Below are 72,089 nucleotides of genomic sequence, written 5' to 3'. Positions count from 1 at the left end.
AGCTGTTTATGCAATTTAGATTTGGTTTGCTCCCAGTGAGCGCCTTTACAGATTTTTTGCGCCCACTTTCCACTGATTTACAATATTTTCCAGGCTGTCTTCGTGCTGTGAAATCGATAGGTCATATATTTTTTGCTTGCTCACTGTACAAACCGGTGCCATCTAGAGGCGCTGCACATCTTAAAATCTGATGCTAGCTCTGTAGTTGTCTGCGTTGTAGCAAAGTTACTTGGCATCATGTGGTCTATTAGAAGGTCTGTCCTGAAGCTATAACATTCATATTCTGGATATTGTTAAGATATTCTCTTTTAATGTACATTTTAACCAGTTCTTACATTTTTTACATATCTATTTCCTGTTTTAATGTGCAAGTCATGTCTTTACGGTCTTTACTACTTTAGCTCTATATAAATAACGAATTAACTGTTTTACGATGAGCCTTGCTATCTATCTCTCTCGTTATGGGCCCAGCTGTATTTTTGTGCTTCACTGCTTAAGACCACTTGCATTTTTAGCTTAAGACCTCTTGCATTTTTAGCACTAATTTTAACTAATTTTCGTCGCATTTTAGCATGTATCTAATAATTTTGTTTTAATGAAATGTTTGTATTCTTACTTTTATGGTCACAAGACCGAAAAAAAGTTTGTGACCGACTGACAGAAAGCTAAGTTGGGGGATATCCAGCAGCTTGTGGGCAAGCTGAAATTTGCCACCAGAGTGATACCTGCAGGGAGACCTTTTACTGGGTGACTGGCATGGCATACAAGAGGGCTGACAAAGAGGCACCACTGGGTCAGATTAACACAAGAGGTGAAGGAGGATTTGCGGCAATAGGCAGAATTCCTGGCTGACTTTAATTGGACAATGATTTGGAGGGAGCCATGGGTGATGGCAGACCAATTGGAACTTTTCAGTGACGTCGCAGGGGGCGAGGGCTTTGGGACCGTCCTGGGCTTCTCATGGGCAGAATCTTGCTGTACGGCATGTTGGTGGCACGAAAAAGGGATCACCAAGAAGCTGGCTGTGCTAGAGCTTGCCCCAATCATGGTTGTTTTTTCCATATGGGAAAAACACCTCTCCAACAAGCAAATCACATTATGGGTTGACAATCATGCAGTAGTTCAGGCCCTGAATCTGGGGACGGCACATTGCCCAGTAGTTGTGCGCTTGCTTAGGCATCTGGCAGGCAGCCAGCTGAGGGCCAATATTGTGGCTAGGGCATGGACTGTTCCGGGGGTTGAGATTGCGGCAGCTGATGCGGTGACTCGTTTTCAATGGTGGAGATTCAGGAACTTGGTGCCACAAATGGACCACCATGGGACGGCAATACTGCAAGAGTTGTGGAATTTGATAGACCTGACTTGAGGCAAATGGGTGGGGTTGTGAGGCATGTCCTCATTAATCTTAAAGAGTAAGGGTACCACAACTATGGTGGGGTACATTTGTCGGACGTGGGCATGGGGCAGTTCCTCCACAAAATAGGTTGGGCACTAGAGTCATTAGGTTTTAAATAAAAGGAGTCAGGATGGATAAGTGGGGGAGCTACCCGAGGTCGAGAAACCACAGCAGGCATGGTGAGGGCAGCAGATGGAGCGCAATAGTCAAAGGGGAGCCGCTCAAATCTGTGCCCTTGGGATGCCTTACGGCAGGGGCAGAGGGAGCAGGCCATAGGTCGGCAGAAGGCGGACACAGCACTTGCAGCACTGATCAGGCATGAGTGCCGCCCACAGAATTTGGCAGCAAGGTGTAGCCTAGAGGCCGCAAGAGAGGTGCTAGACTTGCTGAGAAGAGGCATTCACTCAGGGAGATGTCACAAGGGCTGTGCAGTTAAGGTTTAAGGACTGGACTTAAACTCCAAGCAAGGAGGCGTGAATGATGAGACTGGTTTTAAATAGACTATGTGTCCTGTATGGCAATTTGTAAATAAAAGCTGTTGCTCTTTTGCACCATCACGGAATTGCATCATCTGTGAGCCCAAGGGAAAGCGGGTGCATGTGTTTGTCTAGAAGCTCCAGGGTACTCGCCTACCTGGTAGGGGTTAGCGGAGTACACTTAATAGTGCCAGTCATATGCATATGATGTGAAGTAAAGCTTCCTTGAGTGCGCCACAGAGCCTGCAGTTTTGGTCTCTGTCACTTTTTTGCCATGGTTGGAGGCAGCCCAATGTTGAGTGTATGCTGAGCCTATGTGATAGAAATCTGCTCTTTAGAGTTTTGGAGAAGTAGGTGTCAAGCTATGGTTGGGGTTTTAAGATGGTATAAGTACCGATGACTTGTCAGACACGGCTCTTTTTTGCTGATATAACGTTGTCCTCGAATAGAAATTGCTGTTGTGTTACTATGCTCAGAGTTCTTTTAAAATGTAGTTGTTAGTGGCTAGATTGTCCAACTCTAAAACACTTATCGATTCCATATAGCGGTGTTGAGGAAAGCCCTAGCAATTTAAGCTCATCTTGTCCTATGTAAGGGAGTCCAAGGTGTCTGGTTGCGCAGATCGAAGCTGTGACAAGTTTTTAAAAAGAGCATCTGCTTGCTAGATCTTTGTTGTAAGTGGAAATAAGCTCTCAGGAAACTCCATGGAGGTAAGTAAATGAGTTTATTGGAGAGTAGAAAGAACGCCACATCTCTCCAGCTGACCAGACTCTAACTGACCAAACTGGAACCCTCAAGCCTAGATGACAAGCAAGAGAACATTCAGGGTTCTACAATAAAGATCTAAAGGTGAACACAAAGAAAGGGCTAAATAGAACTGTGGACAAAAGAGAATGATATTTACAACACATCTCCTTCCCTTGGAGTGTATTGGCACTTAAATTATAAAAAATAACTAACACAGATAATCATTCAGATAAGCAGGAGGTCGGCGAGACCTTACAGTCCTGACATTGCTAGACCCCGGGAAATCATTTACATTTGAGTCTGTGTGTGAGACTAACCCACTCAGATGAGGTGAAGCATCGCCATCACCTTCCTCCCTCCTACATCTTGAAGAATTAAAATTAACAAGATCATCCTGTGATGACAACATATATCCACTATTGCACATTGTACTGTCACTTTTCTCAACATTTCTTTTCTTGAAATTCCGTTCTGGTACAAAGCAACTCATCTATAATTCCATTTTTCCCCATTTCTTAACACAACATAGTGTGGATGGACTTGTTCAACAAAAAACGGTCCCCTGTATTTAGTAAGACCTTTTGAGATTCTACCTGGCTTTACTTTAACCAAATCACCCACTGATATTGAAACAGGGTACAACTTTTGATTACCGCTACAAGAGATTTCTGCATCATAATTCTTCAACCAAGAAGGAACTAGTTTAGTTCCAGGTCTTCTTCCCCGCATAATCTCAAAAGGAGATTTTGTGTCTGGTTTGTGTGTGGTGGACCTGCATGCCCAAATCGTTTCTTGAACAGTCAAGAGAGAACCCCTACGCCACATCTCTCCAGCTGACCAGACTCTAACTGACCAAACTGGAACCCTCAAGCATAGATGACAAGCAAGAAAACATTCAGGGTTCTACAATAAAGATCTAAAGGTGAACACAAAGAAAGGGCTAAATAGAACTGTGGACAAAAGAGAATGATATTTACAACAATCTTGTTCAGTCAAGCCATACTCAAGAAGTACTTGGTCCTGAGAAGTGTAGCTGGGGAGTCTAAAAGTATATCTATAAACCTTGGCTAGCTCGAAGTCCAGGAGTGTGGAGTGTTTCCCTCTCATGGTTCCATATCTATATGTAATGGAGGGACGCAGTTTGGAGCACATGACTTTAAGGAGCAGAGTGGTTGCAGGCCCACACAGCACCTTTACTAATGCAGGGAATGCTGTTCTAAATGCCAGTGCTTTGGATTTCATTATTTGGCCTCGGGGTATAAAAGATCCCCTGGTATCAATTATTTCTCCAAGATATTTGTACTTTATTACAGTTTCAAATTTTTTAGTGTTGATGTGCCATGCACCAGAAACGTTAGGATTCCTCCCTATTTTGAGAGTCTTGGTTTTGCCATGATTGATAACTATCTGGGATTTGATGTTAAAGGCATGTAGGTTTTTGAGGAGCCTCTGGAGACCTATCTGTGTTTTGCTAAGTGATAAAAGGTCATCCGCATACAGACGATTTGAAATTAGGTGCTCACCAAGTTTTGGGGGATGTGCATTAGCCTGGTCGAGATGAGTTGAGAGATCTAAGATGCAGAGATTGAGCAGTAGGGGGGCAAGCACACACCCTGCGTGAGACCAGAATCAAAAGAAGAAACCTGAAAACCTGGCGTTTCTAGCTTGTCTGACTACTTGCTCCTGCTTCTGAGCATTGGCCAGCGCTCTGAGACCTTTGGGTGATTTATGCGCTCTATAAATACAAATACAAAATACAAATACAAATACAAACTTAATGTGACAGTTCTGAACTGTACCCTAATGGTGCGCGAAGCCGGGTGTTTATATACAGACTCAAAATAGCTCTTAGGAGGATGGGTGTTATGCCTGGGTTGTGTGGCTTCTTCCATAGGAGAGTTCTTGGTACTCCATCAAAGGTGGCTTTGAAATCAGCAAAGCAATAAAATAAGTTGATTTGGCTAGGAAGGTTCATTCCATTTAAGTTGTGGGTGCTAAAAGGTTAGAGAGTGTGCTGCACCCGGGTTAGAAGCTTGTCTGAATAGGAGGCATGCTTTTCATCGTGCTTGCCCATTCAGCCAGGTGCTGGAGTAGTAGGCTTTTGTTATTTTTCACCTCGTTGCCTAACAAGGCTCTAAGTCTATAATTTGATTAATTGCTGTTAGCCCTCTTTTGTGTATGGGGTGAGTTATGGAGCCTGTCCATGACCTTGGTACTGCTCCTAGATGCTGAATTGTGGTGTATAAGTTAGTCTGCGCTGAAACCCAGATCTGGGGATTGGCTTTTAAAAGAGCCTGTGGTGAGTCATTAAGGCCTGCGGTGTCCCCAGAACGGGCCTTCTTTATTACCTTCAGTATTTCTTGTTTGCAGGAGGATCTGGGGTGTGTCACTGTGTGACCAGCTGAGGCTTTCTCTTCTTACTCCATACATTCCGGTCCTGTTGACAGGAGCTCCCCTCAGGGCATTGTATCGTGATGTTGAAGGTAACTGACCTAGGCAGCCTCGTTTATGTACGAATGTAACTCTTTGATTGTGCCTTTGTCTATGGCATGAATCAATGTCCAAAAGTCTTTTAATTCTTGATTTTTTGCTGGGGTGCAGTATTTTGTACCATCACCTCTTGGCATGCCCTCTAGGTTGATCAAACCTCCTTTTTGTGGTTTTTCCTCATGTCTTGGTCTTTGGAAAATTGTGCCGGATTGAAAGGATTTTTCGTCAACTCGCGGAATTCATTGTTTAACCCCTACTTCATATACCTAAGGCGGTTGTTTATCCAAGTAGGTATGTATTCTCCTTATCTTAACTGTGCTTGAGTAGGAATCCGTTAGTGAGACGACAAACTGCTCAGATACTGTGATGTAGTTACTCTTTGTGTGGTTACAATCTTCTAGTAATTCATCACATCATATCATTACCTCAGAAGAGATATAAGCATCCCATGTTAGTCTCTAGGTTATCCAAGTGGGCATCTTCCTTCAGTAAGTTTTCCACAATGAAGGTCTTGGCTGCCATCGGGAGCTTAATTATTTGGGCGAAATGATCGGACTCTGTCCGATGATGATTTAGACTGTAACTGTCAATGTCTTCAAATAAAGCCAACCTACTAATTTTACTGCCTGTATCCAGTTTTCCTTACAGTACACTGATGTGACTTATGTAAAGTTTTACACTTACATTGACCGTCAAGACTCCTTTTAGCAGTCCCTTTGGGTTTGCTCTAATGGTAGGGCAGTGATATTCCAAGAAGCCTGTAATGGCTGACAATGTCATAGTACTAACACATGTGAGGTCTATACTGGAGCGTTTAATCCTACCAAAAACGTACTGCTCCTAGGGAACTATTTCACATTGTATTTGTATATTCGGTAGTGTCAGGAAAAGAACATTTAGCTGTTAAGTACGAGAACCCTCACTCACCTGGAGATGACATGCTTCATCATAGGGCTCCCTCCTCACACAAGGACCGCCAGGTATCTTGTGTGGGCTACAGCTCTCATATCTATTGGGAGGAGCTGGGGTGCTTTAGATGAGCAAGATGGTGATATTTGTGGGTGAGGGGCAAAGTGCAAGGAAATGAAAGGAAGTAGTGATTACAATTATCTCCTGGTGGGAACAATATTTCTATTCTGGTGCCCCCTTCAGAGAGAGCTACAAAATTGAGGACAGTGGGTAACAACTACCCCGAACAGAACCAGGGCAGAAGAAGCTGAAGAAGAGGAGGTTGAGATCAACAGGGCCAAATGGACCAATGGACTACAAGGTTACAATGGGATCAGACACTGGAACAACGAGTAACCAGAAGCATGATGAGAGACCCAAGTCCATCAACGAGTAATCTAACTTAATTGTAAACTTGAGTAATAAGACCCTCATGACATTACAAACCCAGGTTTGAATACTGGTTTGGGTTTTGTACCAACTAATTGGGAAGATGATTCATCACCAACAAAGAATTGGCAGATTTTTTCTATAAGGTATGGTGTAGTAATGAAGTCGGTGTCCAAGGTGTAGTTTCAAGTAGATTTATTAATTTGTGGTTACGAGTTGAGTAGATCCTGAAGAACAGCCCCAACAGGAGCAGTCTGCCTGCTGCTCAGCCCATACTCCAACTTTCACACTAAAGTATCCAGGCACCCAAACATTTCATTCATGTGTATCACCCCAACATTCCATGCATCACATTCACACTGGCTGAGCAGCTAGGGAGAAAGCAACAAGATAAATGCAATACAGATTACTGCATATCCGCCCTCCTTACACAACACAAAAATAAACCGAAAATTAGGAAAAGGTTCATACAAGAAGAACCCAATAAAGATAAATGTGAAACAGTAGAGAAAATACAAGAAGATAAATTAACCCAAAAATGAAAGAATCACAGCATAGATAGAAAAAACAACAACAAGAGCATGAAAGAAAATGCACTGAAGATATGCAAGAGAAAATTAAATGGATTGCATAGAAGGAAGTACAAGAGAATGAAAATGCAAACAAAAAATATACATGAAGAATAGAAAAGAATAGATGAGATGCATAGACAAATATACAGGCTATAATATCACATATCCTCCTCCTATAAAATTAATTAAACCATACAAAAATGAAAACAACCATACCCAGGAATGTACAAATGAAGGCAATAGACCAGAACCCAGGGATGAAAGGAAAAAAACACATCACGAGAGGGGAACAAAGATTAAACAAAGAAGGAAGGAAAAGAGAGTGAAAAGATACTCACAAAATATTACACGTCCTCCTCCGTTAATTAAAAAAAATAATAATGTGAAGAGAAACACACGGGAGTATCACATCCCGAAACTCTAAAACTATGAGGGGGCACTGCACCCATGAATAGTTTCCTTGTTAAAGGAGAGAAACCACGGAAACTGTGAAGGAGGGACAACAACCCAACTCACCACCCCTCATGTAAGGGATCATAAATGTGAAAATGGGACTGTGACCCATAATGTGAACAAAGCCTAATGGGACTGACACCCATAAAGTTACTACATACGGTTATTATTTATCTTTGATAAAATTGAGAATATCTTTGTGGATAACAATATGAATACAGGTTTAAGGAAGAAAACCTTTTTAAATCCACCGCTACACTTAGTTCTGTCAGAGGTGGCTACCTTTGAAAAAGCAGCGCTTAAAGATTTTGAAAATATGAGGAAGAATGCTAAACATTCATTCTTTAATATCTCACAAGAAAAAATACAGTGCCTGAAGAAATTGGGATTGGATAAAGATCTAGTCATCAAACATGCGAATAAAGGGGGGGCAACTGTAATGCTTGATAACCAGAAGTATCAAGCTGAATGTCTGCAACAACTAAACAATATTAAACACTATCAACCCCTTACAAAGGATCCGACACCTAGACAATTGAAAAAAACAGACAGCCTTGGTAGAACAAGGCAGAGAAGAAGGCTGGATCACGAGAGGTGAAGCAGAATTCCTTGTCAATATTCATCCGAAAATTCCGTCATTTTACATTCTACCAAAAATTCACAAACAGAGACCGATACCTGGGAGACCCATTGTCTCTGGTATTGGGTCCCTTTTGGAACTTCTTTCGCAATTTGTGGAATGGTTCCTTAGACCAGTAGTCAGTGAGATGCCATCCTATTTACAAGATACGAAACATATACTAATATACCACTGGATGACATTTTAGTAACAGTGGAACAATTGCTGAAAGAACATACTAGAGATGACCTGACTCCCACCTCGTTTGTCATGGAATGTGCTTCTATTGTTGTGAAAGATAATTTTTTCTCCTTCCAGAGCAAGCTATATTGGCAAGTAACAGGAACTTCCATGGGCAGTACATGTGCTTCAACTATGGCTAATCTTTACATGCATTTGTTCCAGACTGAGCATATATATTCCACAAATAACCCTTTCTAGAAGCATCTTAAATTGTGGAAAAGACATATTGATAACGTTCTGGTCATCTGGGAAGGAGATCAGTCCTCTCTGGATTCTTTCTCTGCTTGGCTTAACATCTTGAATGCCAATCTGAAGTTCACCTGTGAATTCAGTAAACCAAACTTCCATTTCTAGATTGATTACTGTACCTGAAGAAAGGAGGTATTTACACAGAACTATACTAGAAACTGATGGCCCAACAAGTTATTATGCTATAAAAGTTTCCATCCAAGAGCACTGCGAGTTAATTTGCCCATAGGACACTTTCTAAGATTGAAACGGAATTGCACCGAGCTAGAGAAGTATAAACAGAATGAAGACAATTTCACCAGAAATTTGAGGATGAGACCATACCCTACAGATTTGGTTCGACGTGCATCCAAAAGGGCTCACAACAATATTAGGGAAGCCCTCCTTCAAACTTATCCAAGATCAAAAACTGAAACACATATAGTCATCTGACAGATATAGTCAAGAAGGCTATTAATAAGAACTACGGCCCAGGACAGTCTTACGGGAGCCGCAGAGACAACAAGAGGTTCAACGCAGACACTGACAGAAAGTTTCGTGAGTAAACCGAGCGCTTCAGCTATGAGCCGGGTAAGCTCTCTCTCCACAGGTCCCTAACCCCCTGAGGCCCCTTTCTCTTTCCAGGGTCCACTCCTCTGCCGGACTACTCCATGGGGCTAATTTGGCAAAAAGCCAACGTGAGGATAATCTTCCTTTCATGCACCTACCACCGTTTTTTTGTGTTGATGCGCTTACGATGTATAGCCCACCACAAAACTTCATGTATATATGATAACTTTCACCTTAGTCATACCACCAATATGGCTACACCATTTGCCGCTTATTTATCGTCTACACAGCACAATAGATATTGGCAATCAAACTGTTTTGTGAATATGTTACCATACTAAGTCTCTCCCTTGTATGTGTGTATTGTCATACTTGTTGTATGTTCAGTAATGCTCTAAGAGGGAATCCCCCTCACACATTTAAAGCACCTTAGCGAGTGCTACACATTTTCAAAAACTACACAATCACTTAAAATTAAGTAATCTGCACCTACACACTTTGGTCCTGAGGAAAGCCAGTTTTAATCATAAAGGCCTGGCTGAAACATGTAGACCACACCTGGATGTAGGAGACTCTAATTAACACTCCTATAACATCCAACAGCCTTTTTTTTAATGCTAACAGTGACCCAGTTATTAAAATATAATTTATCCTCGGGTACTGGGATTCCGGTATAGCTTTTAAACTTTCACCTTCACGTCACTACACTCCACACTCAGAAACATACCGGCTTCGCTGTATTCAGGAGTCAAAGCACACCCAGAACACACTCGGTGTCACTCAATCAATCAATCAATCAATCAATCAATCATAACACTTGTATAGCGCACTACTCACCCGGAAGGGTCTCAAGGCACTTGGGGGAAGGGGTCCGCTACTGCTCGAACAGCCAGGTCTTGAGTTGTCTCCTGAAGGCGAGGTGGTCCTGGGTCAGCCGAAGGTGGATGGGCAGGGAGTTCCATGTCTTGGCCGCCAGGTAGAAGAAGGATCTGCCCCCGGCGGTGGCTCTTCGGATGCATGGTACGGCGGCAAGGGCGAGGCTAGTAGACCGTAGCTGGCGGGTGGGCGTGTAGAAGGTCAAGCGGTCGTTGAGGTACTTGGGGCCCAGGTCGTGGAGAGACTTGTGTGCGTGGGTGAGGAGCCTGAACGTGATCCTCTTGTTGACAGGGAGCCAGTGCAGGTCCCTCAGGTGGCTGGAGATGTGGCTGCGTCGGGGGATATCCAGGATAAGTCGGGCGGAGGCGTTCTGGATGCGTTGGAGTCTTTTCTGTAGCTTGGCTGTGGTTCCGGAGTAGAGGGTGTTTCCGTAGTCCAGTCGGCTGGTGACGAGGGCCTGGGTGACCGTCTTCCTGGTTTCGGTCAGGATCCATCGGAAGATCTTGCGAAGCATGCGAAGGGTGTGAAAGCATGATGAGGAGACGGCGTTGACTTGTCTGGTCATCGAGAGGGAGGAGTCCAGGATGAAGCCCAGGTTGCGTGCGTGGTCTGTTGGCTTGGGAGCGGTGCCCAGGGCTGGGGGCCACCAGGAGTCGTTCCATGCGGAGGGCGATGGTCCCAGGATGAGGACTTCCATCTTGTCTGAGTTCAGTTTCAGGCGGCTGTTCTTCATCCACTCGGCGACGTCTTTCATCCCTTCGTGTAGGCTGGTTCTGGCGGTGTCAGGGTCTCTGGTGAGGGAGAGGATCAGCTGGGTGTCGTCGGCATAGGAGATGATGTTGAGGTTGTGTTGGCGTGCGATGGCAGCAAGGGGTCTCATGTAGACGTTGAAGAGGGTGGGGCTGAGTGATGATCCTTGCGAGACGCCGCAGATGACTTCTGTGGCCTCGGAGCGAAACGGGGGGAGGCGAACTCTGTGTTCTTCCGGCGAGGAACGAGATGATCCACTCCAGTGCCCTCTCTTGGATGCCGATGTTGCTGAGGCGTTGGACTAGGGTGCGGTGGCAGACAGTGTCGAACGCTGCAGAGAGGTCCAGGAGGATGAGTGCCGCTGTTTCCCCGTTGTCGAGCAGGGCTCGGATGTCGTCGGTGGATGCAATGAGGGCGGTCTCAGTGCTGTGGTTGGCTCTGAAACATGACTGCGAGGGGTCGAGGGATCCGTTCGTCTCGAGGAAGGTGGCAAGCTGTCTGTTGACGATCTTCTTGATGACTTTGGCAGGAAAAGGAAGGAGCGAGATGGGGCAGAAGTTTTTGAGGTCGGTGGGGTCCGCTGTTGGTTTCTTCAGTAGTGTGCTGAGCTCGGCGTGCTTCCTGCTCTCCGGGAAAGTGGCGGTGTTGAAGGAGGTGTTGATGACGTCCCGGAGTTGGGGTGCGATGGTGGAGTCGGCCTTGTTGAAGACATGGTGGGGGCAGGGGTCGGTTGGAGATCCGGAGTGGATGGTGTTCATCGTGCGGGCTGTGTCTTCGGTGGTCACTGTGGTCTAGGTGCGGAGGGTGGCGGTGGGGTGCGTTGGTTCGACGGTTGGGTGCGTGGATGGTGCGCCGAAACTGTTGTGGATGTCGGCAATCTTGCAGTGGAAGAACGAGGCGAGAGAGTCGCAGAGATCCTATGAAGGAGTGATGTCGTTGTTGCCGGTGCTGGGGTTGGAGAACTCCTTGACGATGCTGAAGAGTTCCTTGCTGTCGTGGGCTTTGTTGTCCAGTCGTTCCTTCAGTGATTTCTTCTTGGTGGTGCGGATGAGCTGGTGGTGCTTGCGGGTGGCGTGTTTGAGGGCGGTCATGTTGTCAGTGGTCTGGTCGAGGAGCCAGGCTTTCTCGAGGGTGCGGCAGGTCTTCTTGGAGTCCTTGAGTTCGTCAGTGAACCAGGGGCCTTCTTGCTTCTGGGTCTGCTGGGAGGGTTCTTCAGTGGTGCGAGGTCGTCGGCGCAGGCGGTCAGCCACTGCGTGAAGTTGCAGGCTGCTTTGTTGGGGTCCGTTGTGCTGGCAGGTGGGTTCTGGCTGAGGGAGGGGGTGCGCTGGTCAGCAGTGATCTTGCTCCAGCTTCTGTGAGGAACCTGTTGTGGGTGGTGGTGGGTTGTGGTTTTTCTGAAGCTGAAGTGGACGCAGCTGTGGTCGGTCCAGTGGAGTCCGGTGGAGTGGCTGAAGGTGATGTGCTTGCTGGATGAGAAGACGGGATCAAGCGTGTGGCCGGCGTAGTGGGTGGGGGTGTTGACCAGTTGCTTGAGTCCGAGGTTGGCGAGGTTGTCCAGCAGGGCGGCGGTGTTGCGGTCCTTGTTGTTCTCCAGGTGGAAGTTGAGGTCCCCTTGGAGGATGTAGTCGGCAGAGGGGAGGGCCTGTGGGCTGATGAAGTCCGTGATGTCTTCGCTGAATTGTGTGCGTGGTCCCAGGGGTCTGTAGATGAGGGTGCCTCTGAGGGTCGTCTTTGGGTCGGTGTGAATCTGGAAGTGGAGGTGCTCGGCAGCCGCAAAGGTGTCGTTGGAGTCGGTCGTGATGCGGTGGTGTTCTTGTGGACGATGGCGATGCCTCCTCCGGTCTGGATGACGCGGTCCCTCCTGATGATCTTGTACCCGTCCGGGATGGTGATGGCGATGTCGGGGGCTGAGGAGGCGTTCATCCAGGTTTCCGTGAGGAAGGCGATGTCTGGTGATGTTGTGTCGAGGAGGTTCCAGAGTTCCACGGCGTGTCTGTGGACGGAGCGGGTGTTGAGCAGGATGCACTTGAGGTTGCTGCTGGTGCTTGGCTTGGCGGGCGCGGTGCAGGTTCGGAGGCAGGTGAACTGGGTGGGCCCGATGATGAAGCATGCCACCAACCAGGTTGGTGGGTGAGGGCTTCATGAACAAACAAAAGGGTTTGTACCCTGTCTTACAGTCTTGAGTGTATGCAAATTCACAAATAGGCTAGTCCTTATTGATTTCACATATTATTAAGAACTGACATATCTTAAATATTGGAGATAAACAAAGGGAAAAAACGATCTTTGCGCTAAAACGTAGTAAAACATTGGAGATATGCTAGTACATGCAAGGCCACATTTTACACTGCAAGGATTATGGGCAAACACACATATTAAAGGCCACTTTCCATGTGGTACGTGTTCAGTCTGTGTCTTAACGCAACCTATGACACAGGTCGAAATAGGGCTGAAAACACCTTGGCTATTGCACAAACATACCAACTGTAATTCATCAGGAGTAATCTATCTGATCTCATGCCCATGTGGACTATAATACGTAGGGATGAACACTCGTAAAGTAAGAACAAGTATAGTGGAACATAAGAGCACCATTAGATGCAAGAAAAGCAATACTAAATTAACCAACCATTTGTTGATTCAGATTCTGAGGGATAAAATTGATTTTCTACATCTATCTTAATCTTTTGCGTTAGCATGATGCATCTATATTCACATGTATATTATAATTTAGACTAATTAGTTATGTCAATGCAGGAACTCCTTTCCCGCTTTTGCATTATATTTCTCTGTACGCCGACTGAGAACCAAACAGACTCCATGTTGCCTGTACATGTATTAGACTCGAACCGTGGTCACGTGCCACCCTCTAGCAGTCCAGTAAGCCCTGTTAGTTGATTTATACAGACAGCTGAATTCATACAATCCTTTTTTGTTCTGAGACCCAAGGTCGCATCTGGTTTCAGAGGTGATAAGCACATTCCTGGAGGCGCCGTACCCGTGCTCCCAGGCACCGAGACAAAAGGGAGTCACCCCTCCTGACCCTCCCCAATAATAGCAGAAGCAGATTTGTAAATGAGCTTTGTGTGCCATATATGGTCTTTCCTTTAAGTTACTGTGCCTACCAGTACTTTTCCATGTATGGAGATCTCATGTAACGCCATGAAAGTATATATGCCATGTATTGAGTGTGGATCGGCAGTCTTCCCCACGCACTGGCTGGGTGACGTCGGAGGGGCTCCTCTATAAAGTATTGGTTGTCTAATAAACAATTGATTTTTCTTCACTGCCAACTGATTGATTATTTGGTAAGATGATAAGTGGAGGCTATTGGTAGGTATAGCTCCATAGATTATTTTTGTAATACGTCAGTTGGCGACTCTGGTGGGACTCCACGTTTGGAGTCGTCCTTCCGTAACACGGGGTGAGAAAGGACAAATAAAGGGGTACTCTGGTCGAGGGGGTGGACTGACTAACGATTCTGGCTGCACTCCGCTCTCACGATCAGAGAGCCCCAGCTGCTAGTGACCCCTCGCCGGAGTCCTACGGGTGTAACCCAGGAGCTGACTGTGTTGGTCTTCAGGAGTATGCAACAAAAACACAGTGTCCTGAAAGGTAGGAGTCGGTAGACAATTATAAATAGCATGCAAGTAGCATTACTTGGAAAGAACAGAAGGAGAATACTCGTTTTTATGTCAAAAGATAGTTATTCATCTTTATATAGTAACATTAGTTCCAAGGTCGGAGGTATACAGTTAAGAACAGCACTGCATAAATTGAAAAGGTGACAACCACATGGAACTTGGTGCAAAAACGTGCACAAAAGTGCAAGTGGCGACGCAAGTGAAAGTGAACAGCGTTGGTCTTCAGGAGTAGGCAGTGGAGAACATCAATCATACCTGTGTGCACCAGGTGAGTGTATTGATTTTGTGTCTTTGGATTAAGCTGTTGAGCGGCGTTTTAGAAACAGTAACTATATTTGGCTGGTGGTCGTGTACCACAGAGAAATTTGGAGGTCTGACGGGGTGGAATTGAGGCTGCATGGGCAGATGCTCCACAGACTTGTTTGGTGAATAATAGAGGTTTTCGATCAGACGCCTTGGTGTGGCACGTACCCGGCCGGACTGTTCTCGGAAAGGCCCGTGGTTACAACTGGGTAGCCTTTTGGACACATCTGGATCAGCACTAAGGCAGCGGGCTCAGTCAGAATAGTCCTGAAGGTGAACCAGAGAGACTACGGGATGGTCTGCAGGCTGGTCTGTGGTTAATTCCGGTCTGATGGCCTCTTGGTAGTCTCCGGACTACCTGTTTTTGGTATCTGTTGGTCTGGTGGTTGGAAATCTACGAGTTCTACATGAACGGGAGTCGACGGGCTCTGTTCTTTGGTTGTTTGGTTCTGGAAAAGACATGTCAATGTAAAAAATTGTATGTTTTGTTTGTCCTTTTTTTTATTTGTGACAAACCCTGATTGAGGAGAGATAGAACATGAGTGAGCATGGCCATGTTTGAGAGCTTGTAAGAGGGTGTATTGTTGATAAACAAAATGTTGTGCTTTAGTAAAATATGTTTTGGATGTTGTTGCCGCCGTAAGAGTGGACGATTGGATGAAAGCCAGCCTTCTCCGCCAGAGGGCAGCCCAAATTTTTATATGTATGTAAAACATGGCCTTACGCCTATTTTGTTTGATCATTTATGGCACAAATACACAAAGGATAACGCGGAATTACAATGGCCCTTAACTGGATTATTTGATGAGAAAAAGATACAGTATTTACAGGATCGATTGTTTGCCAAAAGAAGCCGGCAGCCAATGTTCGATTCTTCAAAGTTGTGGCAGAAAGAGGCGAACTGCCGTCGTATAAGGGAAGAGAAGTTACTCAAAGTAAAAAATGGTCAGACCATAACCCAGAAGGCCGTGGCATATGATAGGCAACAAACTGAGAAAAACGTTGAATGTATAGATTGGCAGTTTAGGTTACAGGCGGATAAAAGTTACACAGCTCGAACTGAGCCGAAATATGAAATTGAGGACCTATTGGATGTGCATCCCCTGCCTCCTTACGCCCCGCAACGAGTATACCCTGCGATACTACTTGTAACGGCCCCCGCCTCCTCCGCCCCACAAGCCACGGCCCCAGTCGTTACTGCAGCCTCTACGCCTATGGGGCCAACTTTTACTCCCTCTTCCCCAGCACAAGCCACGGCTACATTATTAGAAAAACAACTATGCTCCTGCACTATAAACCATTCAGTGAGTAAATTATAATAATAGTGTAAGTTTTTTTTTGAAAGTCTAACAATTAAGGCATTTAAGACAAATCTAAACATTTAGTAAATCTCCGAGAATGAGTATATGTGCATGGAGATACATAGGTGGAGATACAGTCTGTTCTTGGTGTGGTCACTTCTGTTTATTGTTCCATTTCAAAAGCCAACACGTGTCTTATTGCAGGGAACAAACTGCGAATCTTCAGGGCTGGATGAAAACATAAAATAAATTTTTTGGGAACATGTTCTTTTCGTAAGCACATTTAGGTAGTGACTTGATGGTGTCAACCCAATGTGACAAAAGCATGCCATTTTATGTGACTTAGTGCGGTGAAAAATCCAATGACTTGGTGACGTTTGTGGGTAAGAAATATGTTTGATGCCCACAGTGACAGAGAACACTGGCCGGATCAATAGGTGAAGTGGCAAGGTGAAAAAGTGTTTTTCTCTTTATATAACATGACCCCGAGTGACTTAGAAGTGGTGTCTATAAGAACAAAGGAAAGAATGGCAGCATGAATTCCAATATTAAACGCGTCGGACATTTGTGCACATAGTCTTATACATGATTTGCTCTTCCTAAAATGCATACTATGGTTATTTGTGTACTTGTTTCAAGAAACCTTAAATCCCTCTCGTGTATGTAAACCATTCTATTTGGTAGAAATCCTACCTGGATTGAAAAAAACCTCTTGGGACTAAATACAACCCATGCGGATGTCTAGTCCTCTATCATTGTATTGGTAATGAAATTTTAAGGAGATGTCCGGTCAGTGTGCACAGCTCTGTTCCGTGTCTGCAAGGGGTAAGGGAAAACGAAAAAAGAGAGCAAGGGAGATAAATTTGTAGGGATATGCTGGGTACGTAAACGAAATACGCTACAATATGTAGTGTATTATAGAATGGGCTCTCCCTGATTCTGGTAGCCGCTGTCACTTCCAGCAGAGGCCCATATTGAGGAAATGAACATGGAAAATAAACACTCACCCTCGTAGGAAAACGTTATGGTAGAGGTTCGGTAGACAAACGCCCAGTCCGGGCGTTACGTGGAATCCTGATTCGGATCCCCAAATTATTAAGTCGGGTTGTACGAAATCTGGGAAATATAATGTGTATACACCCCGTAAACAAATTGTCTCATCTTTTTTTTTTTGTCCTCATTAGCCATATAGCCGATCCAACTGTGCTCCTAGCCGCAATAACAAGAGGCCCGACCCCCCCTGTAGCACCAAGGAGCCTAGAACTAAGCTCCCGGTACCCAGAGAGTCAGCCCCGATGTCACCAGCAGAGCTTGGATGGAGATTCTCCCTTCGGGCCGGTTCGGCCAGTTGTCCATTAACTATACGGTACCTCCATTTGGACAGGGATATTTTAGGCCTAATCATCGGACCCGGGGGGGAAAAAAAAAAAAAAAAACCCGGGTTGGCTAACTATCCCTTCTCCAATTGATCAAAAGGTCCCAAAATCTCAGAGATCGAGGGCTACATGTTCTAGATAGGTCGACCTTCGATGCTGCATATAATGAAGACAGCCACTCTACATGCGTTGGAGGATTAGTGTTGACCCAGTTTTTGCAGATTTCTCTTCTTGCTAGTAAGATGGCATAGAATAAAAACTCTCTCTCTAAACCTTTGATGTTGTTATTCAGGCCGAAGATGATTAAAGGCCATGACCAGGGGATAGATAATCTGAGGATAGATTCAAGTGTTATCCTGACTTCTTGCCAAAAAGTGGCAATGTTCGGGCACTCACAGAACATATGGAGATCTGAGGCTGCTGGAAAGAAGCATTTGCAGCAATTTCGAAAGCCGTTTGGGAGAGTAATACGCTCTGTGCAGAGTGAAGAAGTGATTACGCCTCAGCCATGCTGGCTTAATGATTTTGTAAAGGAGGGTAAAAGAATCCTCCCATATGTCCTCCATATTTAGTTCACCCTCTGCACTCCAAAGTTTTTCCAGGAGGTTTAAGTCACGCTCCCCATCTTCTATAATGCACCAGTAGAAGAGTGCGACCTCTTTTCTTCCCGCAGGTCTCTCAACTAAGATGTTTTCTAGAGGGCTATGTTCTCCCATCATTGCTTTCTTCTTGGTTTGAATCCGAAGCCAGCTGCCTAGTTGTAAGTATACTATCCAAGCAAGTGGTGATGTTACCCTAATCTTGAAAATATCCCAACCCATAAGTAATCCTTCCACCAGCAAATCGCCCCACTGTGTTATACCTGCAGCTAGTAGGACTCTTTTAACTGTGTTAGCTTCTTGTGGTGATAGCCCAGGTAAGTCCCAGATCAGAGCATGTTCGGATAAATATCCTATCCCGGCCTTGGATTTTATTTGAGACCATTCTTTTAAGGTGCCCCATAGTGTCTTTAGTCTGATTTTTTTAAAGAACTTCTGGTGGCCAAACTTAAAGAGAAAACCGTTCACTGGAAGGTCCAAACCCAATAACATTGCCTTATACATAAGCCCGTTTGCATTTTCCCAGGGGATCTTGAGTAGCATCCTGGAATGGGACAAATGAAATGCCCAGGCATAATATTCCAAGTCTGGTAGTGCAAGCCCCCCTTTTTCTCTTCTCCTTCTCAGTTTTTTCCAGGCCAGTCTGCTTGATTTATATCCCCAAATAAATGAATTGATATTTTGCTGACATTTTGCAAGCTGTTTGGTATCAAAGGTTAGCGGGATGGTGTTAAAAATTAAAGTAAACTTCGGGAGAATACTCATTTTTATCAGGCTGGTTCTCCCGTAGATGGTAAGCGGGAGAAAAGACCAAGCTTTCATCAGGGTTTGGGATTCTCGGGAGATCCGGGCTAAGTTGTTTTGAGCCAGATGTTCTAGATCTTTGGTTATTGTAACTCCCAGGTACCTCATTGAGGATTTTACCGGGAGTTGAAGATTGTGAATGTTCCAGACCATGATTTCCATTTTCCCTGCATTTATTTCAATTCCCGAGAATTTTCCGAAGTCCTCCGCTTTCTTTATAATTATAGGGAGTGCCGACGCGGAATCAGTTGTATAGATGAGTATATCATCGGCATAGAGGCCGACCTTCTTTTCCCAGCCCGAAAAACTGAAATGTGGAATATTAATATCCTCCCTGATAGACTGAGCAAACGGTTCTACATACAAATTAAAAAGAAGGGGGGATAGAGGACAGCCCTGCCTTGTTCCTCGGCTAATTTTAAAAGGAGTTGTTCGCGTACCATTTATTAGTAGGGATGCGCTGGGGTTTTTATATAGTAAGCCTATGGCCCTACAAAATTTGGGACCAAGATGGAATTTTTTCATTATTAGATTTAAATATGCCCAGTTTACCCTATCAAACGCTTTGGTGGCGTCGAGGGTCATAATAGCCAGAGGTAGACCGAAAGTTGAGGCGATATCCGCGGCTCCCACCAAATCATAAGTTAAATCGGCCAATTGCCTGCCTCTGATAAACCCCTTTTGGTCAGGGTGGATAATCGATCCAATCTCGCTTCCCAATCTCGCTGCCAAAATTGACGTAAAAATCTTGTAATCATTATTGAGAAGCGAGATTGGGCGATATGATCCACACTCGGCTGGGTCCTTACCTGTTTTCAATATTAAGGCTATATTCGCTTCCCCCCAGGAGCTTGGTGGTGACTCCCCTCTAATCAGTATATCATTAAAAAGATTCGTAAGGACTGGAGTGAGATTAGGATTGAGTACCCTATATAATTCTCCTGGGAGACCGTCCGGTCCCGCAGCCTTACCCTGTGTTAGTTGTTTAATAGTGTTAGAAACTTCTAACTCCGTTATTTCTTTATCTATATTCTCAGTTTGAGAGCCTTTCAATTCAGGGAGAATTATATTATCCAACCATTCGTTCCTATCATCCAAATTAGCATTAAGTTCCTCTGTGTAGATATTCCGGAAGAACTCACTGAAGGCATCACCAATGTCCGTATCTGTAGCCATAGACTAGAGGGATACTTATACAATTTTTATAATTTAATTTTTTTTTTTTTTTTTACTTATCCGAGGAATATTGATCAACTGAGAGACTAAATAATTCTGATACATGGCACTTATGATATGGTATGCCTACACCATTAATAACAGCATCTATATAATAGGATATGAAGGGGCACAATTATGCTCCCATTACCCCTCTTGTCGTCTTTTCAAAGGTCTTTGCTGGGTTTCATCACGCAACCAATATGCTATTTGACACCTCGCTCATTCCCCCATGAAATGACACTCAGACGAGAAAATACACCTGGTACTCCAGAAGTACCCTCTCATATGGGATATATAATACAAACCTCCTTCTTTTTGTTTTTGCCTTAAACCAGCTTTTACTACATCAAAAGTGGGCAAAAATAAGAAATCGGCAACAATGCCACCAATTGGTGAATAATGTTCTGTTCACGCCTCATGTCCTATATACCCGTAAGCAAGCACCAGTAATTTCTCTTAAACATTTCTGAAAAGAAATACTTAATATACTCCATACATCAGTGAGTACAGTATTTCTTCTTCCATATGCCAGCTACTGTGAATAAGCAGTCTAGTTGACGTTCTAGCTGTTTTCCTGTTCTACTCGGAACAACAGTATTTAAATCGGCCTGACTTCCGGTCACGTGTCCGTACCTGATACACGGCGCCGGGAAACCTAAGAGAGGGAGATCGACAACGACTAGGTAAGCGAGCTCCCGTTTGCCAGAATCGGAAATAAGGCTTTACGTCTTCCGTCATAAAAACACGTGACAATAATCTCATACTAATTCTAGATGCTCCTCGACTAACTACTGCCATTATTTACAATAGGTTAGCTGCCTACTTGGACAAGACGGCGTACCCGCCCTTCCACAAACGTATTTCTCCTCCCGGTTACCGCTTCACATAGGGATCAACGAGGTATGCTCCCTTTTTATGCATCTTATTTCTCAGGATTGTTTACTTACATTTCTAACGATATAAGATGAGACAATTTGTTTACGGGGTGTATACACATTATATTTCCCAGATTTCGTACAACCCGACTTAATAATTTGGGGATCCGAATCAGGATTCCACGTAACGCCCGGACTGGGCGTTTGTCTACCGAACCTCTACCATAACGTTTTCCTACGAGGGTGAGTGTTTATTTTCCATGTTCATCTCCTCAATATGGGCCTCTGCTGGAAGTGACAGCGGCTACCAGAATCAGGGAGAGCCCATTCTATAATACACTACATATTGTAGTGTATTTTGTTTACGTACCCAGCATATCCCTACAAATTTATCTCCCTTGCTCTCTTTTTTCGTTTTCCCTTACCCCTTGCAGACACGGAACAGAGCCGTGCACACTGACCGGACATCTCCTTAAAATTTCATTACCAATACAATGATAGAGGACTAGACATCCGCATGGATTGTATTTAGTCCCAAGAGGTTTTTTTCAATCCAAGTAGGATTTCTACCAAATAGAATGGTTTACATACACAAGAGGGATTTAAGGTTTCTTGAAACAAGTACACAAATAACCATAGTATGCATTTTAGGAAGAGCAAATCATGTATAAGACTATGTGCACAAATGTCCGACGCGTTTAATATTGGAATTCATGCTGCCATTCTTTCCTTTGTTCTTATAGACACCACTTCTAAGTCACTCGGGGTCACGTTATATAAAGAGAAAAACACTTTTTCACCTTGCCACTTCACCTATTGATCCGGCCAGTGTTCTCTGTCACTGTGGGCATCAAACATATTTCTTACCCACAAACGTCACCAAGTCATTGGATTTTTCACTGCACTAAGTCACATAAAATGGCATGCTTTTGTCACATTGGGTTGACACCATCAAGTCACTACCTAAATGTGCTTACGAAAAGAACATGTTCCCAAAAAATGTATTTTATGTTTTCATCCAGCCCTGAAGATTCGCAGTTTGTTCCCTGCGATGAAACACGTGTTGGCTTTTGAAATGGAACAATAAACAGAAGTGACCACACCAAGAACAGACTGTATCTCCACCTATGTATCTCCATGCACATATACTCATTCTTGGAGATTTACTAAATGTTTAGATTTGTCTTAAAAGCCTTAATTGTTAGACTTTCAAAAAAAACTTACACTATTATTATAATTTACTCACTGAATGGTTTATAGTGCAGGGGCATAGTTGTTTTTCTGTTGTTGTGGATCAGCTTGCTGGTCCTCATTGGAGAGGTTCAGAGGTATTACCGCTCGCCTCATTGCCTAAACTGACTACCGATATATATATATTACCTTGCGGCCACCTAGGAAGTGCGCCCAGTAATTCTGGAAAACTAAAAGACCTCTTAGCTGTTTTTGTGTAACTTGACATCCAGAGAGGGCTGCCCCCCGCCAGTGTTCTCCACTTGCACATACACTTAGAAAGCATACAAATCTAAACTTCTCTATTTTAATATGGATAGAGACAAAGTAGCTGTGGACCTCTTCGAGAACTTAGCCAAAGGCATGCCCACACATACAGCAGCTGCCAGTTCTGGTCCCCCTCGGATTGAGGGCCTAAAAGATAAATTCAAAAAACTTGAAAGATTGAAAAAGCAAGAGAACTCACGATGGTGGGATGCCACCACTTTAACGCAATACATGCGCTTAAAACAAATACCCAGAGGCTTGCGCTCCCAAATTTTTCCGACATATGACAATCTTGATATGGACCTAATGAAAAAGTGGGAAGATTCTGTCAATAAAAACTCCTTTGTTCATATGGACATTCTGATAGAACGCGCAGACCGCAAGTCCACTAAGTTACAGGGAGAAATTGCTACCTTAGAACAAGAAATAAAAGACCTTAACCTGCCGGAACCCACTGTGAAGAACTATACTATCTTGGATGAGGCCTTGCTCAAACATCAGGCAGAAATCAAGAATAGGAAAGCGAGACAAATAAAGAGAGATGATGGTGACTACCGCAATGGTAGAGTTTTTACTTACGCCCGCAAATACGATGCAATGATTCCATCAAATAACACCAGTAAATCCGGGGGCAATGCGTCTGCTCCCAGCTCCATTTCGTCCAGTAACACATCCCTTAATACTGTAGGCACAAGCGAACCAGAACAAGAAATAGGGGACCTCCTAGATGCCACTAGCACTCCTTTTTTAGTGGAAATGGAACGCATCCGCAAGGGCAACAGGGTGCAATCCCAAAGAGGCGCACCCACCCAAAAACCCACAGTGGGAGCAGGGGTGGTCAACGAAGACTATTGCAAAAAACTAAGATCCGGTGTAACAAGGAAATAAATAGTGAGAACAAAGAGGTTCAGCTAATCAACCTATCCTCTTTCCCACTCACTCCAGACATGACTAATTTACTTGCAAGAGGCCTTAGTTTCAATCCATACTCTACCGGTGACATCTGCCAAAGTAAAATAGATCTCTTTAAGTTTGTCCGCAATTTAAAACTAAAAAAGTACTTTGCAGGGAAAATATCCACTAGAAAAAATGCCAGAAATATTCCTGATGTATTGGAAAATGATGTACACACAATAAAGGATATACAATCAATTAATTTACTGTTGTCAATTACTGAACGTGAAGATAGCCCTCTTGAAATGGGGCAACTACTAGAGGAACTTAACATTGATACAGATTTTGGGGTTGCCAGTGGTCTCAAATCCAAGTCCACATGGACACCCACATTACCAGGAGGCAATAGTATTGATAATTTTCACAGGCATGTTCTGGAAGATTTGAAGAAAATCAATACAAAGAAACTGAATGAATCGTTCACATTTAAAGACAATTTAACAAAAGGAGAGCGTAACGCCCTAACCACACTCACTAACTATCCTACCATCATTATTCGTGAGGCTGACAAGGGAGGAAATATTGTAGTTATGAACGCAGACGACTACAACAATGAGATACTCAATCAATTAGCAGACCATTCTTGTTACAAACCAATTGCACTAAACCCAATGGGTGCACTGACAATAACCATCAACGACTATCTACGGAAATGGAAAGAAGAGGGTCTCCTGAACGAAGACGAATACATGTATCTAAAAGTGTTCAAACCAACATACCCATGGCTCTACACTCTTTCGAAAATCCATAAGGATCTCCCTTTTCCACCAGGCAGACCGATAGTTTCTGGAATCGGAGGTCCAACTGAAAGACTGGCAGAATATGTGGATCTGTTTCTGGGCCCACTAGTTAGAAATCTACCCTCCTACATCCAGGACTCGAAACATATTCTAAGCCTTTTGGGAGACTTGGAATGGCAACCAGGCACCACCTTAGTCACCATGGATGTTGTCGCTCTCTATACCAGCATTAATCCCATCCTAGGTATAGAAGCGGTCACCCGTGTTCTCTTAAACCGGCCGGCATCTCTTTGGGCACATACACAGATGCTAATTTCGATGATGAACATAATCTTGAATAACAATTTTTTCATCTTCATTAAACAGTGGTACCAACAAAAACGAGGAGTAGCCATGGGCTCCAAGTTTTCACCCTCATTTGCCAACCTGTTTATGGGTGCGTTTGAAGCGGATCACATTTGGGGTACACAAGGCAGCCTATTTACTGACTCCATTCTTTTTTGGGGTCGGTATATAGATGACTGCATCTTACTATGGACGGGTACAAATGAACTTCTACAGAGTTTTTTTGACCATCTCAACTCCAACAATTGGGAACTCAGTTTCACTATGAAACATAGCAAGTCACAAATAGAATTTCTAGACTTAGAGTTCTATGTAAAAGGGAACACTCTGCATAGTAAGCTATACAGGAAACCTACATCCTGTAATGCAATTCTACGAGCTGACAGTTTTCATCCTTTCCATCAGATCAGATCCATACCTTTTGGAGAATTTCTCCGTGCAAGACGCAATTGCAGTGAAGATGATGAACTCAATATCACCTTAGAAGACATGGTTATGAGATTTGAGAAACGTGGCTACCCAAAGACGATTTTATCCAAAGCTAAAAAGAAACTGAACAAAATCAAGAGACCAGAAACTTTGAAAATCAAAGACAACCAGAAGGTGACTGACAAAACAGTGAGAATGATCACGGAATTTAACGCACTTCACTATTCGATCAGGAACAGTATGACTAAACACTGGGGTCTGCTAAGAGATGACATGATATTAAAAGAAATGATCCAATAACCCCTCAGATCACATTTCGCAAAGGGAGAACATTGAGGAATAGGCTGAGTCCTACGGTCCCACGTATCGATATGACCCCCAACTGGTTAACACAACGCAGTAATGGGTTCTTTAAATGTGGCTTTTGCACCATGTGCAAGTGGGCCAAACATAAAACTAAGCACTTCAAGGGCCCGTCAGAAGAAATGTATGCAATTAGAGTAATTATCAGTTGCACTACGAAATATGTGGTCTACATTATTGAATGCCAATGTGGCAAGAAATATGTTGGAAGTACAATAAGGGCTTTGAAGGACAGAATATCAGAACACATGAGGGCAATTCAAAAACAGGACCCTAAATACCCAGTAGCTCTACATGTAGCTAAATGTCAAGCAAATGTCGAATACTTCCAAGTATCATTTTTCGGAATTGAAACTGTGCCCGTCCATGTGAGGGGTGGTAATCGTGAGTTAGCTTTGAGACGTAAAGAAGCAACTTGGATTATGCGTCTTCGAAGCATTGAGCTAGGCCTAAATTATGACCCGGAACTGCAATTCTTTCTGGGAGACTAGGCCCCACTGATTCATTAGAAATAGGGTGGTCATTGGGATCCATCTTTTACCAAGCAACCAGAACAATGCCTTTTTGTCATTTAGCAATTATCTGTTTGATTGAAAAGAAAACAAGATTGTATATGTTTACATGCTCAGAACTTTCCTCCTTGCAGTAACGTTTGTTTTCGTATGTGTTCATAACTAGACAATGTTCGTATATATATATGTCACTTACTCGGTGCTCACACAAGATATTTGGCGCTTAGGAGCCATAGACTAGAGGGATACTTATACAATGTTTTTTTTTTTTTTTTACTTATCCGAGGAATATTGATCAACTGAGAGACTAAATAATTCTGATACATGGCACTTATGATATGGTATGCCTACACCATTAATAACAGCATCTATATAATAGGATATGAAGGGGCACAATTATGCTCCCATTACCCCTCTTGTCGTCTTTTCAAAGGTCTTTGCTGGGTTTCATCACGCAACCAATATGCTATTTGACACCTCGCTCATTCCCCCATGAAATGACACTCAGACGAGAAAATACACCTGGTACTCCAGAAGTACCCTCTCATATGGGATATATAATACAAACCTCCTTCTTTTTGTTTTTGCCTTAAACCGGCTTTTACTACATCAAAAGCGGGCAAAAATAAGATATCGGCAACAATGCCACCAATTGGTGAATAATGTTCCGTTCACGCCTCATGTCCTATATACCCGTAAGCAAGCGGCAGTAATTTCTCTTAAACATTTCTGAAAAGAAATACTTAATATACTCCATACATCAGTGAGTACAGTATTTTTTCTTCCATATGCCAGCTACTGTGAATAAGCAGTCTAGTTGACGTTCTAGCTGTTTTCCTGTTCCACTCGGAACAACAGTAATTAAATCGGCCTGACTTCTGGTCACGTGTCTGTACCTGATACACGGCGCCGGGAAACCTAAGAGAGGGAGATCGACAACGACTAGGTAAGCGAGCTCCCGTTTTCCAGAATCGGAAATAAGGCTTTACGTCTTCCGTCATAAAAACACGAGACAATAATCTCATACTAATTCTAGATGCTCCTCGACTAACTACTGCCATTATTTACAATAGGTTAGCTGCCTACGTGGACAAGACGGCGTACCCGCCCTTCCACAAACGTATTTCTCCTCCCGGTTACTGCTTCACACGGGGATCAACGAGGTATGCTCCCTTTTTATGCATCTTATTTCTCAGGATTGTTTACTTACATTTCTAACGATATAAGATGAGACAATTTGTTTACAGGGTGTATACACATTATATTTCCCAGATTTCGTACAACCCGACTTAATAATTTGGGGATCCGAATCAGGATTCCACGTAACGCCCGGACTGGGCGTTTGTCTACCGAACCTCTACCATAACGTTTTCCTACGAGGGTGAGTGTTTATTTTCCATGTTCATCTCCTCAATATGGGCCTCTGCTGGAAGTGACAGCGGCTACCAGAATCAGGGAGAGCCCATTCTATAATACACTACATATTGTAGCGTATTTTGTTTACGTACCCAGCATATCCCTACAAATTTATCTCCCTTGCTCTCTTTTTTCGTTTTCCCTTACCCCTTGCAGACACGGAACAGAGCCGTGCACACTGACCGGACATCTCCTTAAAATTTCATTACCAATACAATGATAGAGGACTAGACATCCGCATGGATTGTATTTAGTCCCAAGAGGTTTTTTTCAATCCAGGTAGGATTTCTACCAAATAGAATGGTTTACATACACGAGAGGGATTTAAGGTTTCTTGAAACAAGTACACAATAAACCATAGTATGCATTTTAGGAAGAGCAAATCATGTATAAGACTATGTGCACAAATGTCCGACGCGTTTAATATTGGAATTCATGCTGCCATTCTTTCCTTTGTTCTTATAGACACCACTTCTAAGTCACTCGGGGTCACGTTATATAAAGAGAAAAACACTTTTTCACCTTGCCACTTCACCTATTGATCCGGCCAGTGTTCTCTGTCACTGAGGGCATCAAACATATTTCTCACCCACAAATGTCACCAAGTCATTGGATTTTTCACCGCACTAAGTCACATAAAATGGCATGCTTTTGTCACATTGGGTTGACACCATCAAGTCACTACCTAAATGTGCTCACGAAAAGAACATGTTCCCAAAAAATGTATTTTATGTTTTCATCCAGCCCTGAAGATTCGCAGTTTGTTCCCTGCGATGAAACACGTGTTGGCTTTTGAAATGGAACAATAAACAGAAGTGACCACACCAAGAACAGACTGTATCTCCACCTATGTATCTCCATGCACATATACTCATTCTCGGAGATTTACTAAATGTTTAGATTTGTCTTAAATGCCTTAATTGTTAGACTTTCAAAAACAAACTTACACTATTATTATAATTTACTCACTGAATGGTTTATAGTGCAGGGGCATAGTTGTTTTTCTGTTGTTGTGGATCAGCTTGCTGGTCCTCATTGGAGCGGTTCAGAGGTATTACCGCTCGCCTCATTGTCTAAACTGACTACCGATATATATATATTACCTTGCGGCCACCTAGGAAGTGCGCCCAGTAATTCTGGAAAACTAAAAGACCTCTTAGCTGTTTTTGTGTAACTTGACTTCCAGAGAGGGCTGCCCCCGCCAGTGTTCTCCACTTGCACATACACTTAGAAAGCATACAAATCTAAACTTCTCTATTTTATTATGGATAGAGACAAAGTAGCTGCGGACCTCTTCGAGAATTTAGCCAAAGGCATGCCCACACATACAGCAGCTGCCAATTCTGGTACCCCTCGGATTGAGGGCCTAAAAGATAAATTCAAAAAACTTGAAAGATTGAAAAAGCAAGAGAACTCACGATGGTGGGATGCCACCACTTTAAAGCAATACATGCGCTTAAAACAAATGCCCAGAGGCTTGCGCTCCCAAATTTTTCCGACATATGACGATCTTGATGTGGACCTAATGAAAAAGTGGGAAGATTCTGTCAATAATAACTCCTTTGTTCTTATGGACATTCTGATAGAAAGCGCAGACCGCAAGTCCACTAAGTTACAGGGAGAAATTGCTACCTTAGAACAAGAAATAAAAGACCTTAACCTGCCGGAACCCACTGTGAGGAACTATACTATCTTGGATGAGGTCTTGCTCAAACATCAGGCAGAAATCAAGAATAGGAAAGCGAGACAAATAAAGAGAGATGATGGTGACTACCGCAATGGTAGAGTTTTTACTTACGCCCGCAAATACGATGCAATGATTCCATCAAATAACACCAGTAAATCCGGGGGCAATGCGTCTGCTCCCAGCTCCATTTCGTCCAGTAACACATCCCTTAATACTGTAGGCAGAAGCGAACCAGAACCAGAAATAGGGGACCTCCTAGATGCCACTAGCACTCCTTTTTTAGTGGAAATGGAGCGCATCCGCAAGGGCAACAGGGTGCAATCCCAAGGAGGCGCACCCACCCAAAACCCCACAGTGGGAGCAGGGGTGGTCAACGAAGACTATTGCAAAAAACTAAGATCCGGTGTAACAAGGAAATAAATAGTGAGAACCAAGAGGTTCAGGTAATCAACCTATCCTCTTTCCCACTCACTCCAGACATGACTAATTTACTTGCAAGAGGCCTTAGTTTCAATCCATACTCTACCGGTGACATCTGCCAAAATAAAATAGATCTCTTTAAGTTTGTCCGCAATTTAAAACTAAAAAAGTACTTTGCAGGGAAAATATCCACTAGAAAAAATGCCAGAAATATTCCTGATGTATTGGAAAATGATGTACACACAATAAAGGATATACAATCAGTTCATTTACTGTTGTCAATATGGCCGGGATGCCCGTCACCCCCTCCCAACACAATCCCCAAGGATGGGAAGTCGGACGCAGTTCTGAACTTTTGGAAGGCGGGAGGGAGTCACCCTCCCGGCCGTATTTATTAAAATATGAAACAAAATTAAAACATTAAATAAAAGTTTCATAATCATGTACAATTTTACATTTATTACATTTCGATGAAGACATGTTCTTTGGTTAACCTTAACAAATCTCTAATACAAAGGTTTCCTAGCCGAGTCTAACATCCTGCAAATGCATACATTCTAAATTAAAATTGTACATCCTAGCATTAAGGGCCAACGGCAAGGTCTTAACCAGTGTCAGATCCCTACTACCAAAACTGTCGCCCTCACGGTGTGAATGGCGCATGCGCAGAGGACTGTACCCTCATTGCCAACTCTAATTTCCCTTGTCTTGTTGGGGGCCCCCTCTTTCCGCTCGACGCCATCTTAAAGGTCGTCCGAGCTCCCGTGTGAGGTATCTGTAGGAAGGACAGCGTGGACTCCCCCCCCCATCCCCACACTCTCTATCCGCCGTCGCGGATATCCGGGCCCCGGGAAATTCGTAGGAGGGGCATATAGCCGCCTCCTCCCCTGGAAGGGGCCTATGGCCGTCTCCCCTTAGGCGACCCATCCTTAGTGGGTTCCGCCTCCCAGTGGGAGGGGCCAATGGCCGCCTCCCCCCGGGCGCTCCCATCCATATTGGGTGGCGCCCCACTCTAGGGACCTTGAAATTTACTGCTCACCGATCATGACCTTACCGCCCAAACAAAAAATAAATACGACAGTTGTTTACCTACTAAGGAAGGAAAGATTCCTAACATAGCCTTGATGTGTCATCAACTGCTCTCTCCTACACAGAAAAACATTACTGAAAACATTCCTTTACTTTCTCTACAAAGGAAAAAAGGCCTATCTCCGCAAAACTTTATTTAAACCAAACATTGCCATAAGGGGCTGGTGGGTGGGTCAAAATTGCCGCTTGTTCCGTCGAGGGCTCACGAGCAACGAGTGGGTGCAGCCTTCAGAGCACAGGAACAAGAGGACGCTTCTTCGGATTCCCGCTCTATTTATTCTTCTTCGGGAGGGCGTGTACCCTCCTCCAGTACGCCTACTGGGCGTGGTCATCGGTGTAGGTGTCTAGGACAACCCCTCTTGGGCGGGAAAAGGCGCGCCCCGGCTACGCCGCTTCGGGCATACCAGCCGAGACACGCCCCCCGCCCAAAATGGTTTCCCGGGAGGATCGGGGCACCCAACCATACGTTCGGGGGGACCGAGTGGTCGCCCCTTTCCATATGGCCAGGATGCCCGTCACCCCCTCCCAACACAATCCCCAAGGATGGGAAGTCGGACGCAGTTCTGAACTTTTGGAAGGCGGGAGGGAGTCACCCTCCCGGCCGTATTTATTAAAATATGAAACAAAATTAAAACATTAAATAAAAGTTTCATAATCATGTACAATTTTACATTTATTACATTTCGATGAAGACATGTTCTTTGGCTAACCTTAACAAATCTCTAATACAAAGGTTTCCTAGCCGAGTCTAACATCCTGCAAATGCATACATTCTAAATTAAAATTGTACATCCTAGCATTAAGGGCCAACGGCAAGGTCTTAACTGGTGTCAGATCCCTACTACCAAAACTGTCGCCCTCACGGTGTGAATGGCGCATGCGCAGAGGACTGTACCCTCATTGCCAACTCTAATTTCCCTTGTCTTGTTGGGGGCCCCCTCTTTCCGCTCGATGCCATCTTAAAGGTCGTCCGAGCTCCCGTGTGAGGTATCTGTAGGAAGGACAGCGTGGACTCCCCCCCCCATCCCCACACTCTCTATCCGCCGTCGCGGATATCCGGGCCCCGGGAAATTCGTAGGAGGGGCATATAGCCGCCTCCTCCCCTGGAAGGGGCCTATGGCCGTTTCCCCTTAGGCGACCCATCCTTAGTGGGTTCCGCCTCCCAGTGGGAGGGGCCAATGGCCGGCTCCCCCCGGGCGCTCCCATCCATATTGGGTGGCGCCCCACTCTAGGGACCTTGAAATTTACTGCTCACCGATCATGACCTTACCGCCACAGGCCGGATAGTTGACCGGCTATCCGGCCCCCCCCCCAGACTCCTCCTAAAGGTCATGCTTCCTCAAACCCCTTAGCCATGCTATGAAGTCTCCTATGAGTAAAACATTCCCCTCCCGGGTCAGGTGTACCCCATCATGTAGATACATGTGATCACCCCGAATACACCCATGAGGAATACTATGCAACTGTGCAGAGCGAAACAATCTACCAATTTTATTGTTAACCTTCTTCACCGAATGGTTCAGTGCTGACACCGAAAGGCCCCCCCGCCATACTTTCCTGGGAATCATGTGGGACCAGGCAATCGTGCACCCCGGGATTCTTTTACCCAACCAGCTAACGGCAGACAAAACTTGCTCGAACAATACTCGTCTACCCAGAGTCACCAAGTCATTGCCCCCCAGGTGTACTATGACTATAGATGGCGGTGACCTCTGCCGCCCTAAGAGATCCTCAACAAAAGATTCGAATTGGTCAATACAGAGCCCGCCCCTTCCGTGGAAGGCCACTCTGTACCCGTATTCCCCAGCTGCGCGAGTCGCGTCACCTTCTTTGAATACGTCCCCTGCCCGCCTCACGTATGAGTGGCCCACGAACCAAACCACTCTCTCCTCAGACGGTGATCCATGACCGCTGGTCTCCTGGTACTGGGTCAACTGCAAATTCCGCCCCGCATGACATGCTCGCGAAACTGTAATTCAAACAAAAGACAAGAAGCGTGAGAGCATGTCACTTGACTTCACAACATGTGCAATCGCACATACCTTTTGAAGCAATTCGAGGACCATCGTCCCAATTGTTTCACTTCCTCTGCACTCTGACCCCTGGCTGTAGCCTCAGTAGCAGCCCCTATCCTAAAGGAGTGGGTCGCAAAATCGCACGGGTCCATGCCCGCCGCAGCGATTGTCAGTGCAAGCACCCTCTGGAACTGAAATCTCGTCAGTGGGGTGCCATCGTTGTGCCTCAGCAAACTCCCCCCCCATGTATCCGCCCTCAGTGCCAAGTAGTCCTCTATACACATTACCGGGCACGTGGGGGACCCTCGCACGCGCTGCACAACAACACTGTTTCCCATAGCTCCCTGGTCAGTCTTGGACCTAGCTATCGTGACTACCATCGAATCACCCCTAATTAGGATGTGATCCCTGCACAAGCCTCCCTCCACCTCTTTCTTATTCCTTGCGACCAGCTCGCTCACCCGCATAGCCCCATGGAACGCTAATGCGAAAGCTGCCCGGAACAGAACTGCTTCGAATTGGGAGGAGCATGTCACGACTAGTTTCGCCATGAGTAGGGACAACCTTTCTAGGCCAATCGGGCGCCTCTCATCTTGCTTGCGACCCTCGAGGCGCTGTCAGCCGCGAAGGGCTTTATTTCGCCAAAAAGGAACCTGTTGGGTCTTTGATGCCATGCACCTGCGCCATAAATTAAATGGCCGCCCTGTGTCTATTGGCCGTTGCCGCTGATCGGCCTTCTCTGTGCAGTGCTACCAGGAACCCTAGGAAGGAATCCTCCTGACCCCAGTTCTGATTCCCTGTCGGGCCCAAAAATGCACAATAGGAAAGAAACGCTCCTTCGTATGCCTTCCTCGTCCTGGGGGCTAAGCTTGCTGCCACGAGGTCTTGTAATCCGGGGCACCGATTAGCCAGAGTGCTTCGGGGAATGGTGCCGCCGCTAGGTCCGCTGTAGGTAGATAACCCCTGAACGCCTGCATATGTGAACGAGAGAGTGCATCAGCCGCATGATTCAGTACACCCGGCACATGTTTCGCCCTGAACTGTACATTCAGTCTCATGCAAAGCAGCACAACTTCCTTCAACAATCTTAAGATCCATTTGCAGCGTGCTGCCTGATTGTTAATGCATTCGACAACAGTCATATTATCAGACCAAAATACCACAGAGTGGTCTCTGAACTCGTCCGGCCATGCCATCAGAGCAACAAAAATAGGGAATAGCTCCAGGAACCCAATGTCACTTGTGAGACCGCAGGAGTGCCACCACGCCGGCCATGTTTGCGCCGACCATCGGTTACCAAAGATGGCGCCAAATCCCACGCTCCCCGCCGAGTCAGTCCACAAACCCAGCTCGTCCGAAGACGCTGGCGGCTTGTTCCACACTACTCGACCGTTGAAGTCTGCCAGAAATGCCAACCAAATGCGCATATCCTGGCGAACCTCTGCAGACAGTCTTGTGCGGTGGTGTCCTTCTTTGAGACCAACCATAGCTTGTGCAATAGAGCGTGAAAAGGGGCGGGCCATTGGTATTACCCTTAAGGCAAAGTTAAGCTGACCCACTGTTTGCTGTAACTGGTGCAGGGTCACTTTCTCCTTACTAAGGCAAAGTTCCAGGGAAGCCCTAAATTTAGCTACCTTTCCCTCTGGCAAACGGAAACATCCCTCCACAGAATCGAGCTCAATTCCCAGAAACTCCAGTGAAGTAGATGGTCCAACCGTCTTACCTGGTGCCAATGGCACTCCAAAATCCCTCATGAGGATGCAAAAGTCCTGCAGCGCCTGCGCACATTCCGTGTCGCCGGCTGCTCCCAAGAACAGAAAGTCATCTAGATAATGCATCACATGCCTATGCCCTGTGGCCTCGGTGAATGCCCACTCTAAAAAACAGCTGAATTTTTCAAAATAGGCACAGGAAATGGAGCAACCCATCGGCATGCATTTATCCATGTAATAACTCCCTTGGAATGCAAAACCTAGCAAACGCTGATCTTTTGGGTGTACCGGGAGCAACCGGAACGCTGATTCGATATCTGATTTTGCCATCAGCGCCCCGGGGCCCAGGCGATTTAACATGGTGACAGCATCATCGAATGATGCGTACCGAACCGAACAAACTTCTGGGTCAATAGCATCGTTCACCGAGAGACCCCTTGGAGCAGACAGATTATGGATCAGCCTAAACTCCCCCGGGTCCTTCTTCGGGACCACCCCTAATGGGGAACAGATGAAACCCGCCACTGGCGGGCGCTGAAAAGGCCCTGCCACTCGGCCTAGGCTCACTTCTTTAGCAATTTTTCTCGCCACCACACCTGGATTATGCTGTGCTGATAGCTGGTTTTTACAAAACGGTTCCCCCCGAAAATCCCCCGCCGGGATGTGGAAGCCAAATAAGAATCCCTTCCGCAACACCCCAGCAGAGACATGATCAGGGTATTTGTTTAACCAAGGAGTCATAGCCATGAGATCAACGGGAGTAGGCAATTGTTCACAATGATCCACCTCAGTCTTGCTTAGACCCTCCTTTACCTCCCGACCCGCTATTCTTCGATCTACATGAACTCTCCGGGTGTGAGGAATTCCCACAGCCCGCACACACATGCTTGAACCTACATGTACCCTGCAGTCTGTTACAGTTGCCTCGATTGAAGCCCCAACAGACCCCCCGCTTTCCACCATTCCCGCCGGTTTTCGGCTGGTGATCACCACCAGCGCCTGCTCGAAAGGGCACCGCGGGCTTTTGGCGGGAAACCCCTGACCCATTCCCACCTGGCGAGGGTGTCCCTGCCGTCCCAGGCAGGAGCTGCTTATGCCAAGAAATTGAGTCAAGGCAGTCCCATGTCAGAGAGGAATCATACTCTTTTGCTTTACGGAATTTCATGTCGTAACCTTTCCATTCGTCCCCCTCATACATTTCATAAAAATCCATTATACGGGCTTGATAACAAGACAGTTCAGTCAATACCTCGGGCTTACGTTCACCAATAATCGCAGTAAACATTGCAAAGGCCTTTGCCCAATTCGTTATTGTCTCCTCCACCCTGAACTCCGCCATCTTGGCGCGCCAGACGCTCGGGTGCCACAAATCCTTCTGTGTTTTAGCATATTCCATCTCACGATGGTCAGTTAATAACGAAAACATATTGACATACTTGTCCGCCCATATCAATTCTTTTGTGGCAATCGGGATATGTTGTACCACCCTCTCCCGTCTTGAGGGTAATGAGCCCTCCCCCGCCAGCGGCAAAGCGAGCTTACCCGGTTCGGTCGTTGTTCCCGACGTTTTCTCGCGACCAGCCGCCGGTGCTTCCGGTATCACCTGTGGGGAAACAAGAGAGAGATTCGCCTTTGCAGCATCTCGTGACTACCGCAACTGCTGGATTAGTAATTTGGCCTCTTCGGCCGTGTCTCCGGGCGCCGTAGCACCCCCTGCCTTCTTATTGAGCCATGCGGCCAACTGGGTGGCCAATTCAGGAGGCATATCCTCATCGTTAGCGGGCGTAATCACAACCGGAATCGGTTGACCCGCGTCTGGGGTTGGTACCGGGTCAGTAGCTGGTATGGCAGGGGTGACCGGGGGCACCTCAGGGACCGGAACCTCCCCTGCAACCGCCCTCCTCTTGACCCGTTTCCCTCTACCCTCGGGGACGACTCCCGGCAAGGCCGGGCCTATTACCTTCTTCGGGTTACCAGGCTTGTTCATTGCGGCCAGTTGCTTCTTGACGACCTCCAAATCTCGACCAAGCGCTGGGACCTGTCCGACTTTACGATCCATGCCCGCTATTCTGTTCACCAACATGCGTAGCACCTTGTCTGTCTCGGAGCCCTTTCCTGCCTTCTTGCCAGACATGGTTTCGATTATCCGCTCTGAGTCGATCAACCCGGTCCTGGATCCTTCGCTTTAAATTCCCTGAAAGAGAAACACAAGAATTACAAGTTCTCAAAATTGCCGCTTGTTCCGTCGAGGGCTCACGAGCAACGAGTGGGTGCAGCCTTCAGAGCACAGGAACAAGAGGACGCTTCTTCGGATTCCCGCTCTATTTATTCTTCTTCGGGAGGGCGTGTACCCTCCTCCAGTACGCCTACTGGGCGTGGTCATCGGTGTAGGTGTCTAGGACAACCCCTCTTGGGCGGGAAAAGGCGCGCCCCGGCTACGCCGCTTCGGGCATACCAGCCAGAACACACGCCCCCCGCCCAAAATGGTTTCCCGGGAGGATCGGGGCACCCAACCATACGTTCGGGGGGACCGAGTGGTCGCCCCTTTCCATTACTGAACGTGAAGATAGCCCTCTTGAAATGGGGCAACTACTAGAGGAACTTAACATTGATACAGATTTTGGGGTTGCCAGTGGTCTAAAATCCAAGTCCACATGGACACCCACATTACCAGGAGGCAATAGTATTGATAATTTTCACAGGCATGTTCTGGAAGATTTGAATAAAATCAATACAAAGAAACTGAATGAATCGTTCACATTTAAAGACAATTTAACAAAAGGAGAGCGTAACGCCCTAGCCACACTCACTAACAATCCTACCATCATTATTCGTGAGGCTGACAAGGGAGGAAATATTGTAGTTATGAACGCAGACGACTACAACAATGAGATACTCAATCAATTAGCAGACCATTCTTGTTACAAACCAATTGCACTAAACCCAATGGGTGCACTGACAATAACCATCAACGACTATCTACAGAAATGGAAAAAAGAGGGTCTCCTGAACGAAGACGAACACATGTATCTAAAAGTGTTCAAACCAACATACCCATGGCTCTACACTCTTTCGAAAATTCATAAGGATCTCCCTTTTCCACCAGGCAGACCGATAGTTTCTGGAATCGGAGGTCCAACTGAAAGACTGGCAGAATATGTGGATCTGTTTCTGGGCCCACTAGTTAGAAATCTACCCTCCTACATCCAGGACTCGAAACATATTCTAAGCCTTTTGGGAGACTTGGAATGGCAACCAGGCACCACCTTAGTCACCATGGATATTGTCGCTCTCTATACCAGCATTAATCCCATCTTAGGTATAGAAGCGGTGACCCGTGTTCTCTCAAACCGGCCGGCATCTCTTTGGGCACATACACAGATGCTAATTTCGATGATGAACATAATCTTGAATAACAATTTTTTCATCTTCAATAAACAGTGGTACCAACAAAACCGAGGAGTAGCCATGGGCTCCAAGTTTTCACCCTCATTTGCCAACCTGTTTATGGGTGCGTTTGAAGTGGATCACATTTAGGGTACACAAGGCAGCCTATTTGCTGACTCCATTCTTTTTTTGGGTCGGTATATAGATGACTGCATCTTGCTATGGACGGGTACAAATGAACTTCTGCAGAGTTTTTTTGACCATCTCAACTCCAACAATTGGGAACTCAGTTTCACTATGAAACATAGCAAGTCACAAATAGAATTTCTAGACTTAGAGTTCTATGTAAAAAGGAACACTCTGCATAGTAAGCTATACAGGAAACCTACATCCTGTAATGCAATTCTACGAGCTGACAGTTTTCATCCTTTCCATCAGATCAGATCCATACCTTTTGGAGAATTTCTCCGTGCGAGACGCAATTGCAGTGAAGATGATGAACTCAATATCACCTTAGAAGACATGGTTATGAGATTTGAGAAACGTGGCTACCCAAAGACGATTTTATCCGAAGCTAAAAAGAAACTGAACAAAATCAAGAGACCAGAAACTTTGAAAATCAAAGACAACCAGAAGGTGACTGACAAAACAGTGAGAATGATCACGGAATTTAACGCACTTCACTATTCGATCAGGAACAGTATGACTAAACACTGGGGTCTGCTAAGAGATGACATGATATTAAAAGAAATGATCCCAATAACCCCTCAGATCACATTTCGCAAAGGGAGAACATTGAGAAATAGGCTGAGTCCTACGGTCGCACGTATCGATATGACCCCCAACTGGTTAACACAACGCAGTAATGGGTTCTTCAAATGTGGCTTTTGCACCATGTGCAAGTGGGCCAAACATAAAACTAAGCACTTCAAGGGCCCGTCAGAAGAAATGTATGCAATTAGAGTGAATATCAGTTGCACTACGAAATATGTGGTCTACATTATTGAATGCCAATGTGGAAAGAAATATGTTGGAAGTACAATAAGGGCTTTGAAGGACAGAATATCAGAACACATGAGGGCAATTCAAAAACAGGACCCTAAATACCCAGTAGCTCTACATGTAGCTAAATGTCAAGCAAATGTTGAAGACTTCCAAGTATAATTTTTCGGAATTGAAACTGTGCCCGTCCATGTGAGGGGTGGTAATTGTGAGTTAGCTTTGAGACGTAAAGAAGCAACTTGGATTATGCGTCTTCGAAGCATTGAGCTAGGCCTAAATTATGACCCGGAACTGCAATTCTTTCTGGGAGACTAGGCCCCACTGATTCATTAGATATAGGGTGGTCATTGGGATCCATCTTTTACCAAGCAAACAGAACAATGCCTTTTTGTCATTTAGCAATTATCTGTTTGATTGAAAAGAAAACAAGATTGTATATGTTTACATGCTCAGAACTTTCCTCCTTGCAGTAACGTTTGTTTTCGTATGTGTTCATAACTAGACAATGTTCGTATATATATATGTCACTTACACGGTGCTCACACAAGATATTTGGCGCTTAGGAGCCGTAGACTAGAGGGATACTTATACAATCTTTATAATTTTTTTCTTTATTTTTTTTTACTTATCCGAGGAATATTGATCAACTGAGAGACTAAATAATTCTGATACATGGCACTTATGATATGGTATGCCTACACCATTAATAACAGCATCTATATAATAGGATATGAAGGGGCACAATTATGCTCCCATTACCCCTCTTGTCGTCTTTTCAAATGTCTTTGCTGGGTTTCATCACGCAACCAATATGCTATTTGACACCTCGCTCATTCCCCCATGAAATGACACTCAGACGAGAAAATACACCTGGTACTCCAGAAGTACCCTCTCATATGGGATATATAATACAAACCTCCTTCTTTTTGTTTTTGCCTTAAACCGGCTTTTACTACATCAAAAGCGGGCAAAAATAAGAAATCGGCAACAATGCCACCAATTGGTAAATAATGTTCCGTTCACGCCTCATGTCCTATATACCCGTAAGCAAGCGGCAGTAATTTCTCTTAAACATTTCTGAAAAGAAATACTTTATATACTCCATACATCAGTGAGTACAGTATTTCTTCTTCCATATGCCAGCTACTGTGAATAAGCAGTCTAGTTGACGTTCTAGCTGTTTTCCTGTTCTACTCGGAACAACAGTATTTAAATCGGCCTGACTTCCGGTCACGTGTCCGTACCTGATACACGGCGCCGGGAAACCTAAGAGAGGGAGATCGACAACGACTAGGTAAGCGAGCTCCCGTTTGCCAGAATCGGAAATAAGGCTTTACGTCTTCCGTCATAAAAACACGAGACAATAATCTCATACTAATTCTAGATGCTCCTCGACTAACTACTGCCATTATTTACAATAGGTTAGCTGCCTACGTGGAAAACGGCGTACCCGCCCTTCCACAAACGTATTTCTCCTCCCGGTTACCGCTTCAAACGGGGATCAACGAGGTATGCTCCCTTTTTATGCATCTTATATCTCAGGATTGTTTACTTACATTTCTAACGATATAAGATGAGACAATTTGTTTACAGGGTGTGTACACATTATATTTCCCAGATTTCGTACAACCAGACTTAATAATTTGGGGATCCGAATCAGGATTCCACGTAACGCCCGGACTGGGCGTTTGTCTACCGAACCTCTACCATAAAGTTTTCCTACGAGGGTGAGTGTTTATTTTCCATGTTCAACTCCTCAATATGGGCCTCTGCTGGAAGTGACAGCGGCTACCAGAATCAGGGCGAGCCCATTCTATAATACACTACATATTGTAGTGTATTTTGTTTATGTACCCAGCATATCCCTACAAATTTATCTCCCTTGCTCTCTTTTTTCGTTTTCCCTTACCCCTTGCAGACACGGAACAGAGCCGTGCACACTGACCGGACATCTCCTTAAAATTTCATTACCAATACAATGATAGAGGACTAGACATCCGCATGGATTGTATTTAGTCCCAAGAGGTTTTTTTCAATCCAGGTAGGATTTCTACCAAATAGAATGGTTTACATACACGAGAGGGATTTAAGGTTTCTTGAAACAAGTACACAAATAACCATAGTATGCATTTTAGGAAGAGTAAATCATGTATAAGACTGTGCACAAATGTCCGTCGCGTTTAATATTGGAATTCATGCTGCCATTCTTTCCTTTGTTCTTATAGACACCACTTTTAAGTCACTCGGGGTCACGTTATATAAAGAGAAAAACACTTTTTCACCTTGCCACTTCACCTATTGATCCGGCCAGTGTTCTCTGTCACTGTGGGCATCAAACATATTTCTTACCCACAAACGTCACCAAGTCATTGGATTTTTCACCGCACTAAGTCACATAAAATGGCATGCTTTTGTCACATTGGGTTGACACCATCAAGTCACTACCTAAATGTGCTTACGAAAAGAACATGTTCCCAAAAAATTTATTTTATGTTTTCATCCAGCCCTGAAGATTCGCAGTTTGTTCCCTGCAATAAGACACGTGTTGGCTTTTGAAATGGAACAATAAACAGAAGTGACCACACCAAGAACAGACTGTATCTCCACCTATGTATCTCCATGCACATATACTCATTCTCGGAGATTTACTGAATGTTTAGATTTGTCTTAAATGCCTTAATTGTTAGACTTTCAAAAAAAACTTACACTATTATTATAATTTACTCACTGAATGGTTTATAGTGCAGGGGCAAAGTTGTTTTTCTGTTGTTGTGGATCAGCTTGCTGGTCCTCATTGGAGCGGTTCAGAGGCATTACCGCTCGCCTCATTGCCTAAACTGACTACCGATATATATATTACCTTGCGGCCACCTAGGAAGTGCGCCCAGTAATTCTGGAAAACTAAAAGACCTCTTAGCTGTTTTTGTGTCACGGCTACATTATTGACTAGTGGCCCGTCTACTACCATTATGTCCTCTGTAACATTAGCTTCACCGGCCTCGGCCTGGCCTTCCCTGTCGGCCACGTCGACTCCCGCTATGATTGATTCAACCCCCTCCCATGCATCCGGGACTCTGGGCGCCCGGCGGCTGTATACCCGCAATACGGTGGGCTCGAGGGAGAAACAGATGGTAATAGATCAAGCATCCCAATGGGTGCGGAATGCCATCTACACGATTACAGATATATGGGGGACCATGAAGGATTATGAACCATTCATGCAGCAATATGCTTTAGAAACTATGGCCAATTGTTTAATTTCTCTATGGGGGCAATGTTTCGCAGATGGAAGAGCCCCACAGGTCCTATATGACATTGTGGACCGGGCACACAAATTTGAATTAGGATTAGAAGATGTATATGGGAATCTAGTGACCATAATGAAATATCGGTAAAGGTTGTTCACTAAATGCCCGAGTTGGGATACTCAACATCCCATGCGGGAAGTGCATCCGATCTATCGCCCTGAAATCCCTGAGGTCAGGGGCAATGGTAATCAAATCATTCAAGCCTGCGTTGAAGCTCGATTCCAAGAAAAATGGGTTTATACCCCTTGGAAAAGAAGCGAGGTTCTCTCCCTGAAGTCCCAGTTGCCTGACCCTCGGAAAAATGCCACTGCTTATTATAAGGAACTCACTGAGGCCGCTTCGTCGGCTGTGATGACCTTAGCTGATATTGAATTCTTTTTCGGATTCCTGGTCCCTGTCAACGTATGGCAAAAGGTGCATGATCAACCTCACGTAAACGAGTTGGGAAGAACTTGGGATCAAATTAAAGACTGGGACAAGGATCAGAAACCCGGAGATAAACCAAGACCGGAAATTCTAGCTTTGCCGGGTCGGATTATCACATATATGCATTCTTTAAATCCACCCCGGAAGGTGTATTGGGATAAACTAACAGCTTGCAAACAGAAGAAGGATGAGAGTGTGTCTGATTTCTTTACTCAATTTGAGTGGGCAAGATTTGTCAGTGGAAGGTGGGGTAAGATTGTTCGTTAATCGGTTTGTGACTAATCTGTTGCCCGAAATATCTGCCCGGCTCCAGGCAGCTGAAAGCACTTGAACCACCTCTACTCCTTCTGTTATTTTGAGTATGGCCCAATATTATGAACATAGGGAAAACAAGAGTAAAGATAAGTCTGACAAAAGGACAAAAGACCTTAAGACTCGAGTGTTATTACAGCAAGTAGCCAGAGGACGGGGTAGAGACGCAGTAGGAAGAGGATTTGTTCCAAGAGGGGTGGGAGTAGGACGAGAAGGAGGTCCAGCTGTTACTTTGGGAGCAAACCAATGTGCTTACTGTAAACAGGAAGGGCATTGGCGAGCTCAGTGTCCTTTCCTCTTAGCACAAAACAGTTCTGTGAGAGGCAGAGGCAGAGGACGAGGAGGAGTTGATCGAAGTGACATGAGAAGAGAAGAAGCGACACGAGGTGAGGCAGGAGGAAATAGTTTTGATAAGACAAAAGGAAGGCAGTACTACAATGAAGTGTATGGAATTGAAGGGCCAGATGGGTATTACTATGTGTAGGACAGCCACGGACAGAGCAGGGGCCGAGTGTCAGTACCCGTCGATCAGAGGGGCCTTATGTTAAAGGACAATTAATGGGGACTGTTGAGGATTTCCTAGTAGACACGGGTGCAATGAATAGTTCGATTACTCATTCACTGGTCCCAAGAGCTGCACTGTCCGGGCAAAATAATATTTCACTCGGGTTTTCTGGAATCCCGGTAGCAAGCCCCATTTCTAAGCCTCTCCCGCTTATCATAGGTCCAGTCACGGTGGATTCCCCATTTTTGTTGACATCACATTGTGGGGAAAATTTATTGGGATTGGACCTGCTGAAGAAGTTGCATGTAAAGATTTATTATTCTCCTGATGGAGTGTATTTGACTATTCAATCGCCTGGTCAGCACACTCGGCAGAGTTTTGCGAAAAATGAACCCCTTCCTCCCGAGTTGGCTGTCATTCCATCTACATTGTGGGCGACTGGTGATACGGATAATGGCCTCTTAAATATTCCGCCAGTCTCTATCACTTTAAAACTAAATGCTCGTCTGCCCCGCATTCCGCAGTTCAAGATCTCACTGGCTGGTGAGAAGGCATTGTTGACGATTATGCAGGATTTAATCGACAAGGGCGTTGTGGAAGAAACGGTTTCTAATACTTGTAATAGCCCTATATTACCAATTTTGAAAAGGGCCCCTACAGGATGTGGCCCTGATTATGCTTATACTTATCGTTTTGTAATCGACCTGCGCAAAATTAATAAAGTAGTAGTACCTCAATATCCTGTGGTTTCAGATATTACAACCATTCTTACTATGATTCCCTCAACAGCTAAGTTTTTCTCCGTTATAGACCTGAAAAATGCTTTCTTTAGCATTCCAATACACCCCGATAGCCGTCATATTTTCGGCTTCTCATTATCTAGGCGCAGCTTTAGATTTTATCGCGCCCCTCAGGGCTATACGGAGAGTCCTAGTATTTATAGTCAAGCTTTGAAAGTACTTTTAGACGAATTGACTTTGCCCCCAGGGAACGTCCTCCTCCAATATGTGGACGATTTATTAGTGGCATCAGACATGGAGGAAGGTTGTAAGGAAGCTACGGTTAAAATATTGTCGCATTTAGCAGCCAACAGTAATAAAGTGTCTCTTTCGAAGTTTCAATATGTCAACAGGAGGTGACCTATCTCGGTCATCTACTGTCAAAAGAGGGGTGGAAACTAAATCCTGAACGTGTGGCTGCTATTTTTAACTTGCCTGTACCTCGTACTCAAAGTGATGTTTGCGCATTTCTGGGCATAACCTCTTACTGTCGCCAGTGGATTCTTAACTTTTCCCTTCTTACTAAACCTCTTTTGTATCTAACCACTAAGGATGTGCCTGAACCTTTACCTTTGACTTATGAGTGTCAGAAGGCTTTCGATTCTTTGAAAACTGCTCTCTGTTGGGCTCCTGTCTTAGGGACTCCTGACTACCGAAAGCCTTTTGTGCTTTATGTACATGAGGTGGACGGTTGTTCCCTTTCTGTATTAACACAAGGATTTGGTGGTAAGCAAAGGCCTTGTGCTTATTTTTCTGCAATATTGGATTATGTTGCCAGAGCACTTCCTAGCTGTTTGAGGGCTACTGCCGCAGTGGCGGTAGCCATCCGACAATCGGAAGGACTCGTTTTAAATTCCGACCTCACAGTGATGGTACCGCACGCTGTGGACACACTCTTGAATAAAACTAAGACTCAGCACCTTACGAGTGCACATCTTACTGGACATGAATTGACTTTATTCACCCCCCATATCACTATCAAAAGGTGTGCCACTCTGAATCCAGCCACGTTACTACCCCTCCCTTCGGATGAACCAAACAATGACATACATGATTATATATTTCGGACGGAGGAAGAAACAAAGGGATGGGTGGACTTCACAGACACGCCCCTATCTGACCCTCAAGGGAAGTTGTATGTGGATGGCTCCTGTTCCAAGTTACCAGATGGCACAACGACAGCTGCTTATGCAATCACCACTCTTCACACTGTAGTTGAGGCTTCTCGAATTCCCTATCATTCTGCACAAGCAGCTGAGTTAATAGCACTGTTGCGACCCTGTGAGTTAAGTGAAGGATTGAAGGTGAACATTTATACTGATAGCCAATACGCCTTTGGCGTGGCTCATAGTTTTGGAAAATTGTGGGCAGAAAGGGGGTTTCACACCTCACATGGCCAACGAATACAACATGGCCCTTTGATCTTAAGGTTGTTAACTGCTTTGACACTGCCCCGAAAGGTAGCAATTGTGAAATGTAGTGCACACAAGGCAATAGTGGATACTGTAGGAGAAGGGAATGCTTTTGCTGATCAAACAGCGAAGGAGACAGCTAGATCTAAAGTGTCTCCCATGTATGTAAGTTCGGCTAGATGGGTTGAGGAGTCTGATATGTTTGATAACACCATGGAAAGTGTCCGAGAAATACAGAAAGAAGCTAGCCCTGCTGAACTGTTTCGTTGGGAAAATGAGGTGGGGAGGTTGGATGACATGGTTGTTGGATTGATTTAAGTGAGAAACAAAGGTGGATGCTTCCCAATGCATTTGTTAATGCTGTAGTAATTATGGCTCATGGAACAGCGCATGTTGGAGCAAAGGGTATTTGTGCTTTGTTAGACCCCGTTTGGAATAACCCTAATATTGCCAAAACTGCAACCCATTTAGTTCAACATTGCATGGTTTGCTTACGACATAACCCAGGAGGGCTGGAATCTGTCCCTGGTGGGAATTTTGCACCCCCGTCCTTACCTTTTGAAGTACTTCAGATGGACTATATTCAGTTTGAAAGAGTGAATAATTTGAAATACGTTCTGGTGGTGGTTTGTGCTTCCAGTAAATAGGTAGAAGCCTACCCTACCACGGAAAACACTGCCTTGGCGACAGCCAAAGCTTTGATTAAGGAGTTTTTCCCTAGATACGGATTACCTAGAGTGATTTGGTCAGATACCGGGAAGCACTTTAATGCAGACCTTATCAAGCATCTCTGTAAATGATTAAACATCAAAAAGAAATTTCATGATGTTCGGCATCCCTAGTCTGCAGGGTTGGTTGAAAAATACAATGGAAGTTTGAAATTGAAAATGGCAAAAATTCAGGAAAGCACCGGGTTAAAGTGGCCCGACGCTTTGCCTTTAGCCTTAATATCCTTGCGGGTTACCCCCCATTCCCAATCAGGACTGTCACCCTACAAGGTCATTTTTGGGCGGCCAGCTAATGTTTGAGGCGTTCCACGGCCAAGGAACTTTCGAGAAATTGATTACCCAATGATGACAGATTACTTGTACGCTTTGACTAAAGATCTTCGTTCTATCCATCAACAGGTGTCAGACACGCTGCAGCCCCTGCCAGAGGGTCCTGGACATCATTTGGAACCCGGCCAATGGGTGATGACGAGAAATTATCAGCGGAAATCTAGTCTGGAGCCCAGGTGGACCGTACCAGTCCAAATTCTACTGGCTACTCGGACAGTGGTGAAGGTGAATGGTCGGAAACATTGAATCCATGTTTCCCATCTGAAGAAATTACCTTTCCTGCTTCCTTTTGATCAACCAAATCCAGAAGGAATTTTGACCCAGGAGAGTGAGAGGGCTCTTTGTGCTGTTCCTTTTTCTGACGCCCAGGAAATTGAGAAAAGGCAAGAGGAAGGAGCATCAGGCATGAGAGGGCTCTCATCATCAACAGTGAAATTGGCCCCGTAATCGGTTGCCCCTATTGTTGCACAAGGAGTTCATGTTAAGTCAGGCTTCGCGAATGCCACTTCATCTGTTTTGTTTGCCGACCAGGAGTTACCTGGTCTTGTTTGCTACAACCTGCGGCCCAGAAAACAACACGGTACCCCCGACGAACACGGCAGGAGAAAGGGAGAGACTTGAGTACTAGGGTATTGTTAGATTAATTCGGGGGTATTGAGCGAGACACTGGACTGAACACGTTGAGAGCTGGAATATTGTATTGCGCTGTTCAGAAAGAAAGACTAAGAAGCTGAAGAAGGGGCCCAGGTTGCAACTGTGTATATAAAATCATTGCAAGGATCTGTTTTCCCTTTGATGAACGATAGGAGCCTGCCTGTGAGGCTCTAGACGAACACAGGAAAGAAGTACCCTCCGGCAGGTTGGACTGCGTCCCTTAGGGTAGTTTGGACTTTTAGTTAGCTTGTATTCCTTTGGTTGTTTTATTCCTGAGGAGGAACGTCCCCTCGCTCCTCGATATATGTCTACTTATGTACCTATGTTTTCTTCTTGGACAACACGTGTGAAAGTTGCTTTTGTAATCACCATTGTAGCATTTTTTTTCATCATAATGAGTGTATTCTTATATTTAGAATTTCATCATCCTATGCATTTTGTGTTAGGAACTCCTACACCACCGATTGAGCATTATTTTCTTACTTTAGCCCCTCATAAGGAAAGGCATCACCAGACTTATGTTAAAAATTTATTTGTAGAGATGTTGCATCAAACGCATAGTGCTACCAATACAACCAATTGTTGGGTTTGTGGTCTGCTGCCCTCAGTGATGCATAGACATGATCTTTTTATTTCATTGCCTTTATCTTATTTGGAAAGTTGTGAGGCCTGGTTCAAATTGCTGTCAATGATGTACCTACATTATACGGTAGAGTCATCTCGATACTCTTAGCGTGATTATGAAATGACCTTGGCCTATATAGAGGTACACCAGGGTTTTGATGCACAGGGAAATGATGGGGAAAGATCGCTAGACCCAAATGCCTGTATGAATTTATATACAGAATATAAGAATGTTACATGGTTGAAGAGTGAAATCCTTGAGTTTGCAGAATTTAATTTTACTCAGTACTTTCCGCAATTTCAGGCTCGGAATGTTACTGATAACAAAGCTATCCCGGTGCCTATATTGAATAGCACCTCCGCATTTTGTGTACAGGGAACTGGACACATTTCAGTAGGAGACAGCAGCTGTAATTATACTTATCGGCTACGTACTTTTAGTAGCCATCCGTTGTTAACCCCTCCAAATGTTTATTTTGTGTGTGGCAAGAATGTCTACACATGGCTTCCCCGGGGATAGACAGGTCATTGTTATTTGTCCTTTCTGTATCCACCTGTCTATATAGCACCCTCCAATTATCATACAGATCATAGGTTAGATGGACAAAGTTTGCCTGTAATATGAGATAAACGGGAATTGGATACATGTGAGATAGATCAGACTGATACTCCTGAACAGCACTTTATCGACATTGTCAAGGGAGTATTTCCTATTTGAGGGCCCATCATCACTAGTAAAGAAGTAAGGCACCTATCTGGAGTAGTTGAGAGAGTTATAAATACCACAGCCGGTATATTAACTAATCTGACTGTGGAGCTTCAGGTTACAAGACTTTTTTCTCTTCAAAGTCGTATGGTGCTAGACGTTATCTTAGCAGATCGAGGAGGAGCTTGCCGCGTGATCGGCAGCTCCTGTTGCGTGTATATCCCTGACTCCGCCCCCTCTGTCCATTTGGCTATTCAAAAATTACATCGTTTAGCTTCTGAAATACATGCAGACAAAGGTACTTGGTCCCTATCTGGATGGTTTTGGGGTTTATTGTCTACCTGGGGTTGGAAGATTCTGATGGTGTTAGCTGGCATAGCCGGTGTCATCTTTACCTGTTGTCTCTGCATACACTGTGGTTGCCTGTTGTTCTTACTGTGCATCCAAATAGACTTCCTCTGTGACAGAGCCATCCCAGACTAAAGTCAAAGCCCAAATGGTCCAAAAAGAAATACAAAAGATGATGCAGATGGACAAGGATATTTTTGAGGACTAATTTTCTTGATTAGCTACATCATGCTAAAAGGGTGGTTCTGAGGGATAAAATCGATTTTCTACATCTATCTTAATCTTTTGTGTTAGCATGATGTATCTATATTCACATGTATTTTATAACTTAGACTAATTAGTTATGTCAATGCAGTAACTCCTTTCCCGCTTTTGCATTATATTTCTCTGTACGCCGACTGAGAACCAAACGGACTCCATGTTGCTGTACATGTATTAGACTCGAAACGTGGTCACATGCCACCCTCTAGCAGTCCAGTAAGCCCTGTTAGTTGAGTTATACAGACAGCTGAATTCATACTATCCTTTCTTGTTCTGAGACCCAAGGTCGCATCTGGTTTCAGAGGTGATAAGCGCATTCCTGGAGGTGCCGTACCCGTGCTCTCAGGCACCGAGACGAAAGGGAGTCACCCCTCCTGACCCTCCCCAATAATAGCAGAAGCAGACTTCTAAATGAGCTTTGTGTGCCTTATGGACTTTCCTTTAAGCTACAGTGCCTACCAGTACTTTTCCATTCCATGTACGGTGATCTCATGTAACGCAATGAAAGTATATATGCCATGTATTGAGTGTGGATCGGTATAGCTCCATAGATTATTTTTCTAATACGTCAATTCATACTGAAAATGAGATCAAGTGGACAGTGTTATGTAAACCATACTTCACTATACAAATTGGAGAGTTGGATACACTTATCTTTCGCAGAGAACAATGCTGGATATTTAGACTTAAGCGAAATTTTAAAGGGTTAAATTTCAATCATTTGACAAACATTGCAAATATTTACTGAAAATAAAAGCCATCCCTGTGAGATACACCACGAAATTACTGTATATGTGTATTATATATAAAAATTCTGAAATAATTTCTAATACATTTGCTTATTCATTTGATAGGAACCATGAAAGGTATTGTATAGACAGATCCACTTAGAATGCAACACCTAAACAGTCTAAGAGCAGAGATACGTGATACTCTGTTTTAAATAACTCAGGCTATTATGTGTCAAGACTCTTGAAAAATTACACTCAGTGAGTCATGACCCAAGACTACAAATACCAGCATTCCCGGGTGCTCCACTAGAATTGCTGTGGAGGATAATGACGTTTCTCAGCCATTGTGACCAGCCTCTTCTCAAATGTTACTACCGCTGAAGAAATAGAGAGGTTTTAAATTAATGTTAAGGTCTAAAACAGGGCACAAATATGTCACAACTATTTTTGAGTTACTGTCACGATGAGGAACTACTTTCCTCAACAATTGTTGCTCTTCCAGTTAATACTGATGAACAGTTCCTGTTTAGCCGGACGAGAACACACAAATGCCAAGGACGAGTACGCCTCTTGAACCTTGTATGTGGAAAAGGACGGAAACACTCAGCAGTTATTTATATTTGGGTAGGGCGGCGCTTCAGGACTCGCGGTTTGACTTTCCCACAGTACTGAGATGGGCCAGCCTGATGGTTCTCTTTGACAAGTCAAATAACGATAATCTCTATATAGCATGGTTCTATGGTATATATACTATATTACCTCCTTGTCCTGTGTCCCCATACCATTCCTTAACAGTGAGCAGCTAGTCTGCCCTACAGAAACCTATTACCTAGCCGAGCTTTTACACTACCCCCAACATGGCGTCATCATCATGTGACAATAAAGGGGGAAGTGCGGTAGAGAACCTTCCTCAGTCTGGGTTCCCCCTGCTGCTGACCTTGTCTGTATGCCCCCATTGGAGGTTTCCCCTGTGTCTCTCCCCTCTGCGGGCTACTCTTCTCAGGTTTGCCTCCCTGCGCCACCTCCGGCTGGGAGTTTGGCACTTGAGAGGTTGAGTTTGTTGGGTCAGGGTTGCTCGGTTGAGGTTGCCCGGTGCCTCCAGTTGTCGCGATGCCCTTCCACCTTGAAGTCCTATCACCGTCATTAGAAGAATTTCTCCTCCTGGTGTCTTGGGAAGGGTCTCTCTTCTGCCTCCTGTGAGGCTGTTGAACTTCTTGGGGGATGGTTTCATCTTGGGGCTCGCTTTTTCTTCCCTGCGTGCGCAGTGGGCTGCTGTTCTTGCTTTTCGGGGTTCCTCTATGTCCTCTGTCTCTCTGTTGGTGGCTCGCTCTTTGCGGAGTTTTTGCTTCAGCGTCCTGTTTCTCACTCACCTCTGCCTGATATCTTCCCTTGGTTCTACAGGCCTTGACGGGTCCCCCTTTCGAGCCTTTGGTCTCCGTAGACCTAAAGTTCCTTTCTGCTAAGGTTCTTTTTCTGGTGGCCATCACTACTGGGCGGCGGGTTGGTGAGATTGGAGCTTTGATGGCTTCGCCCCCCTTTTTGGGTTTTTGCGCTGATAAAGTAATTCTCCGTCCCAGTCAGTTTTTTCTGCCTAAGGTGTTGTCATCTTTCCACTGTCAGGCGGATATTGTTCTCCCTGTTTTTTTTCCCAGATCCTGCCTCTTCTGAGGAGGTGGTCCTCCATTCTTTGGATGTGTTGAGGGCTCCCCACATCTACTTGGAGTGGACCTCTAGTTTCCGAAAGGTTGATTCCTTGTTTGTCACCTATGACCTCTCTGGGCAGGGTCTTCGTCCTTCTTTGTCCACCTTGACTCGTTGGGTCATGGGTGCTGTGGTTTCCGCCTACGGTTCTGTCCAATGTCCTCTCCCCTCTTCTGTTCAGGGTAGGTCGACCAGGGGCATCTCCTCCTCCTGGGCCATGTTCAAAGGAGCCTCCTTGAGGGACACTTGTAATGCTGCCAGATGGGCTGCTCCCCATACGTTTGTTTCACATTATCGTCTTCAATTAGGGATGGCGGCCTCTGCTGCTTTTGGCGCTCATGTCCTGTCTGCTGTACATGGTTTGTGATGTGTACTGTTTTCTGTTGATTAAATGGACCTGTTTTTCTCGCACTTTCTGGTCTGTTTTATCTTACAATCACCGTGTGCTTGGGTATGGGCTCACTGTTAAGGAATGAAACGGGGAGACAGGATGAGGAGGTAATGCCCGGTTACTCACCGGTAATATTCATTACTCCGAGTCCTGGTCCCCCCGTCCCATTCCTGAGCCCTTCCCTCCCTCCCTGTATTTGGTTTGCGGTGATTGTTTCATTTCTGGGTTTTTTCTTTGGTATTCTCAGGAAGTTTCTCTACCGCACTTCCCCCATTATTGTCACATGATGGTGATGCCATGTTGGGGGAAGTGCAAAAGCTCGGCTAGGTAATAGGTTTCTGTAGAGCAGACTAGCTGCTCACTGTTAAGGAATGGGATGGGGAGACCAGGACTCGGAGTAATGAATATTACCGGTGAGTAACCGGGCATCACTTGGCTGGATTATGGACCGCCAAATGCATTTCAAATAGTACCTTTGTGCGGTGTACCTTAACGATGAGCATGTTTAGGTTGCATCTTTCAATATTGTAAACAGGATAATTTACAAAAAACAATTTTATCACCCTTTTTTAAGTTATGGATATTCATCAAAACATTGATGTTTTGCTTTGGAGTTAGGAAAGTGCCTCATTAGGTTGAGAGTGCTATAAATGACAGTGTGACACAATGGTGATAAGGCTGTCAAACAAATACCTATATATTTGAAACAAATACTCACTTTTATATTTTCCTTGTCTCATTATTACTGCTTTTAAGTCAGCTCTGTTTATACTGATGGGATCAAAAAAATAAACTTCGGATTAGGTTGTAATACATTGGGTAAGAATAATACCCTTTCTATTTTATATCCAATGCACTACCCTAGCATGAGTGTGTTTTATGGTGATGTTCAATATGCTGTATATCACACGACCCCTAATTTGGTGGCATGAATTGGTAATTGAAGTACCATCGAACATTTGCTGTGTTTTTTCCTTGTCTCTTTCAGTGCTATGGGTGAAACCTGAGGATGAAAATAATACACCCAGGAAATCACCCAGTTAAATGTACGGCTAATAATTAATTTTCATTTTATTGTTGAGCAGATTTACAGCTTATCTCTGGTCCTGATAAATGCCCATGAACGTATGTAGTCACTAAGGGGCAGAAACATGTTGACCCATTGAGATAGGGTAGTTGTTACCCCCTGTCCTCACTTTTTTAGCTCTATCCGAAGGGGGCACCAGAATAAAAATATTGTTTTGCCCATCAGGAGATCGTTTTAATCACTAATTTTGTTCCTTTCCTCGCACTCTGCTCCCCACCTACCAATGTCACAATCTTGCTCATCTAAAACACCTCAGCGCCTCCCAATATATGTGAGAGGTGTAGCCCACACAAGTTACCTTGCGGTCCTTGTGTGAGGAGGCAGCCCTATGATGAATCTTGCCACCTCTGGGTGAGTGAGGGTTCTCGTCCTTAACAACTAAATGCTCTTTTCCTGACACTACAGAACACAGAAATACTGTGTGATATAGTGACAAAGTCATAGTCCAGGTCTCCTGGATTGCGATTACTCTGAAACCTTGCCAGTAAATGGAGATGTTACTGACAGTCATTTTAGAGGGCAGTCCTCACACATTCCATGAGCAGATGTTTAGTAAAGCTGTAAGGTCCACCTGGGTGACAGGCTTGTTCCTGGGGCTATTGCTGGTTTATGTTTAGTTGAAAATGCAACTGGGAGGCAGGACCAGTAAAGTTGCGTGTCATGTGCTCACTTTGTAGTGTTCTCTGTGAGGACATCAAGTTAGGGTCTTAGTGTTTTCTTTGCAGTTAAAGCTGGTTATTTATTTTTTTTAGAATCGAATACTGCACCTTGTGCCCTCTATGTAATGTAATGTAATGTATTACTTGTAAAGCGCACTGTTGCCAGCCGGGGTCCTGGCGCTGTATACCGCTGGGGAACCCGTCCTGGCTTTCCGTTTGGGATGGTCCCTACTGGGAATCCCCAAGGTGGAGACAGGGATCCGCGGCATTGATAGGGCTGTTGTGGAGATTAGGCAAACTAATGCCCAGAGTTGCCGAGTGTGATCCCTGGTTAGAGTAGGCACCGAGGCGAGAATTATCGAGTCCGCTGACCCTGCCAGCCGGGAATTGAACCCTGGTCCCGGCCCGACTTCTGCTCCCGGGTCTGCCGCCTCTAACCAGTGAGCCACACCACTCCACCTATCGCATTGAGATAATGTGGCAACATTCAAAGTTGATGTTGCCTCTTCATTCTGTTTATGCTTCACCTCGAATCCCTTTTTATTCTTTAAAGGAGTGCATTTTTTATATTGATGTAATGTTTCACTATTTTGACTATGCGGGGGTATGTCCCTATACTCCTGTCTGAGGTGATGTCTTGGAAGAATGTTGTCCATGGCTTGCAATGGTGACGTTATTACTTTAGACAGGTAGGCGTATTCGTGGTACCTAGTGATTTTTATGTCGTATTACCGGAAGACATCGTTGACATCTAAGATGTCCTTAGCCATACCAGGAGATGAGAACATGACCAGTGTTGGTTCTGTTTGCTGGTCCCCTCTTAATCTGAGGAATTCTATGGATGTGAGGTCTGTGGACTGCACACTATTCAGGCTGCGGATTGGGTTTAGGAGCTTGAGCATGTTGCAGAGATTTAAGATGTCATGTTTGCCCTTTGACTAGTATTTCGGGACAAATACCAATTTCGACGACCAAAACCCAGCTAGCAACTTGATGATGTGGTTGTTGTGAAAGCCACCCTGAGTTGACAAGGGGTAGCCTCTCTGCCTAGTTAAGTACTTTGGTCTTTGTCATATGATAGTTGGCCGGAATGTGGTCGGCTTTTCTGATGAAGCATAATTGAGTCTGTGATCAAAAGTTTTTTTTCTGCTGGGAGGCTGGTTCTAAAATAGCTACATCTGCGTAGGTAGGCTTAGCTCCCATGGCCCCTGTTGTTTATCCACCCTGGGTCAGTGGTGCGACTAGTCTTTGATCCCAAGCCCGATCCAGCTGTGTTGTGCTCTGATGATAATGATGTACTACTGCCCCTGGTGGCCCTACCAGGCCTCCTTGAGCTGTTATAGTTTTGTAATTCAGCCATCAAGGTATTTAGGAACTCTAGAAAGGTGCTCAGCTTGTCCACGATGCGTGAGCAGGGACAGGCTATGAAGTTAGCCTCTGTGGATACCTGGACATGCGATACCGACTGATTTAGCCTTTCCAGCTTTGTGTCAATTCCTCATGTAAATCAATCCAGCGTGGTTAACATATTCACTTGGATGTTTAATTTTGAAGAATAATAATTGAAGGCCTTGACCATCACTTGAAGAGTATTCAGCAAGGTGACACAGCACCACACCATCAGTGCTGTACTGTTTGAGAAAGTGCTAGTTCCGGCCTTGCATTTCAGCTGCTCCAGGTCAGGGTCTTGGTCAAACTCAGGAGTAGAGTGGGTGAAGAACCAGCTCGTCTTTGTGAAATGAGTCTGATTTCAAACTTAGTGTCTAGACTTTTACCCCATGTCTTGTGGCTATCCGTGCCCATTGCAGATGTTTTCTAAATCCTCATTACCTAATATTTAGGTGAAGGTTTCGCTAGAATAACTTCCAATGGGACCTCCTCCCCATTCAACTGAACTGGAGATGGGACGCTCCGATCGATTATTGTTAATGGTGTCCGTGCATTTAGAGCAGGCAGCAGAGTATTTGAGCCTTGTTGCTTGTTCAAGAGGGCAGGGGCCGCTCACTAGCCAGATAGGCATTCTTCTGAGTGAGTTAAGCTGCAGCCTGCGATGTCCGAGTGTGATAAGGATGGTTCGCTGAATGCACCCACTGTAAAGTTCATTCTGGAGTCTGATGGTGTCTAGCCTGGTGTGAAGAAAACATCCACACCAATGATGCTCACACCATCACCAGAGAGTGAGGGATGCGTACAGAACTGTCCTGGGATGCTGTCACTATGGTCATATTGGTTGCATTGGGGTTTGTCAGGCCCAGTATTGAGATGTCATCTAAAGAGATATTAGCCTTGTTATCGCTGGCTTTCTTGAAGAAGCTGGTTGCCGTTGGAAAAGTGGCACACTTGACACCAATGAACAGGGGCGAGATATCTTTGAGCGGTTCTGTCCGGCTTTCATGAATCTAGCCTGCCCTTTTGACTTCCTTTTTCACTCACCACTAGAACTGAGGTCTAAATTTTTCCTGATCACATCAGGAGGTTTGCATGAAATTGACACAGTGCTTGCTTCCCAGGGCCGATATCTAGAGATGTGGAGACTACCAGAGAACGATGACTATGCCGATGGTGCCAGCCTAATGGTATTGTGGATGCTGTGAGTGGCGAAGACGAAGAGAGGAAACCGAGTTAGCAGAGAAGGCAGCAGGAAGATGCATGTTGAGTTGATTCAGAGGCACAACTAGAGCAAAATTTCAGGAGGGTCTACTAAAGATTTCGGGGGGGCTGAGTCTTCCAGAAATATGCAGAGTGGATATGCAGGGGTTCTAAGAAGGGGAGAAAACACAACAAAGCCTTGTTAGCATTTAAATGGTCTTTTAAAGACCTGTGAAGTACTCGGGTGCGGGTGTGTGTGCCCGGGAAGCTGTCTCAGCCGGACTGACACACACGACCGGGGGGGGGGGGGGGGGGGGCTGAAGCCCTTTGAGCCCAATGGGCGTTGTGCTCCTAAGTTTATTGCGCCAACAGGTGGATGGGTAGACGAGCAGACGGGGGTGCTGCCCCCCCCATGGGATCAAAAATCGCACCAGCCTAACTCTGGCCGCCTCCACGCTCCTCATGGAAGGTAGGCACCCCCTCATCATGCAGGCTAGCTTGAGTCCAGTGACAGTGAGCAAGGGACCACGTCTGAGCATACCCATCCCAATTAGGGCAAAAAATGCTGCAGCAACAAATGATGGACGAAATACTGAATAAATCAAAACATGCTCTCTAAGCCACTGGAGTCAAGCTAATCTGGCCGATGAGCTGCAATATCCCGAAACCCGTCCCAGGATACTTGTTTCAGGTCCAGGGAAGACCTGGCCTGGCAGTTCAGGCTAGACTGTTCCAATGGGGAGCAGGATCATGGCTGATTTACATATGCTGGGTTCAAACTGGAATGGCATAGGGAGCTATAAAAGGATGGATTTAGGACCAGATCTCTGTGCTGGGGTGAATGTTTGATATTTCTCAGCATTCTGCCCATCAATTGTTCTTTTTGCATTTGTCACCCCTAGTGGGACGGGTATGCCCAGACGTGGGTCCCCATGCTCTCCATCCCACTGGAGTCAGGCTAGCTTGGGTGATGAAGGGGTAGTACCTTGAAATCAGTCACAGGTCGCTTGTTTATGGTCCAGGGAGGACCTGGCCTGACAGTTCGGGCTGGACTGTTCCCATGGGGGGCAGGGTCAAGACTGACTTGCATATGGCTGGGTTCAAACTGGAATGACATGGGGAGAAAAAAAACATGGATTTAGACCCAGTTTCTTTACTGAGGTGAAGGTTGGAAATTTTTCATCATTCTGACCATCCATTGTTCTTCTTTTCTTTTTGTTAAAGAGTAATCAGGCAGTGCATGGAGGACTGACATGACAAGTCAGGTTGTGGGATGGTTTTTTGTCTCTTTGTGGGCCTATTTTATTGGCCTGATGGAAAGGTTTTCATTGTTCTTTTTATTTTTACAACATGCCATCTCTTTAATGGATACATATCACAATAATTTCGACAATTCTCATGCAGACCAGTAAACTGACAACAGTCTTCTTATAGTATATGAAAATCTCCCAGAAAGTCCCCCACCCATGCCCAAGCACATCAGTCAATTATAATGTCTCTTGCTCTTGATCTTGTCCAGCAACTGGGCTACACAGTATTCCCTGATAGCGGTTCCATTTACCCAAAATCTTTGTCCATTTTTCTGGCATCCTCTACTCTCACAGATCATCCTTTCCCGCCTGCATACACCAGTCCAGATCCATTTTCCACTCCAGTGTCGGAGCATCTAGTGCTCTCCATTTCTTTGCGATATTACGTTTTTCAATCATAAACCCCAATGTTACCCACGTGTGTTCAGCATTTGTAAGGTCCAAGTCTCCCCAAATGTTTAACAGACACCATTGTGGTGACTTGTCTTCCTCCACCTTCTACACCTCCCTCATAGTCATCAGTAGTGCCATCCAATAATATTGAAGTGGTGGGCACTCCCACACTAGGTGGAGGAAGGTACCTTCCTGCCCACACCCCCTTGGGCACAATGGCAAGGTGAGTATCCCCATTTCACCTGTGTAGTATACGCATGATAGACCCTATGTTGAATCTTGAGCTATTTTAATCTGAAGCGCAATCTTATGGCCACCTCTCTGGGTGAGGCCATGGCTTCCACCCACTCCTCATCATCCAAAACACCCAGGACTTCCTCCCACCTACTACACAGCGACCTCAAGGGGTCTGGCAGATTGTTTATAAGTTTACGGATAACCATCTAATAGCCTGTCCATAGTGGTGAGGCCTCTGGCAATATAGTCCCCTTGGGTATCGGCTCTCTTAGCACATGTGTGATTTGGAGATATCGAAAAGTTTCAGACTGTGGCATCTGTTATTCCTTCTGTAGAACAGGGAAGGTCTTAATCGCCCCTCCCTCCCAGAGGTCACCCATTTTTGAGATCCCAATCATGTCCCATCCACCAAAGCTCGCCTCAGAGGCTCAACAGGACTAACTTCCTCGAGTTCCACATGGGAGTCCTCAAGGTAATTCTAACCAGCCATCCCAGCGCCTTGGTACCTTCCTGCCAAACTCTAAGCGAAGTTGAGGTCGGGGGGGTAAAAGGAATCGACCGCGCTCCCCCATACAGCCTCATAAGATATCCTCCTGGTTGCATGTTGTGATGGTCCATCCTGTACGCAGGCACACTCTGGGGTTTTTATACCCAGTGATTGATGACTGTGAGCCGGGCCGCCCAGTAGTAGTGTAAGCGAGGGAAGTGCAATACCCCCATCGTACCATCCCCTGGTGAATTTTGTTAACGAGATTCAGGCCACTCCCCCATCCCACAACATCTGTTGTACTGTTGCATCTATTTTCTGAAAATACTGCGGGGTCACTGGGTAAGGCACATTGAGGAGCACATAGAAGAATCGTGGCAAAGCCACCATTTCAAAGTGCTGCTCTACCTAGAAGGGGAAGTGGTAACAATCGCCAGTGTTGGGTGTCACACTGCAAATAGTGTAATAGAGGGGCCACATTTTGCTCATAAAAGCTCTTGTGACCGTTAGTGATGTATATACCCAAATATCAAAATCCCTTTGTATCTATTTGGAGTCGACATCCACTGAGGGGTACCGGCTGGCTTCCTCCTAGAACATCGATCACTGACTTGTCCCATTTTATTGTGTACCCTGAATACTTGCAAAACAATTCAAATTAATGAGCATCTTGTGGAGTGTGACCCTTGGGTTCGCTACATACAGAAGAACATCGCCCGCTTATAGAGAAATTTTATTCGCCACTGTAACCCATAGATCATGAGAACTTCCCAAATCCAGGCCACCAGGGGCTTTAGGACCAATGCAAACAAAAGGGGGGATAGCGAACATCCCTGCCGCATCCCCCTCCGAAGTTCAAACACTCTAGACCCACTCCCATTTACCGAAACCTGTGCCAGGTGTTCCGCATAAAAAACCTGATCCAGTTTTAAAATTTTGGCCCGAAACCCAGTCTCTCTAATATTGCGAACAAAAAGTGCCAGGCCACTGTGTCGAACACTATGCTTGCATCCAGGGACACCACCAATGCAGCTTGCTCAATGGTCGTGGCTCTACCGATCACCCTGTGTAATCGTCTAAGATTAAGAGCTGTGTTACGTCTCGGCATGAAGCCTGACTGGTCAGGGTGGACCTGAGAATCTATCACCGGGAGCAGGCGGTTGGCCAAAAACTTGGCTAAGAATTTAGGTTCGGCTTTCAAAAGGGAAATTGGTGTATATGAGCTGCAGTCGTTAGGGGGCTTACCCGGCTTTGGAATAACCGCAATATTTACTATTCGCTGGTCTCTAGGGAGTATTCCATTATTATAGCTTTTGTTAAACATATTATGCAATAGGAGTGTCACTTTGGTCAAAGTGATTTTGTATAATTCAATCGATAGCCCATTGGGGCCACTGACTTTACCTGACCGGAGGTCTTTAATTGCTTTTGGTATTTCATACTCTGCCAAGTCTTGCTCGAATGATTCCTTTTCCTGTGGCCTGAGACGTGGCATTTGAAGCATAGCTATTTGCTTCCGCCAGGTCACAATTGTAGTGCTGGAGTGCGGTGCATATAGATGTTCATATTAGTCTGCCAACACCTCTGCAATTTGACTCCCAACCTTGACCAGTAGTTCCACCCCTTCTCTGCACTTCCTGCATCCATCTACAGGCCGCTGATTTCCTATCTAACCACACCAGCAATTTGCCTGCTTTGTCTCCCACTTCGTAAAGGTTTTATTGCATCGCCCGATATCTGGCTTTTGCCGCCTCTTCGGCTAGTGCCTTAAACTCGTTTTTCTTTTTTTAAACCCAGCTGATGCTTTACTTCCATATCATTATTAATGATCAAACTTGCCTTCAAAGCAGGATGTTTCATTCTATCTCCTCAAATTGTATAAGTTTCTGTTTTTTTTCACCCACTATTCGAAAAATTACCTGACCCCTGATTACCGCCTTATAAGCCTCCCAGAGTATGCAGGCCAAGTCAACTGTTCCAGTTTTTTCAGATATGTATTGTTCGGTTGCTTCATATATTTTGGATCTAATCGCGGGAATTTGAAACTACCAGGGGTTAATCCTGCCCAGGCGTTTCGGTCTAAGTTCTGACATTTCGTAATGGACACACATTGGATAATGATCTGATATTCCACAAGCCATATTATAAACTTCTCTAAAATGGGGTGCCGGCTGAGCCAGAGTAAAACAGTAATCAATACGTGACATACTACCATGTGCCCCAGAGAGATATGTGTCCTGTCATGAGTTAGGGTTGAGGCCCCTCCAGATATCGTGCAGACTCATGGCAGATACAAAGTCAGATAGTATCATACCCCCCTGGTCTTGCGGCTGTGGTGGATGACGATCTAGTATCTGGACAGGGTTGCATTACAGTCACCCCGAATGACCATCACCCCCTCTGGGAGACTCAAAAGGAGAGCACCCAATTATGGCAGAACCAGGGATTGCTATAAAAGGGAAAATATAGTGAGATAATATTAAAGATGTGCCCCTCCCAGCCACCTGTAACCGCAACCATTAAACCCGGGGGATCATGCGTTACCCTTGGATTCGTAAAGGGAAAGGAAGTGCGCATTAATATACCGACTCCTCGAGTGCCCCTATTGTATCCATAATCCGCAATTAATTCATAGCCCCATCGGTTGAGCGGCACATATTGTGTACCCTGAATGTGTGTCTCGTGTAGGAGGACTACGTCTGGTTCATGTCTTTTCAAGCATTGCAGTACTGTCCACCTTTTTATTTGGTCTCCCATCCCATTGACGTTCCGGGACATCACCTTAAACCCTTTATTTTTCCCCAGGGGGTAAAAACGTCTAGTCTCTGAGGGCCGGATGCATGCTCAAGTTCATTCTGGGCTTCTCCCAAAACCTTCACATACATACATTCAATTTAAGTCAGTTCCAGGATGTATGGACAGGGGCAGTTTAATCAGCAAGTTAACAGACCCCTCTGTTGGCAACACAATTGCAGATGGCGAAAACTCTTACAACGCAAACAATCCCAAGCCCCAACTTCTTCCCCTCCCTGCACTACAGGTTCAAACTGCCCGCCACCCCAACTATGTATAGTGCTTCTAACCCTAAAACACATTTTAAACACTTGGGGAGCGGAGGCCGCAGCCCAGGTCATGTTCCACACCCCAATTTAGTCTCATGTACACACCACCAGTTTACATTACTGTCTGCTTTAAGGTTTGCTTACTGTAGAATCCTTATGACTACCTCCACCCTGGGGAGCCTTATCCGAAGACCCCAGGCCAAGAGGACCCCCCCCCCCCCGAGTGTCTACATTCGCCTGCTCACTATATTGTTCCTTTGTCCAAGGTTTTCTTCTCTGGCAAAAGCAGATCACATTTCACTGCGGGCAGTCTGTCTCTAAAACGTGCTTGTCTCCCTATAACTCACACAGAAACATCTTGTTGGCCCTCCTCTGTTTGACCCCATCTTCACTACAGCACTACTTTCCGAACCTCCTCCTCTGCCGACCGTTCACCAGCCCTCCAGCCAAGACCAGACTTCCTCCGGGGTGTCAAAAAACGAAGTTTTGTTGTCCACCACAACTCTTAGTCTTGATGGAAACATCATTGCGTATTTCAGTTCCTTCTCCCTTAGAGATTTTTTCACCTCCAGGAACAACCGTCTCATTCTGTGAACCCGAAGGGTGAAGTCCGACAAGAACGCGATTGTGCTGTTTACCCACTTCACAGGCGGTGCTAAGCAGGCCGCCTGAAGTATCACATCTCTGTACCTGAAGTTAGAGATTCTGGCTATAATTAGACAAGGGGGTTTTCCCGGCCATGGCGTTGTCTACAGCACCCAGTGAGCGCTCTCCACTGAGAATATTTTGACAAGTTTTTGGGTAGGAGATGTTGAAGGATCAAATCTTCCACAAATAAGTTGACTGCCGGGCCCTCTGCTTTGTCGGGAACACCAAGAATGCAGATGTTGTTACGTCTAGAACGTCCCTCAGCATCTTCCATTCTGCTCTCCAACACGTGTGTTAGTTCCCTCAATTCTCCCACTTGTGCTTGTAGAGTTTTAGTCTTGGTTTGGAGCGTGCCAATAGAGTCTTCATTTTCTTTAACCCTTGCTCCCATCTTTTGCAGGTCTGCTCGCATCAAGTTCACCTCCACTGAGACTGTGTCTATCTTGCTCTCCAGAGTGGTTTGCACTTCTTGTCCTGCAGCCATGATGTCACGAAGGGTTGGAAAGTCATCTATTTTCGAGATCTGCACTTGGTTGGGGGGATGCTGGTATCTCGCCTCACCGGTGTAGGCCTCTGCTCTCGGCTAGGCGTATTTATTTATCAATTTTGGTTTGGAGGGCTGTCCGGTGTCTCTTTGTAGTCATTCTGGGGCATTGCCACAAGTCGTTAGCGAGAGGGAGAAAGACCGGTGGGAAAGTAAGAAAGCAACCCTCCGCCTACCAGGTGTAAAACACCCACCCGTGGCCTGTTGGGGTCTCTCCAACTCCACCACGCCCCACCCAGCCACTTTCACCAGGCACTCACTCCTTTTATCCACAATGGTAACTGTGATGCCACACCAAACTTCGTCAGCATCTTTAGTGCTCCAAAGTCTCAGCATTAATCCCAGCACCAAATGGGCCCCCATGTTTTTCTTTTTTTCGGCACATCCTAGATCAGGGTAGTCATTTTCATAATACGGATTATGGACTAGGTGGTTCACTGCAAATTGCCCTACCTCTTCTAACTCTTTTTTAGATCAGCGCCCAAGGAGAGGCTTGAGATCAAATGGGGGATACAGGAGAGGACAGTAAGTAAGACATCCACCCCAACAAGAGTGTGTGAGGCATCAGCATCAACCTCCTCAGGAATACCTCCAGAAAAGGAATCAGAAATATTGGCGGTAACCACCAGCAAATTTCCCATTATTACCCTTTCCAATAGGACACTGAACCAGACTGAATTAGAAGTATTAGAGAAAGGGTTTAGTTTTGCCCGCACGACAAAGGTCAATACATTTTTATTGGAAAAGGATCTTAAATCATTTTTCCGCAAGATTAGACTGACACGGTTTTTTGAGGATAGATAACATTGGGAAGATAATAATATCTCTGGATTAAAGCCTAAATCTACTTTTACCCCCCCCCATTAGTCAGGTTGAACAAGTGGTCGAATCTAAGATACAGAAAATGTGTGAGCAACGACCACCTATAAATAATGTGAGTAAAATACACAAGGAAGCCATTAACAACCTTAAGAATGACTGTACCATCACTATAAAACCTCCCGATAAAGGTGGGGAGGTGGTCATTTTTGACACCCCTGATTACGAATATAGAATGATGGAACTTCTCAGAGTGGAAGAACAATAAAGAAAAGGCCCCATTAGCCAATGGAATAACCTGAACAAAGAAATTACTAAACTCCTGACTTTAGCAAAAAGCAATGATTGATTTCAGAACAAGAGTACAGTTTCCTCTACAATGATAAAGCCTTCATCCCTGCCATATACGGTCTGCCGAAACTTCGTAAAAACTTAACTAATCAACCCATGAGACCGATTGTGGTTGCTTAAACTCAACACTCAAGCCACTAAGTAAATATGTGGATAGTTTTCTAAGACCGCTTGTACAGAAATAAAAATCCTATATCAAGGATTCTGCCCACGTGATTCATAACATTGAGGGTTGCAGCTTTAATCGTAACACACATCTATTAGGGACACTACACATTGAAGCATTGTATACTAACATACCCCAGGATGCCACACTTAATATCATCAGTGGCATCCTGGGTCCTGCAGCAAGCAGAAGGTGCCAATGTGGAATTTATATTAGCATGCGCTTCATTGGTCCTTAAGCACAATTTGTTCTTGTTTAAAAATGACCTTTACCTTCAATGTAAGGGTACCAGCATGGGGGCCACATGTGCCCCTGGTCTGGCATGCCCTTATGTGGGGCACTTTGAGAATATACTTACCTTCAATGAATCTACTAAATTTTTTGAAAATGTTTTGCAATGGAGCAGATTCATAGATGACATTCTTTTTATTTGGGAAGGCAGTATAGAACTCTTAGAGGAATTCCTACAATGGCTGTATCTGGGGGAAGCTAATTTAAAATTCACATCACAATAGAGTGACAATGCTGTGAATTTTTTAGCCCTCAGTATAAAGGATGTAGGTGTAAGCTTGGCAATGGAGTTGTTTACAAAACCCACAGATAAAAATACTCTACTGCACTATTCGAGCTTCCACCCTAAGGCGCAGAAAGACGCCATCCCGTTTGGACAGTTCCTTCATCTCCGAAGGAACTGTTCAACACTGGATGATTATTATAAGCACTCTGAAACTTGGAAGATTAAATTGAAAGAGAGGGTGTACCCAAAAAAACGAAAAACTCACTCCTTCAAACGTGTCAGGTTCTATAACTGGGAGACAATGTTATCAATCACTAGGGTTGAAAAATATACAGACAGAAATAATCAAAAGATAGTTTTTGTAAGCCAGTTCTCATATATCAGTAATAAAATCAAGAATGTCATTAACTCCAATTGGAGTATTCTCAATGGCAATGATTTAAAGACACTGGATAGACCACTGTTTGCGTTTAAACGCAACAACAACTTGAAAAAGGAACTGGTACATGCCTACCGGGAAACATCTATGGCAGGACAAAACTCCCTCATAGGCACCAAAGTTGTTGGCAATTACAAGTGCAGTAATTGCAAAATGTGCAACCAATGCATAGTGAGTAAAGAGATAACATATCGAAAACATACCCTAGTATTGAGAGATTTTAATAACGGTGGAAGCAAAAATTTGATTTATTGTTTACTATGCCCTTGTGACTTGGCCTATATAGGCGAAACATCGCTTGAATTACGTATTCGCCTTTTAGAACACAAAATCGGCCATTAAAAATAATAAGGAGAATGCACCTTTGGTTGACCATTTTAGGAAAGCAGGTCACACATGTACAGACTTTAGGTGGTTTATTGTGGAAAGAATCAAGGGAAATAGGAGAGGTGGTGATCTCTCGATAAAAAGAAAAAAACGTGAGCAATGGTATATTTTCATACTAGACACAATTGGATCAGGTTTAAATAAAAAGGAGGGATGGATGTGATTAATAAATTGAATAGAGTAGTATAAATAGGGACGGATGTGAATTACTACATATTTTCTGCTTAGGATGCAATGTGATGTGCGATGGGATGGATCGTGACAGAGACCTGTACCGGTCGGGCGTCTGTTTCAGTCGTTGACATTGCCTCCACATTGTATTCCCTGTACAACAGTATTTACTACTATGTATGTAAATGCTGGAACAAAACGAAGGATCAATAAACTATTATGACACATTTTGAGGTGGCCATTGGACTGGCCCAGGTACCCAAATTTGAGCGGTTTGGGAATACCCAGGGTGAACCCTCTGGTAACCATTATCTTGTAGAGCGAGTCATGGCCCCACGGCAAGCACTTTTTAATTAGGATAGGTCTGGATATACCGTGATGGACCCATTCTACATCTAAGAAAATTATATGGGATGTACCATTGATTAATTTAACTACGGTGTTTTTATAACAATAATCGCCATCCAGATAATAGTTCAGATATTTTTTATATTTTTTTTAGTATTTAGATTGGTTATCGATGTATAGAAATTAGTTGGTTCTATTTTTAGAACCATCATCCCACCCATGCAATAACATTATACAGGGGGGCCCATTTGTTGCGCCGTATATGAAGGTGCCCTTTTATAAGTATTGCCGACTTAAGGGAGATGTTATTAGCCCTTTTTTCGACCTGTTGCGAAGTAATGACATAGTGAGCCATACCCCAGGTATGACCCGACAAACAACGTATTTAAACCGCGAAATGATGAGAAACAATAGCGATCGTTTTTATCTAAGAAGCCGAGCGGCTGTATATGCTCTATCGGAGCCCCCAAACAAGTAAGGAGCAAATGTCTGTATTCGTAGTACCCGTATAGTTAGTCTACATTGGGATTTAGGCGGGCACTAAAATAAGTACACTTGTTACTATTCAGACTCCGGTTACCAATTGTTTGTATATAAGTATTAGAAGCATTTGATCTACATTGTGGCTCACGGAGAATTCCAATGTCAATGCGTATTGTACCCATATACTTATGGAGTATTGTTTGTCAGGCGGGAACCAATATTCGTATAATTATATATAATCAGGTTACCCGTCTCTAACATAAAAGCACCAGAGACATATAACCCACATTGGGAGTTACAATGGGAACCTATATATTTATAACGACAAAGAATTTAGCTAACCAGCTTCAATATAAAGTGATTGCGACTTACATTGGGGGTCTTGTGCCTCTGCTAAACTAAAAATAAAAATGAGGTGAGAAAAGTATCCTAATTTTAGCGATTAATCTGTAGAGTTACATCACTTTAGCAGGAGGTGCTTAGATAGTAGTGATGAATGTATAACAAGATTCCATATTATTTCAGATTTACGTGAAAAAATGTCCAAGTAGTAGAGTGAAACAAGAATCATATGGAGACGTTATTAAATATCGGAGACTGTCTAATAGATGCATCTCGATTGAAGTTTTTTCCACTTTCTTTAAGGATTCCATGAATAAATATATGGAAATATTGCAGTCCTGCCTATGAAGCATACTTTATCCGACTTCTTTTGAAGATCTGGGGATTTTAAATCAGTTCTGAACTAGGTAGGTTATATTCGATTAACCTGTGGCAGAAGTATAGTTTGGTTATTATAAGGAGGATGAGAGAAATTTATATTCCATTCTATATATTCCAATACAACTATGAGTCCTATATATAGATTAGCATAAGACCCTGGTGCACTGAGAAATATCAATTGTTAACTGTTGCTACTCTAAAAAACCAGAAAGGAAAAAATGGGTAGATAAATCATAACCAGATTTTCCTGTGGGTAGTATGAATTCAAGCAATCCCTGCAGACAAGCACAAATTTAGGATGGAGATATATTCCCTTTAATACCCCAATAAAAGTATATGAATGAGATAACAGAAGTAAAGCATGATAAGAATTGAATGAGTGTGAGTATGAAATGTATTATAGCTATATAATCCTTTGGACCCTCAAACAATTGTTAGAGGATTTGATTAAAATAATGGATAGTAACATTATGAATTATGGATTTTAGCTGTTTTGAAGCCAGTGGGGGGAAACATGGCGGCAGCTGTTTGAGCTGCTGCGGCGCTCTGTTCGTGGACTCCCGTCCGGGTTATCAAAATGTTACTGGGCTGAGTTGAAAGGCAGTTTTTCCGACATGTAAGGCTGTTTAGTAGCATTACGCCGCTGAGGTTAACCAACTGAGCTTACCGTCTGAGAAAGTCGGCGTTTATTTTCTCCTGCTTGCTCGCCCGCTTGCCATTACCCCATGTGTTTGGAGAGGGTGTGTCTATTTGTGAAGGCTGCCGCCGCCGCGGCGATCATCCCGGCTGCCGCTGACTCTGTGTCGGCAGGAGACTTTGGAGACTTGGGACGTACGCCGGGGGTCTCTTCAAATATCAGCTGGTTTTTCAGTTTGGAGCCTGGCCGCCCTGGAGCTCCGACGGGGACGCCGGACTCAAAGCCTTCTCCCTGGACGTTGTGGTGCTGCTGCATGCCCCGTTTCGGAGGTGGAGGTGACTGGAAATACCGCTAGGAATACTCTAGAGGTTTAGGAGCCGACGACCGTACAGGAATGGAGCGAAGAAGGTGGAGGCTGCAGCAATGGTGGTAATGGGGTAGAGGGAGTTTACAACTTGAGAGGAAATAAGTATAAAGTCTGCAAAGGTGAGGCCAGAAAAGTGAAGGATAAACAAACTCTGCCTCAAGTCACTAGGTTATCTGGGGATGTCGGTTTAAGCCTGCCCACTGTTTCATGTTTAGGTGAGGTGGGGTCTGTGACTGATCTGGTGAAATCTGTGGGGGCCAGTAACACTATCTTTGATAACGCCGGAACGAACAGTAAAAAGAAGCTTTCCTCATACTTGACATTCCAGGTTAAGGCGAAGTGCGCCTATACATGTAAATCATCTAAGGGGTCTAAGGGTAAAAACTCCAGCTCTGTGTCGAAAATAACTCCGTCACTGAGGTCATTTTTTAAGGTAATCCCACAAGTGGTATTATTATGAGATAAAAGTCCTTCCCCTGACAACTTCGAAAAGTCATCAGTAGAGGTTATAGGTCTGGAGGGGGCAATGAGTAATGAGGTCTTTCCTAATAATAATACCCTAATGGCTATGGCTACAGGCGGCGTAGAAAGCTCAGTGCACTTAGGAGCTACCGTGGAGGTTGGATTAGATCAAGTTGGAGCCGGAGGTTCAGAGAGAGTCGCTGGCGATACTGTTGTTTGTACATCGGGTCCCCCCCCGCCTCTTGCTTTGGTCCTGGCTCCCCCATTGGCTCCTCCTTTCTTGTTGGCCCCCTCATCTGTAACATCCGGTTCAAGCTTACAAGATACTATGCAGGGGGCCACATCAGCCACATTAGGTACACCAGTACCCCCGTCTAGTGGCTCTAATGCAGACCTGGTTACCACTTTGCAGGCTTCCTTTCAGGGAATGTTCTCATCTTTGTCGGCTGATATTAAGAAAGGGTTTGAGACTTCGCCGGCAATTCAGGCGGACATCAGGTGTTTTTGTGAATCCCTAAATAAAAAACGAAGTGATCTCACACTTAGAACAGAGGTACTTGAAGACAGGGTAGCAGGCATGTCCTTACATCTTGATGAAGTAAAAGCGAACATCACCACGCTTAGGAAAGACGATCAAATCTTAGCAGAAAGGATGGAGATGCTGGAAAATAATGCCCGAAGGAACAATCTTCGTATCTTGAATATCCCTGAGGATAAAGAAGGTTCGGACATTAAGCAGTTTGTCATCTCGCTGTTGAAAGAAGCGTTGTGATTAGACCAGTCAGAGGAAGAATTAGCCTTAGACATCCAACACATTCATATAGAGCCTTTAAGAAAGAATCCCCAAAGATCTAAGCCCAGAAAAGTTTTGGTTAACTTTCATACATGTTCCCTTAAGGAAACTATCTTAAATCTGGCCTTAAAACAGAAATCTGTTAGTGCGAAGGGATTCAACTTTCAAATCTGATCTGACTTGTCCAGGGTTACTCTGGATAAGCAATGGGAGTTTGGGAAAAGGCTCGAGCCTTTTAGAAGTTACAGTGCAGTGGCCCATTTAGTCTTTCCGGCAGCATTGAGAGTCATGTATAATAATAGCATGCATAACATTAGATCAGTGCAGGCAGCGGACGAGCTACTGCTGACCATGGGCAAAGAAAAGGGAATGTCCAGCTAGGTTAAGCTTCCCTGAGTGGTTATCTAAAACTAAAAACATAAAGAAAGAGATAAAGGGGAATACATGTGTATAAGGATAGAGGGAGAATGTGGAAAAAGGGGACAAAAAGGGGGTGGGGGAAAAGGGGGTGTAATTATGTTTTGAAACAAAATTAGTGCAACATATATCACAGAACACAATAACACATAATAAACAACATATATTACACAACATGGATCCCGTAGGGCTAGTATAGGGCGTATAGGATAGATTTATTTCTCTTCATTTTCTCCTATGATATTTTTCTTTTCTCCCATTCATAGTAATGGCAGGTGTCCATGATAGAGTGCTATCTTCTGGTTCTTCCAGATAGATAGAGCAAGGGTTTCCCACGGGGGTGGAGGGATAGGCAGGGGCACGGGGGGGGGGGGTTGCAGGGGAATTTTTTTTTAAAAGTCCTCATTTTCGCTTTAATTTTGCTTTATGCTTGCAGTTCTTATTGTCGATGTCAAAAGGGCACGTGACTGGCCAAACTTTTTTTTTGGTTAGGGGCCTATTGCTGAAGTGCTTTATCAAACTTGGGGGCATCGCTAAAGTAGGGAGGTGGGAATATCAGTATAATGAGTAAATTGGCTATTCTCTCCTGGAATACTAACGGTTTGCGAACCAGTCCAAGGAAGAATATTATTATGCAATATCTTCGTGATACAATTGCACAGATTATAGTACTCCAGGAGACACATTTGGCTGAGTCTGAAATGCTCTCCCTGACCAAAAAGAATAGGTAGATCGATTTTAGCATAACAACTTCGCAAACAATGCACACTAGAGGAGTGGCAATCCTTTTTTAAAAATCTATTAAAGCGAGATTGGTCTCTAAGTTGGTCAATTTGGGTGGCCGGTGGGTAATAGCATCAGTCATAATATCGGGGTCCCCAATTACCATAGTGAGATACTATGGTCCTAATCAGGATAACCCATCGGTCCTGAAGACTCTCTTTTCACACCTGTATCTATTCCCTGAACCGGTTATCTTAGCAGGCGATTTTAACATAGTTTTGGACCCCTTAATAGATAAATCACCCTCTAACAGAGCTAAAGTCTTATCTAAAACCAGGTCTTACCTGCAAGATAGCATGAAGCAGTTAGGGTACAATGATATCTGGAGATCACTGCATGGACAGCAAAGAGGAGTCACATTTCGAAACTACAGATACCATCACCAGTCTCGAATTGATTTTATTTTGATTAGCCAATCATTAGTTAACTTGGTTAAATCGGTTTCCCATCTACCATTTCACCTATCAGACCATGCGGCTATTCTTTTAGATTTGGAAGGGTTTCCTAAGAGTCGATCAAGGAATTGGTCCTTTGATCGTTCATTGCTCCCCTCGCCAAATATCATCGATGCCCTCAATGTGGAGGTGCAGTTCTTTATGGAAGCAAATTTGGGTTCGGCCTCTCCAGGTATCATATGGGATGCGCTTAAAGCATTCTTAAGGGGTTACATAACTAATAAAGCTTCACATAAGAAAAAGATCTATAGGGAAGCAGTGGCCTCTTTAGAACTGGAGATGACTAAAATTCAAACCGAAATTGCTAGGCATCCGGACACCCTTTCGACTACAGTACATGAGTGGCAGAATAAAGTGACCACCTTAAAAGGTGTGCTAAGCTCAGTCTTAAATGCTAGGGTCTTAGAGAGGTGGGATGCCAGCAAGTTGGCACATTTTGAATATGGCGAGGGGGCTGGCAAGTTGTTGGCCTGGAAGATGAAGACCGAGCAAGTTCGTAATAATATTAACTCTATTACGTCCGGTGGTGTAACATTCTCAACCGATGTTGACATTAGGAGAGCGCTTCGAGATTTCTTTAGTGAAATATACTGTGACGATAAGAATGTTGAGTCAAAGCAGGTTGAAGATTGGCTGGCGGGGGTCTCTCTTCCGGCACTGTCACCACAACCAAACATCGTACTAGAAGATCCTATCTCTCAAGAGGAAGGTAGGATGGCAGTGGCTAGTAGTAAAAAAGGGAGGGCATCAGGACCAGACGGTTTGCCATTGGAAATTTATAAAGCCCTGATTCCAACAATCGTCCCTATCTTAACTGAACTGTTTAATAAGATCCTCCAAGAAGGGATGCTCCCTCCTACTTCATGGGATAATGCCTCAATTACACTGATATTAAAACCAGGAAAACCAGCAACTAATTGTGGGTCTTATAGACCAATTTCTATCTTAAACACAGATTATAAAATCTTTACATCGGTTTTGGCAAATAGGTTGGGGGCAGTCGCAACAAACATCTCGCACGTAGATCAAAAGGGCTTTGTAAGGGGGCGTCAGCTATACAAGTTGACCTATGATCTTATAGGTGCCATTGACA

Source organism: Lissotriton vulgaris, chromosome 9 (genome assembly GCF_964263255.1).
Source record: "Lissotriton vulgaris chromosome 9, aLisVul1.2, whole genome shotgun sequence".
Classification (NCBI taxonomy): Eukaryota; Metazoa; Chordata; class Amphibia; order Caudata; family Salamandridae; genus Lissotriton; species Lissotriton vulgaris.
The sequence above is the reverse complement of the archived record's forward strand: the minus strand, read 5'-3'. Positions refer to the sequence as shown.